We start from the raw sequence: 69,493 nt of genomic DNA on the forward strand, positions 1-69,493 counted from the left end.
TCCACCTTCAATTTGAGGATGCCCCACAGATGCTCAATAGGGTTTAAGTCTGGAGACATGATTTGGCAGTCAAGTACCTTTACCCTCAGTTTGTTTAGCAAGGAATGGTCTTTTTGGAGGTGTGTTTGGGATTGTTATCATGTTGGAATACTGTCCTGTGGCCCAGTTTCCGAAGGGAGGTGATCATGCTCTGCTTGAATATGTCACAGTACATGTTGGCATTCATGGTTACCTCAAGTAATTGTAGCTCCCTAGTATCAGCAGCAGTCATGCAAACAACGCCATTCCACCACCATGTTTGACTATCTTTGTACTCCTCACCTGGTTGCCCCCCACACCCACACACAAACACACACACTAGGTTTGCAACGATACAAAATTCACTGTTCGGCGATATTTTTTTCGATACAAATAAAGAAAACTGATTTTCTGCCAGTTCTTTGTGTTGCAAAATGTACAAGTGGTAAATATTACAAGTCAGGGCCGTGCAGAGATGTTTGAAGGGCCGAGTGCTCAAAGTTAAAAACAGACACATAGAAAAAGGCTGAAGAATAACAACAAAATCAACTAATATGGAATCACATCACACTATACCACTGTCATCAGGTGGGGACAATGCAAAGCAAATGCAGCCTATGTTTTACCTGATGGGTACAATGTTGCTGTTGAGGGGTTACTGCTGCTCCTGCTGCTGATAGTGCTAGAGGGCAGGGCTGTGTTGAACTAGGCTCTACCTGTGACTCACTCTTTGTCTCTCTTTCTACTTCGGTCTCCTCATCTGAGCTATCATTCTCCACTTGCTGTCCATCTCAGAAAAACACCTAATTTGCTATTGCATCAATCTATTATTTAATTATCCACACTTAACAACTCTTGCAACTAAACCATAATAAAGCAATGATAGAAACATGTTATAGAACTATAACACTGCAATTGTGTTTATTATTGTTTTTATACTTGAATAAGTCTGCAATGCAACAACTGGTACGTGTGTTATTGTTACCTGTGCTCTTTTTAATCCAGATGGGGAGGAATCCACTGCCTTTAGCAGCCTCACATAGCTCCTTTTGTCACCGTTTCCTCCTCATATCCTTACAGGGCATGTCTGGACAATGTTATATCATGAGTAATAATTAAATAAAATCTGTACACATAAAACACAAACACACAGACACACACACAGAGTGACATTTTATACCTTTTCCAGAATACTGTCTCAGAAGGGTATGTGCATGATTGAGCTTTGTGCTTCATTCTCTGTCTGTGATTTAACTTCAGTGTTTTCTATAACTTATTCTCTTATAACACCTCCAAGAAGTAATGATGCTGCACTCATACATTTGTGTGGCAGCAGGAGGTGGGGACGGAATAAATACTCTTCACAATTTAACAGCCAACGCCACCCTGGGAATTTCACCGAGAGAGTACTGGATCAAGATGATACTAATCACTAGGAAGGCACTTAGGTTCGTTATACTCAATACAGAGACGTGGTTCAATGATAAAACAGGTTGAAAATTTATTAATAATTATTTAAAACAGCATATAAAAGCACAAGCATACATATCAATATACAAATATTCTAAAAAGTATTCAGAGCCGGGGGTTACCAGTGGAGGGACAGGAATGCCACACACAGAAACAATTCAAAAAACGGATAACGTCAGTGCAGCACACTGTCATAGGCTCACACTAATGAACTAAAAACACAGGTGTGTAATACTCAAAGGATCCCACCACCAAGGCACCCCAGTCTCCTCCACGTCAGGCCCTCCGCATCTGAATAAAAGAAACAAAGAAAATTATAATATATTCCAAAAAAAGAGATCCAGACATACAAACTAAATAAAACCTTAAATCTGGAGCGCATGTACTCACCGTATTATTCCAAATTGCCGTCCGCCCGACTATTCTAATTTAATCATTAAGTCAGTCAACATGCACGCTAGTGGACTCCCGTAGCCGGCATGTATGTAGCCGCTGTCCACGCCGCTGTCCATTCTTAAGAGGCTGGCAGCAGCAGGGAAAAAGAACCCTTGCAAATGGAAACAGACGGGGAAAGGCAAAGCAGCAGTACGTCTGTTAGCGTAGCGTAGAAAAGCTGTAGCGACCCTGCTGTAAAGCTACTGGACGCCCACTAAGGCCCACACCTCCAGTTAAACTGTGTCACTCGATTTATTAACAGAGTGGCTCATAGGAGGCTTCTGCAGCTATGACCTATAAACAACATTGGTTTATCACCGATTGAAATAATGTACACATGCGCCACCAAATCAACACATACCAGCCACGATGGGGGCTTCAGGAAGGGAATCCACGGGTGATCTCTGTAACATGAACAACAATCAACACGAGTACTTCCAATTCAGGCTGAGGCAGCACTGGAAGTCAGGTGACCGAAAGGAGATAACAACAGGTATGCGATCCGAGGATGCTCAGATGGCCGCTACTATTTATACTAGTGCCCCCCTAATGCATCTGACTAAAAGTGGGATCAACCAGAACATATAATATTCATTCTGCTACATTTGCATTTAGGAAATCACAGCAAAAGTGGAATCCATCTTTGAACATACTTAACATATCATGTTTTTGTCAAGTCATTTTAGGCTAAATTACATAACATGTTTATTGTATGTAAGTGTAGCCCAGTGGCAAAGAGATGCAATTAGAGACTGTTTATTGTAATTATTATTAAAGGTGTTTTATTCTGTTCAGTTAAAAACACTTATGATTGGAGAGAGACTCTAAAGAAAAAATCCAAATTATTTTGTATGGAATTGCATTATTTGTGTTATTTATTTATTTTTGTTTCTCAAAGGTTATTCTTTGACCTGGATACAAATGCAGTCCAACCAATGGGATTGTTTGTCCCGCCTTGTGTTTTCAAGTTTGGTTGCGCTGCTAAGGCTGCTTAGACCACACGCGCCATAGCTGTACCTGTGGGGAAAACGGGGTAGTTGTTGAAACAGCGAAGCTGTTGGTGTCTGCTTGATTAGCCACCAGATTTGGATAGCCGAAGCTAGTTTTATGAGTACGAAGTGCTTTGCACTGGTGAGTAACCAAACTGTTATAGCCACTGATCGGCATCCTGAAATGTTAACGTTGTTTGCTTCAAAAAACAAACGCTAATGGTGACGGTACTATGCAAGTAGCTAGCGGGTATTAGCTAAACGCACACTGCCGTTGTTAAGTGTTAGTTGAGAACTTATTAGCTGTTGTTAGGTTAAGGAAAAAAACAGTATGTCTATCTGTTGTATTGAAATGTTTTATTGTGTTACTTTTATTCATCACTGTTGTTACTTGACAGTGAGCAGAGTATATTGAGTTTGCTACTTTTAATGAGCAGTGTGAATTGCTTTAATGATTGGTGATAGCTACATTGCCATGTAATGAAAACGTTTAGAATTTGATTAGTTGTACAACATTAGAAATTGAAACACATTTTGTTCATGCTTTATACTTTAAATAATGATAATGGTTTATTTGAAGAGTTTCAGTCAGGTTTCAGAGTTCATCACAGCACAGAAACAGCTTTAGTGAAGGTTACAAATGATCTTCTTATGGCCTCTGACAGTGGACTCATCTCTGTGCTTGTCCTTCTTGACCTTAGTGCAGCATTCGATACTGTTGACCATAATATCCTATTAGAGCGATTAGAACATGCTGTAGGTATTACAGGTATTGCACTGCAGTGGTTTGTATCATATCTATCTAATAGACTCCAATTTGTGCATGTAAATGGAGAGTCCTCTTCACACACTGAGGTTAATTATGGAGTTCCACAGGGTTCAGTGCTAGGACCAATTCTGTTTACATTATACATGCTTCCCCTAGGCAGCATCATTAGAAGACATAGCATACATTTTCACTGCTATGCAGATGACACCCAGCTCTATCTGTCCATGAAGCCAGATAACACACACCAATTAGTTAAACTGCAGGAATGTCTTAAAGACATAAAGACTTGGATGGCCACTAACTTTCTGCTTCTTAACTCAGATAAAACTGAGGTCATTGTACTCGGCGCTGAAAAGCTTAGAAATATGGTATCTAACCAGATTCTTACTCTGGATGGCATTACCTTGGCCTCCAGTAACACTGTGAGGAACCTTGGAGTCATTTTTGACCAGGATATGTCCTTCAACGCACATATTAAACAAATATGTAAGACTGCGTTCTTCCATTTGCGCAACATCTCTAAAATTAGAAATATCCTGTCTCAGAGTGACGCTGAAAAACTAGTTCATGCATTTATTACTTCCAGGCTGGACTACTGCAATTCATTATTATCAGGATGTCCAAAAAACTCACTGAAAAGCCTTCAGTTAATCCAAAATGCTGCAGCAAGAGTACTGACAGGGACTAGAAAGAGAGAGCATATTTCTCCTGTTTTGGCTTCCCTTCATTGGCTTCCTGTTAAATCCAGAATTGAATTCAAAATCCTGCTCCTCACATACAAGGTCTTAAATAATCAGGCCCCATCTTATCTTAATGACCTTGTAGTACCATATCACCCTATTAGAGCACTTCGCTCCCGCTCTGCAGGCCTACTTGTTGTTCCTAGAGTATTTAAAAGTAGAATGGGAGGGAGAGCCTTCAGTTTTCAGGCCCCTCTTCTGTGGAACCAGCTTCCAGTTTGGATTCGGGAGACAGACACTATCTCTACTTTTAAGATTAGGCTTAAAACTTTCCTTTTTGCTAAAGCATATAGTTAGGGCTGGACCAGGTGACCCTGAATCCTCCCTTAGTTATGCTGCAATAGATGTAGGCTGCCGGGGGATTCCCATGATGCATTGAGTTTTTCCTTTCCAGTCACCTTTCTCACTCACTATGTGTTAACAGACCTCTCTGTATTGAATCGTATCTGTTATTAATCTCTGTCTCTCTTCCACAGCATGTCTTTTATCCTGTCTTCCTTCTCTCACCCCAACCGGTCGCAGCAGATGGCCGCCCCTCCCTGAGCCTGGTTCTGCTGGAGGTTTCTTCCTGTTAAAAGGGAGTTTTTCCTTCCCACTGTCGCCAAAGTGCTTGCTCATAGGGGGTCATATGATTGTTGGGCTTTTCTCTGTATCTATGAAGCGCCTTGAGGCGACATTTGTTGTGATTTGGCGCTATATAAATAAAATTGAATTGAATTGAATTGAATTAAACAGAAGTGTTGTTAGTTAAGTGTGAACAATGTTCAGTTGAAGTAATTCTGACCTCACTCTTAGGTCAGGTTTTTTGAGTTGGGAGAAAGGAGCCGAGACTCCTGGAGAACTTTGGATTACAGACTTTGTGGAAATCCACAGAAGAGGAATAATTTTTCATTGCAATGGATGGCGAGCCACAGCCCATTTGGAATTGAATCTTGAAGTCCTTTCTTGGTTTTGCAGGGTATTACAGACGCTTCATTAAAAGCTATTCTAACCTAGTGAAGCCCCTCACCAATCTGACCTCAGGTTACCCACCCCTTCGTAAAGGTATCAAGCCCAAAGCTAACACTCCTCAGTATCATGACCCGAGAAAACCCTTTGGTGAGCGATGGACTCCAGAGTGTGAACAAGCTTTCCGAGCGATCATTGAAAAGCTAACTACCGCTCCGATCTTGGGTTTTGCTGACCCCAAGTTGCCCTACACTCTCCATACGGATGCCAGCACTATGGGGTTGGGTGCTGCTTTGTATCAGGAGCAGGAGGGGCAGATGAGAGTAATAGCATATGCTAGCCGAGGTTTGTCCAAGAGTGAGTCTCGCAGGAACGTATACAGTGGTTCACTGAAACACATCTGTCTGGTCAAGGAGTCACTCTTGGCCCAGACGTGGTCCCAGCTATCTGTGAGAGGCACCTCATTGGCTGTAGCCCAAGTGAAAACAAAGAGATGGATTGTGCTTTCACCCTGGTAGACTCTTTGGCCATGTCTGTATCTGCTATACCAGATGAGTTTGTGAATGAAGATCAGTGTGGTGGGTTACCAGTTATTCCCCATATGCCAGTAGAGCAGCTAAGGGCAGAACAACGAGCTGACCCGTGTTTGAGGGAAATTATAGCTCAACTCGAGACTGGGGACAAGGTTCCACCCACCGTTAGAAAGCAACTGCCCGATATTCCCTTACTAATCAGGGAATTCAGTCGCCTTGAGCTACACAATCAAATACTATACCGAACACGACAAGATGGAGGTTGTGTAACCTGGCAACTTGTTCTTCCAGAGCAGTTTCGAGAGACAGTCCTCCGTAGCCTCCATGATGATATGGGCCACTTAGGGATTGAACGCACTCTCGACCTGGTGAGAACAAGGTTTTACTGGCCAAGGATGGCTGCAGATGTTGACAAAAAGGTTAAAACCTGTGATCGCTGTGTTCTGAGAAAATCATTCCTGAAAAAGCTGCTCCTTTGGTCACAATAAAGTCCACCAGACCTCTTGAGCTTGTTTGTATGGACTTTTTGTCCATTGAGCCTGATAGGAGCAATATTAAGGACGTCCTCGTACTTACAGACCACTTTACTAAGTATGCCATTGCCGTCCCAACACCCAATCATTGTTTATATATTTTGTTACAGCTACGACCTATAAACAACATTGGTTTATCACCGAGTGAAATAATGTACACATGCGCCAAATCAACACATACCAGCCACGATGGGGGCTTCAGGAAGGGAATCCACGGGTGATCTCTGTAACAATTCAGGTTGAGGCAGCACTGGAAGTCAGGTGACCGAAAGGAGATAACAACAGGTACGCGATCCGGGGATGCTCAGATGGCCCCTACTATTTATACTAGCGCCCCCCTAATGCACCTGACTAAAAGTGGGATCAACCAGAACATATAATATTCATCCTGCTACATTTGCATTTAGGAAATCACAGCAAAAGTGGAATCCATCTTTGAACATACTTAACATATCATGTTTTTGTCAAGTCATTTTAGGCTACATTACATAACATATTTACTGTACGTAAGAGTGAAAATTAAGTTAGTAAAGAATGATGAGTACTCTAACATGCTGTTATACTAATGTAGCCAGGCAACCGAGTAAACTCACAGACTAGTGAATAATCATTGTTAATGTTGAGATGAAGCTTTCTTTCGTCACATACAAACACACAAAGGGAAATAAACTAATTTGGTTGAATAATAAACCAAGGTTAATGGAGAAAAAAACATGTCTACCGTATACAGTGACAACGAGGCATGGACGGATTTGAATCATGTGAGCTTAACATTCAAACTGGCTTATCCGGTCTTTAAGTCTGACATCATTAGCTGTTTCCAAGTCCAAACTCCGCTTCATGTCCCAAAGTCAAATGAACACTGTGGCATCGCTGAGAGTTAAAAACTGTCTAAATCCTTTCATCTTTAATAAAATGATCAGTGTGGCTGCTCTACCAGGTGCAAGAATTAAGTTTGAAATCCAGGAATTCATGAGAACAGAATTTATGAAATTTTATAAGTTAGAAATTTCTAAAAGTTAAAAGTTTTAGAGTTAGAAGTTAGCAGGAAGTTAGCTCGTTAGTTTCCACCTAAATATAATATACCATGTTCTGACTGAGGGATTTCTGAAAAAATTCAAAAATACAGCTCTGCTATCACTTCCAGCATAAATGAAGACAGAAAACTAAACAGTAGTGATGTCTGTAGGGTTAATGAAGTTGGGATAGCTGGTATATAATGATGTGCTACGTGGTGGCTAGCTACACCACGTAGCAAGTCAGGTTTCACCACCGAATAAGAAAAGTAAGAAAGAAAAGATGAGGAGTTAAAAATGTGGCCTCCACCTGTAAAACCTGTCCTGTTTTTTGGGGTTGTCTTATTGTTGCCCCTCTAGTGCACTTGTTGTTAAATTCATTAACACCAAAGCAGCTGAAACTGATTAATAATCTCCTCTGCTACTTAACTGACGAGATCAGTATCACCTAAGTTTAAATGACTTGGTCCTATACTTTCTTTTGAGCAGTGTATAAGCTAAGGTAAACCTATTACATTAATGAGGCAGTTAAAGGTTGTGAGCCTTGAATGGAGAAAGTGCGGGATATCCTGCTAATTGTGGTTTACTAACTTTACCTTTACTTGAAGCTGCTGTAATCACTGGTATTTCCATGAAATAGCTTCAAATAAAGGCAAAGTTAGTAAACCACAATTAGCAGGACGTCCTGCACTTTTTCCAGGATTACAACCTTTAACCTTTAAATATTTAAAGATTAAGCAATTGTTGTGCATATATTATTATTATGTAAACACAAATATTAAAACACAAAAAAACAAAAGTTTTTAAAAAAAATGTTTTAAGGCATATGTTGTGCAATATTTTGGTCTCATTGGAATCACCATCCCCACCCATGGCAAATGACCATTGCCACTCCACCCTTATTTTATTTTATTTATTATATTATATAACTGCCCTTGTATGCAGCCCCACAATGTTTCTGTTTCAATGTTTCCTACGCATACACCATGTATATAGTTCACTCACACATATATGTATACATATATATTGCTTTTTATTTATTTTTTTTCCCTCATTGTATATTTGTTTTCCCTTCTTTACTTTTGCACCTTGTGGTCCAGCTACCCAATTTCTCTGTGCAAGAAACTGCACAATAACAGTAAAACTGTCTAAGTCTCTAAGTCTCTCTAAGTTTCTCTAAGTAAATTCTCTCATCTTTCTAGCGATTTCAACATCACTCAAACACAAAAATCCCCACCTTTGACAGCTTTCTGTTAGTAAGGTGTGGTGGTTTACACAACATGATCCCTGAAGGTTCTAGGAAGGGACAAAGTAAAGTAAATATCCAGAAACAGTGAATTTGAATGATGCTGCTTTGCTTTTGATTTAAATGGCTTGTGGGATGCCACGCCAGAGCAATCGATCAATTTAGTTGGAAATAGGTGGGAGGTTTTGCATGAACCTCTGAATCACCACTGGTGTCTTTTCAGACTTGATATAGAGGGATCATAACCGGAGTGAATTTCAAAGCTTCCCTAACATCTACCAGGGTAAGTGCTGCTGTACAAACAGGTCCAATGAATGAATGACAGAGACTAATATTTATAAAGAGATGAAGAGAAAACAGTGTGATAGCCACGTAAGTTGTGGACTTTATCAGTTGGGCTGATTTCAGTTTTAATCTGCTGAAACTGTATATTAAAAGCAGTTTAACTTCCTGAGACTAGCATGTGTGCATGTACAACTCATTCTCTAATTTTTCTTTAGTCATTTTAGAGCAATTTCACTAAAACAACCATCTGAGACTTAGGTTAACACATTACGTCTTTGTCTGATTTTGATTTTGTCGTAATGTTTTACACTGACTGACAGCAAATAGTAGTAAAATTTATAACTGACAAAATATGTAGCGAGCAAAGTGACAATAAACATAGCTCAACTGAAAGAGAACTGAATTGGTTTAACTCCTGTTTTTATGTCAGTGATTGAAAACCATGATTAATTACACTGTCACATAGATATAGGAACAAGTATAGATAAAAAAAATAATTAAAAAAGGCAGCTCATTAAAGAAGTATTCCTGTATAAACTGGACCAAAGTCACTGTAGTGTCTGAAAGTACTTGGTGTCATAACAGCTGTGTTAGGCAGGCAGGAATGGACCCAAAATCCAAACTAAACTCAAAACACAGCTTTATTGCTGGAATTATTAATTATCAACTAAAACTCAATACGTTGGGTCAAATGACCCAAGATCGTGACAAAGGGATCAGACACTGAACACAGTGTATGATCCCCCAAAGAAGAACAAAAAACAAAAGTTATCTCACTATTCAGTTTGATCTCACTCGCACTCTTATTTTGTAAATGTCATTACAACAATTCATTTAAATTAGTATTTCTATTGTTTTGTGTTCTTTTCTTTTTAAATAATAGGACATTTCACTTGAAATGTGAAATGTTTTATTGATTTCTTTAAACACACAAGCACCTATATCTGTGCAATTTACTCGAGTTGTGTTTAATGAAGAGTTTATTGTTCCCAACATTTATCAGTAGAGCGTTATGTGGACACGGCAGACGCTGCTCTTCCTCACTATAAAATTTTTGCTCTGTGTCCTGTCTGTGCAGGCTTTTTGTCCACTTTTCTCCTGTGAAAAACACAATGACGAAGCACGTTGCCCTCCTGCTCATTCTTTTCCCCGTGTGTGGACATCTGCTGGACATCAAGTTTTATAATGGCCCTCACAAGTATACCTGGGCAGATGCACTGGCATACTGCAGGGAGCACCACACTGATTTGGTCCGAGTGAGAACTACAGAAGAGAATGAAGCTCTACAGGACTCTGGATGGATCGGTTTGTCCCGGGAGGATGAAACAAGTCCATGGAAATGGTCCAGAGGAGACGAAATAGCCATCTTCACACAATGGGATGGTGGTGGTAAATTTTCATACTATGTTTCTTACTCCTTAGATGTTACAAGATCAAACTTACTGGTAATTATACCAAACTTATTTGCATTGTGACCTGAAATCATTTTGAGACATTTTGAGCATTCAACAATTTGACTGGTGAGAAAGGATCAGATTTACAGTGCGGAGCAGTGTTTTCCACCACAGTGTTGACTGTAATGAGTTTCATGATGTCCCAAACCAACTGTTTCAGCTGCAACTTCAGCAAGGAGGGTTTGTTAGACACATAAACACTGTACTTGTAAAATGATTTGATACTGAATCTAGATAAAAATAGACCTTTAAAACATCTCTGAAATCCATCCCAGTCTTTTTTGTCTATTGTACTTCGACTTCTTGCAGAACCAAAAGAGGATGAAAACTGTGTGAACAGAAAAAGTGACGGAAAATGGGAAAGCAAGAAGTGCAATAAAAAAAATAATTTCCTATGTTATGAGGAAAAGCTGATTCTGGTGAAGGAGAATAAAACATGGGAGGAGGCATTAGAACACTGCAGGTCTCTGGATGGAGTGGTCACAGAAGATCCAGCCTCTTCATGCAGGAACCATGGCTATGACCTGGTTACCCTGATCACTCCGGATGACTACACACTTGCACGAGAGACCGCAAAAGAGGCTACCACTGATGAGGTTGGGCAGTTTTCTGCATGCGTTTGTGTTGGTGAGAGACTCATAACTATACTTACTGTAACTTTGTTTGTTTACTGTTGGCAGGTGTGGACAGGCCTGTGTAACCTGGCTGGTGAGTGGCTGTGGGTGGGTGGAGAAGAAATGCAATATCAGGATATCCCAAAATGCCCAACCGAGGGCCTCTGTGGCGTCCTCGAGAAGAACGGTAGTTCACCCTACAGCATAAGAAACTGCCAGCAGAAAAGGAACTTTCTCTGTTCCAAAATGAATTAAGTACTGTACTTAAGTAAAAATATGATATATCTGTACTTACCTTTCCATCTTATGACACTTAGATACATGTGTGTCAAAGTAAACAGGAGAAATAATCCAAAGTAGACTCCACAGACAGGGTTAAACAAAAATGAACCTTTATTCAGGTTTATGAGTCCAAAATTAGAAATTCCAAGAAGAATGGGAACCTGACAAACACTTTACACTACCAGTTAAAAGTTTTTGAGTTAGAATAATCGTACCTTCATTCATGATGTATGTTACAAAGATATCAGTTAATATAGTCAGTACATTGAAAAGGTGAGAAATAGTGATGGAAATGTTTTCATACTGTTAGATTATACGATGACGATAGATTAATGTAAACCAGAAAAATCACAACGTCTTGTTATATGTGTTATTTTCCTAATGTAGTTGTGTGACATGTCAAGTACATACTGGACTACACATAATTTAAAAGTTGTCTCAAGTCAATAAAGATATTAAATAAAGATTAATGTGCAGTTAAGCAGTTATTTTTGTCTTCATGAGCAGTGGTGAGGGAACCATATGGTAACTTTCACTGCTATGAGGCTTTTTTACATCCTAAAACAGGCCGTCTTGTATTGTTTAATTGATTGATTGGTAATTTATTTCAACATGTGCACAATATACAAGTACATTTAGAAAAGAAAATAAGAAAGAAAAAAAAATACTTTACAAATTACATACAAAAAAAACATTCTGATTTATTTACATGTTGAAAGGGAGTGGAAAGGACACTCCCTATATATATATATATATATATATATATATATATATATATATATATATATATATATATATATATATATATATATATACATATATATATACACAACCTTTTGATATAAACTGGTGATATGTTGATGTTTTGTCACCTAGCGTAAAATGTGATGCTTTGGGAGTGAGAACGTGTTGTCTATCGCTAAATGACAATAGTATAAGTGACAGAACTGATCATATCAGCGCCACACTTAAACTATGCAGCTGATTTTTTTGTTTGTCATTGTTATCCTGCTCACATACTGTTACTGATATAAAGAGTGTCAGCCCCACAACTAAAGCAGACATCTTATCTGCACTTAATGTTAGTCTAAGAAGCCAAGTAAGATAGTGAGATAAGATAATTATAATAAAATGCAATAAACAAAAATATTCCTTAAAAAAAAAAAAAAGAAACACCTCAGTGATTGCTTGGACTCCTGCACCCACCACTTATCTAACTGCACTGACTTCACCTATAAAGAATAAGTCTATGAACCTGACCATGCCACCATGGCCTTATCACATCATTAAAGAAGCTGTTCAAATTGAAATCTGTCTCAGGTGTGAATGAGATAAAATGGCTCAATAAATTAAGACTTTCACTGTTGTTCAGCTACATTCACAAGTGCAGTTACCATATTGAACATCCCAAGTTGTTCAGAAAAGTCTCTTGGAGCCATAATGAACTCAATAAGAAGAGGAAGTCAGTCATTTGGATTTTACAGAATAAAATTAATACAATTTAATAATTTTTCAGGATTTTTACTTATCAAACTCCTTCTGGAACATCGATATTTCAAAATACAGATGAACGTAAAGATGAAGGGAGTAAAAACTAACTTAAATGAAAGGGACCTCTTACAGGACTCAGGAAGGAGCAGCCATCTGCAGCAACCAGTGGAGAGATGAGAGGGGAAGAAGGAGAGAAAAGAGACAAGGATAAAATGCATAATTCATTCTAATTTAATAAAACAGTCCTTGATGATAATTCCCTTCTAACTCTGTAGTATGCATAGTTTTTGCAGGTTCTGCCGGTTCATACTTTTCTGATCAGCAAAGACTGATGCAGCTTACTGAGCAGTCCTATAAAACATAAGGATATTAGCGGTGACTTTTTTCATATCAACATTTCTTCAGAGGATGTTCTTGGTCTCTTTTGCTGAGATAAGGCAGATTATTTATGAAAGTATTTCAATCTCCAATAATTGGACTGCAACTTATGATCGAATAAAGTACTAACTTGAATTAAATGTTTGGTCAAATGATGCTGGGGATGGTTATTAAAATTCTCTCTTCATCTGGGTTTTTCTACACAGCAAAAACTGGAGTGTTAAAATTTCAGGGTTAAACATGTTAGAGTTGATTTCCACTCTCAAAGTGTCATTTTAACACATTCTGATTCAAATAGTGTTCAGTGTTGGAGTTATTAAACAGTGTTATTCAAGTCCAGGCAAATGAACTCTGAAGAGAGTTATTTATCTTGGTAGGCCCCTGGGCTTCTGCTCAGGTAAACCCGTGGATCAATTAATAGTTTGCTCTGCCCGGCCGATTTTCCATGTGCTTCTGCTGGTTACACCGTGGTGGATACCTGCCGTGTTGCTGCTTGGAGTATTTTACACAAACGGTAAGTAATTCAAACTTATATAAAATTAACGGTATTCTATCGGTGCAGTGAGGTTTTCTTGATGTTTCTTGGTGTTCGGTTGCTGAAAACGAGCTTTAATAGAGGAGGAGATGTGTCGAAAATTCTATTTAGCCTCCAATGCTAATGTTAATGTTGCAGTCTTTTTACTCGTGAGTGACGGTAGACACTGCACGTGGAAGCGCCGCGCCACGTTCAGCTTTTCCCCTGTTCACACAGACACGTCTTTCTCCACGCCAGTTCATGAGCGTTTTTGCTCCTCTGTTTATTCAGAGCAATTTTTTCACAATTGATAAGTAAATAACATCCCAAAATAATTGAAGAGAGCTTGTTTTAGTCACTCCTGCTTTTACTTTGACATCGTTCATCGTTGACTTGTCTCTAATCTGTCTCTCTCTCTGTCTCACTCTCTTCTCCCTTTGAGACACCCGCCCCAAACATAGTCAGTTAGGCTGTCCCCTCCTTTGCGATGTGTTTATTTTCATCTCTATTGTCTCTTTTCATACACGAATCTGATCGCATTTGTCAATCGCAGTATTTTATTTTGGAGAATAGCTTTTATCTTCAAAATTGCCTGGATTGTCTTGTGTGTCTTGGTGTAACTTCCTGCGGAACATGCGTGGCCCACGCAAAAAATAGACCAGATACCGAAACAATCACTTCGTAGCACTCCGTGTCTGGTGTAAACTACACCATAGATTAACATGTATTTTGTATTGTGTTGTGTATCAATTGGACTGCTGCATGGACAGACGCAGGTTTATTTGATAACATTAAATGTTATTGCAGTGAAATTCAAACGCATGGTCAGTATTAATCACCATGTACGGTATATGTCAGTGTTTTAATCATTTTTGCTTGAATTGCTCTAAATGTCAAATACTTACTAGTATGCCATTTTTGTTATTATTTTGTCTCAGTAAAATGCTGGTCCAGGTTCGATACTGCCAACAGCAGAAGTATGTGAAGTTGGAAGAGGTTGATGGGCGGTTTGAGTTTATGCAGTTTCATGAAAAAGGTTTGTTTATATCTTACCTAATTTTAGTTGGGGGGACAGAATTTTTTGTAGGGCGTTTCGCCAAGTCTCTTGAATCATACAGTGGTGTATCACTTTAGTGAATGTGAGGCAAGAACAGTTTACTTAAAAGGTGCACTCAGATATATCTTATCTTTTCCAGTCATCGAGAGATTTTGCCTGCCACCTGATGCAAAAGTAGCGTACAAAGATGCAACAGGGACAGAAGTTGATGAAGTGATTTTCAGTGACCTTATCAGCCAAGGCACTGTGGTCCTAACAGTTTTCTCAAGTGATGGTGAGAAATTTAAAGGGGCAAGCTCAACACCAGACATGGGGAAGGGCTGTGTGGCTGCTGGTTGTTCCAAATAATCAGGAGCACACAATTTGACCAATCAGCTGTTTGAACATTGAGATCAGTTAATTTAAAGGAGTCAGGTCTGCAGTGTGATGTTGCTTTGTTAGTTAAAAATCTGCAGCCAGATTTTTTTTCTACACCTTACAGAATAATGTTGTTTTTTCCTTTTAGAATTTTCTGATTGCTCCTTGTCTTCTGCATCTGATTGTTCTGACTCAAGCTTCAGCTCAAATGCAAGTACATCAACTATACTTCTAGATGAGGGTCCCAGGAAGAAAACAAGAGTTGAGGGTACTGTTGATGTAGCATCTGCTAAAAAGGTTGTGACAAAACTCAGTTCTCATAGTTTTTTTTCTACTTCATTATTCTTAATATGTAGAAAAACTATTCCTCACTTTTTGCATCTTTTTTTTCTCAAGTTAATTGAAGGTGTACTTGGAACCAATTCAGGTGGTGAAGAGGTTCTCCAGGAATATCACACAACACAAACTCTAACAGATGCTACCAGAAGAAAAATGGTCAATATAATAGTGGCTCACATGATTGATTGCCATGGGTATGTGTGTTCTATTTGTGCATTTTATTTTATTTTTTTTAAATACAAGTTACTATTTTGCCATTACTTAAGCATGCTAATTTAAAATCGTTTTTCAGGCACCTCCCCACCAAAGCTGTTAGAGAACAGTACGCGCTAGGGGTAGTGACATTGTTCCCATCCCTGAAAGACCCATACTCCAAGAAAGGCTATGTATAGTCACTATTATTGCACTTTGTTTACATAATTTTCATGCTGTGCATCATTGGGATTTGTGTGCGTTGACATTTAAGTTCTGAAAATTTTCAGATTGACAACACATTATTTTTGAATGTATTTACATTTTAGGAACACTTCTATGATGCTGCAAGCAGCACTGGATACATTTCTTGGCGTTTGAAAACGATACAGAGAAAGACTAGAAGAGGATCTGCACCACCAAGTAGCTCCACTGGCTTTGCTCAAGAAGGAGGTAAGAAATTAAGTGTCCACAAACTAGATAATGTTCTCATTTACATTATATACTATTTTGTTTTCATTTACCTATCTGCTCAGCACCTATGCTTTTATGTTTGTGTGTTTTTCTTCAGGGGGCCCAAATTACCAAAGGCCCATTAATGTCGACATGCAGCTTGATGGAGATGCTTGCCAGGAGGCCATCTCTTTGCTGAACCATACATCCGACACTTCCTTGATTTTCCAGAAGATGAGAGAGACTTTTCAGCATCGTCAGAAGCTCATCAATGATCCTGACAAAAGTCTTGATATCCTGTCTATCTTCCCAAGATTCTTGGATACAAAAGGATTGGTGAGAATATTCAGTGGAATTTTTAATATCACTTTAAATTTCAAGATGAATGTGGCAGTAGTAGATTTTCTTTCTTAAAGGTGAATCAAGACTTCACTCTCCTGTTTGATGATGAGATATCTACCAGGCTGCTTCAGAAATGGGATCCAATCTTTAGGTATCAAATCATCAAAGAGGCCAAGCAGCTCACCTCAACAGTAGAGTTGCGTCAATTGGTGCAGTCAGCAGAGAGTCCACCAGGAAGTGATCTTGATGAGGCAGCAAGTGAGTTTGTTAAATATGATTTGCTATAAGCAGTTAAAGTTCAATAGCATCAGGATTCTATTAATAAATACAAATTCATTCACCTGTTAGCTTTGCTTCATCAGTTTTCTTTAGCTGTTAGTTTAATGTTTATGACAGCACATTTCAACTTTCTTAGGAAGTGCTTTTCTAGTTCTCCTTAAAAATTGCATTTGAAAGATTTGCTGTCAATTGATTCTTGTGACTCTTTGGCCGCAGCCTTTGACCAAGACATGGCCTCCCTGTTGTTATCTCCTTCCGCCACCTCCAGGAGGACCAAAGTATCAAAAAATCAGCGCCTCTGATGCTGTTGAGAGACTTGTAGTCTTTCATAAGGTAATTTAATATTTATAGTTTTTATCATAAGTTGCCATGTCACTGGTTAAGAGGTGAATGAAACAAATTACAGTTGAGCTTACAAAGGAGGTTTACATACTCATTTCTGTGATGCTATTATCTCTGACTTGCTCCTGTGTCTAATGCTCAGTATCTTTGTCTCAACTCCAGTCTTGCTGCAGTTTGGAAGAGCATCTCCAGAATCAGCAGAGTCAGCAGCCATACCTCCTGGCTGTTGGGCGCCAGAAGAGGAAGGTCGACAGCTTCTATGTTGCCATAGACAAGCGTCTCATCCCCTGCCAGGCCAGCCGCTCCCTTGGGGCATTTGATGAGCTTTTTAAAGCTCATTTTGCGTTCAATGTGTCTTATGATGCTGCACTTGTGAATTTCTACACATTTCTGCAGACAACAGTATACAATATTGATATGGGGAAAATGAAGGAGTCCCCAAGAGTTCGTGACCTGAGAGCCAAAATCCTTAACCAGGAAATTCTTCTCACAACCTAAGTAAAAATCATTAAAATGCTGACATGTTTTTTGTGTAAGAGAGCTTATCCCAGCAGGCAGCAGCTGATTTCACATTTAAGAGGTGAACATGGTTATTATCCTGGACCTAAGTTTAAGTTATTTTATTGGCAGCCAGGCTGCAGGCTTCAGTTCCAAACTTATGCAGGCTTTAGGAAGCACCTCAGTAGTTTTCACAGCAATGTTGACCAAAATGATCGAACTTCAGCCATTGCTTGTTTTTCTAATGACACAGTTTCACCTGCTTTGGAGGACCAGTTTAATTCCTCAAATCTTCCTCACAGTTCTCCCAGTGTTCTTCCAGAGTCTAGTTCTTCCAGTGAGCATTGATTCAGTACTTACAAGGGATTCATCCAAAGAAATGTGTGCATCCATTGTGGCCAAACTGCAGGGTAGTGCAGACCATTTGATATTGGTCTGCACATTTGATATTCAAAACTCATACAGTGCTGCAGATGAAAGTTTGTACATTATATCTTCATTTATTATGTTTTGATTCACTTTCTGGGAAAAAGAAGCATGATAATAAATGTTTTTGGACAATGTACAGTTTTCTTGAAATTATTCTCATAATTGTAATTGTTGTCGTTAAAAAGTTATGTTAATCTATTACATAAATAGTTCTTTTAGGGATTAAAACTACCTTAATAAAAGAGTAAAGAGTTAAAGTAGTGTTATTTTTCAATCTGTGTAGTGTTAATTTAACCCAGTTTGGTGAGTTAAAATTAACTCAGACATGGTGTTAATAATAATTTGCTCAGTGTTAATTTAACCCGGTTTTAAGAGTTAAAAATTAACTCAGACATGGTGTTAATAATAATTTGCTCAGTGTTAATTTAACCTGGTTTTAAGAGTTAAAGAAGGAACTCTGACAAAGTGTTAAATAATTAACTATTTTGAAAATGTTAATTCAACTCTGTAGAGTGTGGAGCTATATAAACCCTGAAAAAATGTTAAAATCAACTCTGTGGGAGTTGATTCAACACTACAGTTTTTGCTGTGTACTTTGAAGGGTGACAATGATTAACTATGAAGTGACCGTGTTCACTGGCAATCTGGCCTTGGCCTCCACTTTCAATAACGTTTACATTACACTGGTCGGGACAGATGGAGAGAGCAAATGCATTGATCTCACAAGCTGGAAACCATCTTTCTTTAGAGGGCAAGTGAGTCTGAAACTCCTCTGCATACATATTTAAAACTATTTAAAACTACATGTGATGTGGATATTTTGTTTGTTCTTTTTTTTTTTTTTCAGGTATCTCATTTTATTGTGTCCTGCCCCAAATCCCTCGGAAAGCTGGTGATGATAAAGTTAGACAAACAGAAAAGGTTTCTCCAAGACTGTTGGTATCCTGCCAAGGTGGAAGTGAAATCCCCTATAAACAAAACCTACCACTTCCCCATCTACCCCTGGATTACTGACAGTGAGGTCTATTGCTTCAGAGAGGGGACAGGTTTGTGGAACTGTGCTTGTCTTATTTATGCGTTTCAATGACACCCAAAAAGATAACCAATAAAGAGGCAATAAAGGGGATCAAGCAAAACTGCAATGATACTTGTGGGATTATAATATTATTGTATGCCATGTTAGACCCCTAATTAAATATTGTGAATTATTATGTAGTTTTAGTTTGCATTATTCTCCTGAATTAGAAGGTGATAACTATTACATTTGTTAAACTGATTTGCATTACATTAAACTGCTGATTTATTGTGAATGAATGCTATTGTTTTATGATGCATTATACTGCTGAGTTATAAGAAATACTGTTCGCAGAAAGTCATCGCCTTATTTGTCTGATTAGAAGAGCACAGAACATACTGGAGAGGTTTTCTGCCCCATCTCAGCAGGAGCAGATAAACAGGAAGCAAAGGGCGTAGCTTAGGCGCTGTGTGAGAGAAAGAATGTGAATGTCTTCTTGCTGGAAACCTATCCCAGACTTGTAAGCAAGCCTTTGTGAGCACAGTTGTTTAGTACGTCCTAAAAACAGACGCGCCTAGCAGAGGATGGTTTCGATCCATCGACCTCTGGGTTATGGGCCCAGCACGCTTCCGCTGCGCCACTCTGCTCCACACGTAACACCAGACTAGCGCTGCTTAAAAATGGGCCTTCAATAACATCTTGCATGAACAAACTGTGGGAATTCTGAAGGTGGACGGTACCTGTTTGAACATTGTCTTTTATAAATCTTTGTCACCTCGGCGTTCAGTGCTTCAGAGCTTCTTGGACTGCTTGTCAGATCTCGTGTGCGGCCCAACAGATTTTAAGCCAGGGTCAGCCAACCATTTCCTCGTTAGCTGCTAACTCTTAAGAATCACTGAGCTTATTGTGTGAGCCACTGAGTCGCATAGTCACGTAAACGCTTAGAAGTGAAAACACTGACACTTGGTGTTGCACATGTTTACTTCCTAAATAAGCCCATGAACTCTCTTCAATGAACCTTATTTTACCTTTAGTTAACTAAAATTGACGTTCTGTTACACGAACACACTCTGCTGATGCACTTCGATGCTCTTAATCCTTCCCGCTGATTGTCAATGGCAGTTCTTATCGGTAGAGATGTAATACCGTCTGTAATCACAAGCACCGACATTAGACATGAAATCTGAATGTATCCAACACAGCGGACACAGTGACATTGTCCACAGTGAAAAACTATCCTGGATATGATGAGCTTGCTTCAGAATGCCAAGCCCAGCTCTGAAGCTGCTTTTAGATTTCATTATCATTCAAAACTATTTGTTTGCTCGGAATGAAAAACTTATACTTGATATTTGAATGTTTTTTTCTTTACAATAATTTTGTGAGTTTCTCTTTGGTGCAGTCTTTACTTCTTTCAACTATGTGTTTACATGTATCTCATGGCATTGCTCTCTGTATACCTGCAGCATGCGGGTGTTTTGTTTGCCATTTTTATTCAGTTCCATTTACAGAAGCCCTCTAATTCAGCTACCATTCACACCTATCCAATGTATTCACACCTGTTGCTTTCAGAAAACAATGGAACGTCCAGCTACCCGGGCCCCCACCCCAGACAGTCAACACTTGCCGCTCCCCCATCACCTCTACCACTCAGTAAAGCTCACAAATTTCTCCATGTGCCTTCACACCTCTTTCCATACTTGAAAGGGATGTTAACAGACTCTCTAAGACACAGGACCCATGCAAAGCAGCTGGGCCAAACTCCGTGCCTCCATCCACCCTGAAGCACTGTGCTGATCAGTTGTCTACAGTGTTCACTGACACCATCAACAACTCACTGGAGACACGTCATGAGTCATGGACCTGAATTTCTGGACAGACGGACGAGTATGCCACAAGCAACTAACAACCTCCTATTCAAAGGGAATCACAGGCTGCAGTCCTCTCACTCTCGGCTGACCTTGACGTGATTTGAACACGCAACCTTCTGATCTGGAGTCAGATGCGCTACCATTGCGCCACAAGGTCCCACAAACCTGCCCCTCTGCCCAAAACTTCTGACAATCTCTGAGAAGCCAGTCCACCTTCTTTCCACACAAGCAATTTTTCAGCAACTGGAGGTTGTTCAACTTGTGAATGCAAAGAAGTTGTGCCAAAGACGCATGTCATTTCAGACCATGCATGTCAACATGCACACGTAGAATCTCTCTTTATACTTGAAAGGTTCTCCTCTTTGAGAAAAGAATACAAATCGAGGTTTGAAGTGCGCTTGCAGTAGTCAATCAAAGGCCTAATATAGTGTCTGTCATTCAGTGCTCACGCTCTGATGAGCTTTGCAAGCCAGTTAGACAAATTCTTAACGATGCATATTTGTTACTGATGCTTGTCAGGGAAAGACAACGTCCTTGGACAGTGTCTAAAAATAAAAGACCTTCCTCTCACACACACCTGAAAAGTGATTGCACAGAAGGGAGTGCTTTTGTACGTGATGATCTCCTGTCTCAAACACAACCTGCTCTGGAAAGGCTCCTCGTGCCGTGTGCAAAGAAATGCTATCCATGTGGTAGGAGACCATTGCTGTCAGCCTTGAATGAAATCTTACCTGACTAAACGACCTAACAGTTCACACACAATGGTCTCTTCAACGACTGTTAATGGTATTTACCAGAGAAGTGACTTCTGAGTAGGGAGTGGTCTGGCATGTGATGATCTCCAAAAGAACCAGCGCTGTTGGAGCAGGGAGCAGGCATCTCTCACCACAGGCCAAAAGGTGCAGGTGAGGTGGAGGAGCTGTGATGGCCGAGAGGTTAAGGCGTTGGATTTGAAATCCAATGGGGGTTCCCCGCGCAGGTTCAAACCCTGCTCACAGCGAAAATGCTTTACGGGAGCTTCTTTTTCTGCTAAGATAAGGTTGCAATTAGTCGGAGGAGCTCATATACAAAAGTTGCAACGGTGCCCTGGAGCATTGAGTGACTGACAATTCTACAATCACCGGTTCACACCACTGTACTTACGTACAAATCATTCCTGTACAAAATGTGCTCGTCTCCAAGGAGAGTCCCTCTTCTTCTCTCCAGGCTTTATAAACAAAAATTGTGGGAGATGTCGATCAGTGGTATGTGCACAGAGTTTGAATGACATATTAATTCAAACAGGCTGCAGTCCTCTCACTCTTGGTTGACCTTGATGTGATTTGAACACGCAACCTTCTGATCTGGAGTCAGATGCGCTACCATTGTCCCACAAGGTCCCACAAACCTGCCCCTCTGCCCAAAACTTCTGAAAATTTCTGCAAAGCCAGTCCATCTTCTTTCCACACAAGACATCAAAATTGTTGCAGGGGGCTACCTGTTATCACTGCTATAGAAAGGCTAGAATGACAAATCTTAATCCTTTCTGGCTACGTTTGGTTTTCAGTTAGGCGGCAGTACCTGGTCACTGGTCTCCCGGCAAACAGAGCCAGCCATTTGGGTACACCCAAAGCAACACAGTGGTCCAACCGTTTACCGTCGCTTTAGCAGCAAGTACACCATTGCCTCCATTGTTGTTCTTGTGTTGCAAACAGGTGATGTCACGCTGTTGAGGTAACAAAGTGAATGGGCTTTGAAGCACATGTGCGGAACAGGTTAGAGTAACTAGGATTTGGTTCTTAGTGAGGCAACTTCTGGGTTCAGTCTGTTTTGTCCAATTTCAGGGAGGTGAATGGCTTCTTGCTGGAAACCTATCCCAGACTTGTAAGCAAGCCTTTCTGAGCACAGTTGTTTAGTAGGTCCTAAAAACAGACGCGCCTAGCAGAGGATGGTTTCGATCCATCGACCTCTGGGTTACGGGCCCAGCACGCTTCCGCTGCGCCACTCTGCTCCACACGTACCACCAGACTAGCGCTGCTTAAAAGTGGGCCTTCAATAACATCTTGCATGAACAAACTGTGGGAATTCTGAAGGTGGACGGTACCTGTTTGAACATTGTCTTTTATAAATCTTTGTCACCTCGGCGTTCAGTGCTTCAGAGCTTCTTGGACTGCTTGTCAGATCTCGTGTGCGGCCCAACAGATTTTAAGCCAGGGTCAGCCAACCATTTCCTCGTTAGCTGCTAACTCTTAAGAATCACTGAGCTTATTGTGTGAGCCACTGAGTCGCATAGTCACGTAAACGCTTAGAAGTGAAAACACTGACACTTGGTGTTGCACATGTTTACTTCCTAAATAAGCCCATGAACTCTCTTCAATGAACCTTATTTTACCTTTAGTTAACTAAAATCGACCTTCTGTTACACGAACACACTCTGCTGATGCACTTCGACGCTCTTAATCCTTCCCGCTGATTGTCAATGGCAGTTCTTATCGGTAGAGATGTAATACCGTCTGTAATCACAAGCACCGACATTAGACATGAAATCTGAATGTATCCAACACAGCGGACACAGTGACATTGTCCACAGTGAAAAACTATCCTGGATATGATGAGCTTGCTTCAGAATGCCAAGCCCAGCTCTGAAGCTGCTTTTAGATTTCATTATCATTCAAAACTATTTGTTTGCTCGGAATGAAAAACTTATACTTGATATTTGAATGTTTTTTTCTTTACAATAATTTTGTGAGTTTCTCTTTGGTGCAGTCTTTACTTCTTTCAACTATGTGTTTACATGTATCTCATGGCATTGCTCTCTGTATACCTGCAGCATGCGGGTGTTTTGTTTGCCATTTTTATTCAGTTCCATTTACAGAAGCCCTCTAATTCAGCTACCATTCACACCTATCCAATGTATTCACACCTGTTGCTTTCAGAAAACAATGGAACGTCCAGCTACCCGGGCCCCCACCCCAGACAGTCAACACTTGCCGCTCCCCCATCACCTCTACCACTCAGTAAAGCTCACAAATTTCTCCATGTGCCTTCACACCTCTTTCCATACTTGAAAGGGATGTTAACAGACTCTCTAAGACACAGGACCCATGCAAAGCAGCTGGGCCAAACTCCGTGCCTCCATCCACCCTGAAGCACTGTGCTGATCAGTTGTCTACAGTGTTCACCGACACCATCAACAACTCACTGGAGACACGTCATGAGTCATTGACCTGAATTTCTGGACAGACGGACGAGTATGCCACAAGCAACTAAAAACCTCCTATTCAAAGGGAATCACAGGCTGCAGTCCTCTCACTCTCGGCTGACCTTGACGTGATTTGAACACGCAACCTTCTGATCTGGAGTCAGATGCGCTACCATTGCGCCACAAGGTCCCACAAACCTGCCCCTCTGCCCAAAACTTCTGACAATCTCTGAGAAGCCAGTCCACCTTCTTTCCACACAAGCAATTTTTCAGCAACTGGAGGTTGTTCAACTTGTGAATGCAAAGAAGTTGTGCCAAAGACGCATGTCATTTCAGACCATGCATGTCAACATGCACACGTAGAATCTCTCTTTATACTTGAAAGGTTCTCCTCTTTGAGAAAAGAATACAAATCGAGGTTTGAAGTGCGCTTGCAGTAGTCAATCAAAGGCCTAATATAGTGTCTGTCATTCAGTGCTCACGCTCTGATGAGCTTTGCAAGCCAGCTAGACAAATTCTTAACGATGCATATTTGTTACTGATGCTTGTCAGAGAAAGACAAAGTCCTTGGACAGTGTCTAAAAATAAAAGACCTTCCTCTCACACACACCTGAAAAGTGATTGCACAGAAGGGAGTGCTTTTGTACGTGATGATCTCCTGTCTCAAACACAACCTGCTCTGGAGAGGCTCCTCGTGCCGTCTGCACAGAAATGCTATCCATGGGGTAGGAGTTACAGTTCACACACAATGGTCTCTTCAACGACTGTTAATGGTATTTACCAGAGAAGTGACTTCTGAGTAGGGAGTGGTCTGGCATGTGATGATCTCCAAAAGAACCAGCGCTGTTGGAGCAGGGAGCAGGCATCTCTCACCACAGGCCAAAAGGTGCAGGTGAGGTGGAGGAGCTGTGATGGCCGAGAGGTTAAGGCGTTGGATTTGAAATCCAATGGGGGTTCCCCGCGCAGGTTCAAACCCTGCTCACAGCGAAAATGCATTACGGGAGCTTCCTTTTCTGCTAAGGTTGCAATTAGTCGGAGGAGCTCATATACAAAAGTTGCAACGGTGCCCTGGAGCATTGAGTGACTGACAATTCTACAATCACCGGTTCACACCACTGTACTTACGTACGAATCATTCCTGTACAAAATGTGCTCGTCTCCAAGGAGAGTCCCTCTTCTTCTCTCCAGGCTTTATGAACAAAAATGGTTTGAGATGTCGATCAGTGGTATGTGCACAGAGTTTGAATCACATATTAATTCAAACAGGCTGCAGTCCTCTCACTCTTGGTTGACCTTGATGTGATTTGAACACGCAACCTTCTGATCTGGAGTCAGATGCGCTACCATTGCCCCACAAGGTCCCACAAACCTGCCCCTCTGCCCAAAACTTCTGAAAATTTCTGCAAAGCCAGTCCATCTTCTTTCCACACAAGACATCAAAATTGTTGCAGGGGGCTACTTGTTATCACTGCTATAGAAAGGCTAGAATGACAAATCTTAATCCTTTCTGGCTACGTTTGGTTTTCAGTTAGGCGGCAGTACCTGGTCACTGGTCTCCCGGCAAACAGAGCCAGCCATTTGGGTACACCCAAAGCAACACAGTGGTCCAACCGTTTACCGTCGCTTTAGCAGCAAGTACACCGTTGCCTCCATTGTTGTTCTTGTGTTGCAAACAGGTGATGTCACGCTGTTGAGGTAACAAAGTGAATGGGCTTTGAAGCACATGTGCGGAACAGGTTAGAGTAACTAGGATTTGGTTCTTAGTGAGGCAACTTCTGGGTTCAGTCTGTTTTGTCCAATTTCAGGGAGGTGAATGGCTTTTTGCTGGAAACCTATCCCAGACTTGTAAGCAAGCCTTTCTGAGCACAGTTGTTTAGTAGGTCCTAAAAACAGACGCGCCTAGCAGAGGATGGTTTCGATCCATCGACCTCTGGGTTATGGGCCCAGCACGCTTCCGCTGCGCCACTCTGCTCCACACGTACCACCAGACTAGCGCTGCTTAAAAGTGGGCCTTCAATAACATCTTGCATGAACAAACTGTGGGAATTCTGAAGGTGGACGGTACCTGTTTGAACATTGTCTTTTATAAATCTTTGTCACCTCGGCGTTCAGTGCTTCAGAGCTTCTTGGACTGCTTGTCAGATCTCGTGTGCGGCCCAACAGATTTTAAGCCAGGGTCAGCCAACCATTTCCTCGTTAGCTGCTAACTCTTAAGAATCACTGAGCTTATTGTGTGAGCCACTGAGTCGCATAGTCACGTAAACGCTTAGAAGTGAAAACACTGACACTTGGTGTTGCACATGTTTACTTCCTAAATAAGCCCATGAACTCTCTTCAATGAACCTTATTTTACCTTTAGTTAACTAAAATCGACCTTCTGTTACACGAACACACTCTGCTGATGCACTTCGACGCTCTTAATCCTTCCCGCTGATTGTCAATGGCAGTTCTTATCGGTAGAGATGTAATACCGTCTGTAATCACAAGCACCGACATTAGACATGAAATCTGAATGTATCCAACACAGCGGACACAGTGACATTGTCCACAGTGAAAAACTATCCTGGATATGATGAGCTTGCTTCAGAATGCCAAGCCCAGCTCTGAAGCTGCTTTTAGATTTCATTATCATTCAAAACTATTTGTTTGCTCGGAATGAAAAACTTATACTTGATATTTGAATGTTTTTTTCTTTACAATAATTTTGTGAGTTTCTCTTTGGTGCAGTCTTTACTTCTTTCAACTATGTGTTTACATGTATCTCATGGCATTGCTCTCTGTATACCTGCAGCATGCGGGTGTTTTGTTTGCCATTTTTATTCAGTTCCATTTACAGAAGCCCTCTAATTCAGCTACCATTCACACCTATCCAATGTATTCACACCTGTTGCTTTCAGAAAACAATGGAACGTCCAGCTACCCGGGCCCCCACCCCAGACAGTCAACACTTGCCGCTCCCCCATCACCTCTACCACTCAGTAAAGCTCACAAATTTCTCCATGTGCCTTCACACCTCTTTCCATACTTGAAAGGGATGTTAACAGACTCTCTAAGACACAGGACCCATGCAAAGCAGCTGGGCCAAACTCCGTGCCTCCATCCACCCTGAAGCACTGTGCTGATCAGTTGTCTACAGTGTTCACCGACACCATCAACAACTCACTGGAGACACGTCATGAGTCATTGACCTGAATTTCTGGACAGACGGACGAGTATGCCACAAGCAACTAAAAACCTCCTATTCAAAGGGAATCACAGGCTGCAGTCCTCTCACTCTCGGCTGACCTTGACGTGATTTGAACACGCAACCTTCTGATCTGGAGTCAGATGCGCTACCATTGCGCCACAAGGTCCCACAAAGCTGCTCCTCTGCCCAAAACTTCTGACAATCTCTGAGAAGCCAGTCCACCTTCTTTCCACACAAGCAATTTTTCAGCAACTGGAGGTTGTTCAACTTGTGAATGCAAAGAAGTTGTGCCAAAGACGCATGTCATTTCAGACCATGCATGTCAACATGCACACGTAGAATCTCTCTTTATACTTGAAAGGTTCTCCTCTTTGAGAAAAGAATACAAATCGAGGTTTGAAGTGCGCTTGCAGTAGTCAATCAAAGGCCTAATATAGTGTCTGTCATTCAGTGCTCACGCTCTGATGAGCTTTGCAAGCCAGCTAGACAAATTCTTAACGATGCATATTTGTTACTGATGCTTGTCAGAGAAAGACAAAGTCCTTGGACAGTGTCTAAAAATAAAAGACCTTCCTCTCACACACACCTGAAAAGTGATTGCACAGAAGGGAGTGCTTTTGTACGTGATGATCTCCTGTCTCAAACACAACCTGCTCTGGAGAGGCTCCTCGTGCCGTCTGCACAGAAATGCTATCCATGGGGTAGGAGACCAGTGCTGTCAGCCTTGAATGAAATCTTACCTGACTAAACAACCTTACAGTTCACACACAATGGTCTCTTCAACGACTGTTAATGGTATTTACCAGAGAAGTGACTTCTGAGTAGGGAGTGGTCTGGCATGTGATGATCTCCAAAAGAACCAGCGCTGTTGGAGCAGGGAGCAGGCATCTCTCACCACAGGCCAAAAGGTGCAGGTGAGGTGGAGGAGCTGTGATGGCCGAGAGGTTAAGGCGTTGGATTTGAAATCCAATGGGGGTTCCCCGCGCAGGTTCAAACCCTGCTCACAGCGAAAATGCATTACGGGAGCTTCCTTTTCTGCTAAGGTTGCAATTAGTCGGAGGAGCTCATATACAAAAGTTGCAACGGTGCCCTGGAGCATTGAGTGACTGACAATTCTACAATCACCGGTTCACACCACTGTACTTACGTACGAATCATTCCTGTACAAAATGTGCTCGTCTCCAAGGAGAGTCCCTCTTCTTCTCTCCAGGCTTTATGAACAAAAATGGTTTGAGATGTCGATCAGTGGTATGTGCACAGAGTTTGAATCACATATTAATTCAAACAGGCTGCAGTCCTCTCACTCTTGGTTGACCTTGATGTGATTTGAACACGCAACCTTCTGATCTGGAGTCAGATGCGCTACCATTGCCCCACAAGGTCCCACAAACCTGCCCCTCTGCCCAAAACTTCTGAAAATTTCTGCAAAGCCAGTCCATCTTCTTTCCACACAAGACATCAAAATTGTTGCAGGGGGCTACTTGTTATCACTGCTATAGAAAGGCTAGAATGACAAATCTTAATCCTTTCTGGCTACGTTTGGTTTTCAGTTAGGCGGCAGTACCTGGTCACTGGTCTCCCGGCAAACAGAGCCAGCCATTTGGGTACACCCAAAGCAACACAGTGGTCCAACCGTTTACCGTCGCTTTAGCAGCAAGTACACCGTTGCCTCCATTGTTGTTCTTGTGTTGCAAACAGGTGATGTCACGCTGTTGAGGTAACAAAGTGAATGGGCTTTGAAGCACATGTGCGGAACAGGTTAGAGTAACTAGGATTTGGTTCTTAGTGAGGCAACTTCTGGGTTCAGTCTGTTTTGTCCAATTTCAGGGAGGTGAATGGCTTCTTGCTGGAAACCTATCCCAGACTTGTAAGCAAGCCTTTCTGAGCACAGTTGTTTAGTAGGTCCTAAAAACAGACGCGCCTAGCAGAGGATGGTTTCGATCCATCGACCTCTGGGTTATGGGCCCAGCACGCTTCCGCTGCGCCACTCTGCTCCACACGTACCACCAGACTAGCGCTGCTTAAAAGTGGGCCTTCAATAACATCTTGCATGAACAAACTGTGGGAATTCTGAAGGTGGACGGTACCTGTTTGAACATTGTCTTTTATAAATCTTTGTCACCTCGGCGTTCAGTGCTTCAGAGCTTCTTGGACTGCTTGTCAGATCTCGTGTGCGGCCCAACAGATTTTAAGCCAGGGTCAGCCAACCATTTCCTCGTTAGCTGCTAACTCTTAAGAATCACTGAGCTTATTGTGTGAGCCACTGAGTCGCATAGTCACGTAAACGCTTAGAAGTGAAAACACTGACACTTGGTGTTGCACATGTTTACTTCCTAAATAAGCCCATGAACTCTCTTCAATGAACCTTATTTTACCTTTAGTTAACTAAAATCGACCTTCTGTTACACGAACACACTCTGCTGATGCACTTCGACGCTCTTAATCCTTCCCGCTGATTGTCAATGGCAGTTCTTATCGGTAGAGATGTAATACCGTCTGTAATCACAAGCACCGACATTAGACATGAAATCTGAATGTATCCAACACAGCGGACACAGTGACATTGTCCACAGTGAAAAACTATCCTGGATATGATGAGCTTGCTTCAGAATGCCAAGCCCAGCTCTGAAGCTGCTTTTAGATTTCATTATCATTCAAAACTATTTGTTTGCTCGGAATGAAAAACTTATACTTGATATTTGAATGTTTTTTTCTTTACAATAATTTTGTGAGTTTCTCTTTGGTGCAGTCTTTACTTCTTTCAACTATGTGTTTACATGTATCTCATGGCATTGCTCTCTGTATACCTGCAGCATGCGGGTGTTTTGTTTGCCATTTTTATTCAGTTCCATTTACAGAAGCCCTCTAATTCAGCTACCATTCACACCTATCCAATGTATTCACACCTGTTGCTTTCAGAAAACAATGGAACGTCCAGCTACCCGGGCCCCCACCCCAGACAGTCAACACTTGCCGCTCCCCCATCACCTCTACCACTCAGTAAAGCTCACAAATTTCTCCATGTGCCTTCACACCTCTTTCCATACTTGAAAGGGATGTTAACAGACTCTCTAAGACACAGGACCCATGCAAAGCAGCTGGGCCAAACTCCGTGCCTCCATCCACCCTGAAGCACTGTGCTGATCAGTTGTCTACAGTGTTCACCGACACCATCAACAACTCACTGGAGACACGTCATGAGTCATTGACCTGAATTTCTGGACAGACGGACGAGTATGCCACAAGCAACTAAAAACCTCCTATTCAAAGGGAATCACAGGCTGCAGTCCTCTCACTCTCGGCTGACCTTGACGTGATTTGAACACGCAACCTTCTGATCTGGAGTCAGATGCGCTACCATTGCGCCACAAGGTCCCACAAACCTGCCCCTCTGCCCAAAACTTCTGACAATCTCTGAGAAGCCAGTCCACCTTCTTTCCACACAAGCAATTTTTCAGCAACTGGAGGTTGTTCAACTTGTGAATGCAAAGAAGTTGTGCCAAAGACGCATGTCATTTCAGACCATGCATGTCAACATGCACACGTAGAATCTCTCTTTATACTTGAAAGGTTCTCCTCTTTGAGAAAAGAATACAAATCGAGGTTTGAAGTGCGCTTGCAGTAGTCAATCAAAGGCCTAATATAGTGTCTGTCATTCAGTGCTCACGCTCTGATGAGCTTTGCAAGCCAGCTAGACAAATTCTTAACGATGCATATTTGTTACTGATGCTTGTCAGAGAAAGACAAAGTCCTTGGACAGTGTCTAAAAATAAAAGACCTTCCTCTCACACACACCTGAAAAGTGATTGCACAGAAGGGAGTGCTTTTGTACGTGATGATCTCCTGTCTCAAACACAACCTGCTCTGGAGAGGCTCCTCGTGCCGTCTGCACAGAAATGCTATCCATGGGGTAGGAGACCAGTGCTGTCAGCCTTGAATGAAATCTTACCTGACTAAACAACCTTACAGTTCACACACAATGGTCTCTTCAACGACTGTTAATGGTATTTACCAGAGAAGTGACTTCTGAGTAGGGAGTGGTCTGGCATGTGATGATCTCCAAAAGAACCAGCGCTGTTGGAGCAGGGAGCAGGCATCTCTCACCACAGGCCAAAAGGTGCAGGTGAGGTGGAGGAGCTGTGATGGCCGAGAGGTTAAGGCGTTGGATTTGAAATCCAATGGGGGTTCCCCGCGCAGGTTCAAACCCTGCTCACAGCGAAAATGCATTACGGGAGCTTCCTTTTCTGCTAAGGTTGCAATTAGTCGGAGGAGCTCATATACAAAAGTTGCAACGGTGCCCTGGAGCATTGAGTGACTGACAATTCTACAATCACCGGTTCACACCACTGTACTTACGTACGAATCATTCCTGTACAAAATGTGCTCGTCTCCAAGGAGAGTCCCTCTTCTTCTCTCCAGGCTTTATGAACAAAAATGGTTTGAGATGTCGATCAGTGGTATGTGCACAGAGTTTGAATGACATATTAATTCAAACAGGCTGCAGTCCTCTCACTCTTGGTTGACCTTGATGTGATTTGAACACGCAACCTTCTGATCTGGAGTCAGATGCGCTACCATTGCCCCACAAGGTCCCACAAACCTGCCCCTCTGCCCAAAACTTCTGAAAATTTCTGCAAAGCCAGTCCATCTTCTTTCCACACAAGACATCAAAATTGTTGCAGGGGGCTACTTGTTATCACTGCTATAGAAAGGCTAGAATGACAAATCTTAATCCTTTCTGGCTACGTTTGGTTTTCAGTTAGGCGGCAGTACCTGGTCACTGGTCTCCCGGCAAACAGAGCCAGCCATTTGGGTACACCCAAAGCAACACAGTGGTCCAACCGTTTACCGTCGCTTTAGCAGCAAGTACACCGTTGCCTCCATTGTTGTTCTTGTGTTGCAAACAGGTGATGTCACGCTGTTGAGGTAACAAAGTGAATGGGCTTTGAAGCACATGTGCGGAACAGGTTAGAGTAACTAGGATTTGGTTCTTAGTGAGGCAACTTCTGGGTTCAGTCTGTTTTGTCCAATTTCAGGGAGGTGAATGGCTTCTTGCTGGAAACCTATCCCAGACTTGTAAGCAAGCCTTTCTGAGCACAGTTGTTTAGTAGGTCCTAAAAAGAGACGCGCCTAGCAGAGGATGGTTTCGATCCATCGACCTCTGGGTTATGGGCCCAGCACGCTTCCGCTGCGCCACTCTGCTCCACGCGTACCACCAGACTAGCGCTGCTTAAAAGTGGGCCTTCAATAACATCTTGCATGAACAAACTGTGGGAATTCTGAAGGTGGACGGTACCTGTTTGAACATTGTCTTTTATAAATCTTTGTCACCTCGGCGTTCAGTGCTTCAGAGCTTCTTGGACTGCTTGTCAGATCTCGTGTGCGGCCCAACAGATTTTAAGCCAGGGTCAGCCAACCATTTCCTCATTAGCTGCTAACTCTTAAGAATCACTGAGCTTATTGTGTGAGCCACTGAGTCGCATAGTCACGTAAACGCTTAGAAGTGAAAACACTGACACTTGGTGTTGCACATGTTTACTTCCTAAATAAGCCCATGAACTCTCTTCAATGAACCTTATTTTACCTTTAGTTAACTAAAATCGACCTTCTGTTACACGAACACACTCTGCTGATGCACTTCGACGCTCTTAATCCTTCCCGCTGATTGTCAATGGCAGTTCTTATCGGTAGAGATGTAATACCGTCTGTAATCACAAGCACCGACATTAGACATGAAATCTGAATGTATCCAACACAGCGGACACAGTGACATTGTCCACAGTGAAAAACTATCCTGGATATGATGAGCTTGCTTCAGAATGCCAAGCCCAGCTCTGAAGCTGCTTTTAGATTTCATTATCATTCAAAACTATTTGTTTGCTCGGAATGAAAAACTTATACTTGATATTTGAATGTTTTTTTCTTTACAATAATTTTGTGAGTTTCTCTTTGGTGCAGTCTTTACTTCTTTCAACTATGTGTTTACATGTATCTCATGGCATTGCTCTCTGTATACCTGCAGCATGCGGGTGTTTTGTTTGCCATTTTTATTCAGTTCCATTTACAGAAGCCCTCTAATTCAGCTACCATTCACACCTATCCAATGTATTCACACCTGTTGCTTTCAGAAAACAATGGAACGTCCAGCTACCCGGGCCCCCACCCCAGACAGTCAACACTTGCCGCTCCCCCATCACCTCTACCACTCAGTAAAGCTCACAAATTTCTCCATGTGCCTTCACACCTCTTTCCATACTTGAAAGGGATGTTAACAGACTCTCTAAGACACAGGACCCATGCAAAGCAGCTGGGCCAAACTCCGTGCCTCCATCCACCCTGAAGCACTGTGCTGATCAGTTGTCTACAGTGTTCACCGACACCATCAACAACTCACTGGAGACACGTCATGAGTCATTGACCTGAATTTCTGGACAGACGGACGAGTATGCCACAAGCAACTAAAAACCTCCTATTCAAAGGGAATCACAGGCTGCAGTCCTCTCACTCTCGGCTGACCTTGACGTGATTTGAACACGCAACCTTCTGATCTGGAGTCAGATGCGCTACCATTGCGCCACAAGGTCCCACAAACCTGCCCCTCTGCCCAAAACTTCTGACAATCTCTGAGAAGCCAGTCCACCTTCTTTCCACACAAGCAATTTTTCAGCAACTGGAGGTTGTTCAACTTGTGAATGCAAAGAAGTTGTGCCAAAGACGCATGTCATTTCAGACCATGCATGTCAACATGCACACGTAGAATCTCTCTTTATACTTGAAAGGTTCTCCTCTTTGAGAAAAGAATACAAATCGAGGTTTGAAGTGCGCTTGCAGTAGTCAATCAAAGGCCTAATATAGTGTCTGTCATTCAGTGCTCACGCTCTGATGAGCTTTGCAAGTCAGCTAGACAAATTCTTAACGATGCATATTTTTTACTGATGCTTGTCAGAGAAAGACAAAGTCCTTGGACAGTGTCTAAAAATAAAAGACCTTACTCTTTTTCTTTTCTTTTTTTTTTCTTTTTTTTTTTTTGCCTGTCCCGTTTGGCTGTTTTGCCATCAGAATTATTGTCTAAAGGCGAAGAAAGATGCCCAACGGATTTTCTTTACCAAATTGACCATCCCAGCTTTGCCGTAATGGTCCATTTGATTCACCTTTTATTCTATATTTTATTTTCACTTGCTGAATACGGGACAGACTTGACTGGGGGAAAGAAAAGGGAGAAAGAAAGAGGGAAAGAAAAACAGTTGAGAAGAGGGACGGGGGAGAAGGGCAAAAAACAAAAACCAACAGAATAAGTAGAAAAAAAAATACATATATCGATCACCTGGATCACCTGTTGAGAAAGAAAAAAGAAAACAAGCAGAAGAAAACCAGAGTAATAGAATAAACAACATCACAATGATATATGGGAATATGACAGTAAATACTAAATATTAAACCTTATTGTGCAGCATGTAAGATCGACAGCACAGTGTGCTTTGAGGTAGGAGCCAAAAAGGGTGTAGTTTGTGTGTGTGATCACCCGTGTGTACACCTGTGAGCATGGACGCGCTTGTTTTTTAAAAGGTTCCTTCATGTAATGATCTGCTAGAGGGTGTGGGGGGCCACTGCCCCGTCCTCCAGGGCATGAAGCAGGTATGGAGGAGATCAAAACTCCAGACATCCAGAGGCCCCCAGAACACAAGAGACCAAGGAAGACCAACAGAGGGGCAGCCGTGCCACTGTCCCAGAAAGAGCTGAGGAGAGTCCCAGATGAGGGGTCACTCAGCAGCCACGGAGCAGAAGCCAGGGTGGGTTGCAGTGATGTGCCCGTGAGCTCCGCCGGCAGCCAGCTGTGCCTGAGTGACCGAGCCCCAGGCCGAGAGGCCGAGGGCACCCCACTTCCGAACCGGCCCAAGCGAGCCCCAGGCTCCAGGCCCCGATAAGCAGCCGCCAAGGAGTGAGCCGGTGTGTACCTGGACACCCATCCCCGGACACAAAGAACCACCAACGCACCGATGTCTGAGGGAGTCCGCCCCCGGCAGGGGAAGTGGTGGGGGGAGATAGGCCTCCAAACCTTGGAGGGCCTGAGATGTCCTCAGAGAGGTGGCGTCTGATACCCAACCTGACATATAGACACAGACATACAGGCACACACAGATACAAACATCCATTCCCACCCTCATGCTCTCATATGCACTTACTCCACACTCAACCAACGTGGAGACAGACATAAAGAGACGCTGTACACACAATCACACTACCCAAGCGTACTCTACGAACCGGGTCTAGGTACCCTTGCCCCTGGAGGGGGGAACTGCACCCAGACCCAGGTTGTGTTACCCTTTTCCCTGCGTTGGGGAGAAGCAGACCGCCCTGACTCCGCAGCAGCAGGGAGGCCCCACATTCCGGACCCCAGTCGGACGGCTAACTCCTCCTCCTAGCTCCCCTGCTCCAGCAGGCCGCAGAGAACGAGGGTGAGAGAAGACTCCTAACCTGTACACCTTACTCTGACACATACCTGAAAAGTGATTGCTCAGAAGGGAGTGCTTTTGTATGTGATGATCTCCTGTCTCAAACACAACCTGCTCTGGAGAGGCTCCTTGTGCCGTCTGCACCAAAATGCTATACATGGGGTAGGAGACCAGTGCTGTCAGCCTCGAATGAAATCTTACCTGACTAAACGACCTTACAGTTCACACACAACAGAATCAATGGTCTCTTCAATGACTGTTAATGGTATTTACCATAGAAGTGACTACTGAGTAGGGAGTGGTCTGGCATGAGATGATCTCCAAAAGAACCAGCGCTGTTGGAGCAGGGAGCAGGCAAAATGTGCTTGTCTCCAAGGAGAGTCCCTCTTCTTCTCTCCAGGCTTTATAAACAATAATGGTGGGAGATGTCGATCAGTGGTATGTGCACAGAGTTTGAATCAGATATTAAAGCACTGTGTTTTCCTTTTCTGTGATTTCAACTCTGAGTCGGTCCTTTCTTATTTCTCTAACAGTTTAGAGAGCTTTTATTATATAAGTGGTAGTTTCTCCTCTTTCTGAGCAATAGACAATGTAGACATTATACGGAGACACATTTGACATGTGACCCATATGAAATCTCTGTTTAATCATAGAATTATGGCTCTTACCAAGATTTTCTTTTTTGTTTGTTTGTTTGGTTTTGTGCATCAAGATGGACTACTAAACTAAATAGCCTTATCAATCTGCATCGCAGATTACTGTTAAGTAACAACCAAATACAATACTACAGCTAGAGCCCAGAGTCACAACTTATGATAAGAACAGCTGCATCCATATACAATCTCTTCATGAAGTTTTTTTGTCAAGTTTTCCGAGCTTTTTCCTTTAGTTTTGCTTTAATATGTATCGATTTGAGTTATGTTTCTGTTTTTCCTTAACCTCCTAAGACCCGAACTCTTCCATGGCATGCATTTTTAATTTCTCTTTGATATTTGAGGATATTGGGACCCGATGAATGTAAAAACAAAGAATTACCAGATTTGATTGGGGGGTTTTTTGCCAGATTTTTGTTTCTAAGAAAAATGAGAGCCACATATGAGGATATTTATTTAAAATTTCAATAGAACAGTGGCAGTATAATGCCCTCGTAAGTGGATATCATGCCCTTGTCTAGCAAAATTTAGTATTCTGGTCTAGACCAGGGGTTAGCAACCCTTAACACCCAAAGAGCTGTTTGGACCCAGTTTCCACAGAAAAGAAAATACTGGGAGCCGCAAATACTTTTTGACATCTAAAATTAAGATAACACTGTTATTGTTTTTTTTACCTTTATGCTTTGTATAAACAACTAAAGTGTGTTGCTTATGAAATACATGAAGTGCTACAGAGAAAATTTAATTTTATTTATGTAATGAACAAATTTTGAACTCTTAAAAAATATAACAAAAAGGAAAGACACCCAGGTGAAGGTCTCTTTTAAATGAAGCTGAAGCTGAAGTTAAATCATTCATATAGCAAACAAAAACTCACCCTTATATCACCTTTGGGATTTCGCAGCCTGTAGCGGAGCCTTGACCTGAATTTTAAAAATAATTGGAAAACAGCACTATGCTGCTAATAATTGGAAAATAATTATTTGCAAAATATCTGCATAAATATTTATATTACGTGGTTAATGTGTGCGGCAGGGCGTGGGCTGAAGTGCTGCTGCAGGGGAGGCGGACGCACCTGAGCGGCACCCGCAATCAAGCCTCGCCAGCTTATAGTTTGTGCTCTCTCTGCTGTCATGTTGGTGTGTGTCGGGCTGTGAGCTGCAAAACTACAGCTGGCTGTGTGGGTACACCAACCATGTGTGAAAAGTGGTCAATAAAGAAAAAAGCATGCAAACATCGTCGGGTCTGCCGTGGTATATTTACAATGGGACATCTGCTCCTGAACCTCTGCGCAGGGCGCCTGCAGACCGGGGCTGTACGAAGTCTCTAGTAAGCTGTCATCTGTGAGGCGTGAGCTGTGTTTGTTGTTACCATAGTTCATGGAGGAGAATAGCTGCTCACATACGTATGTGGATCCGAAGATCCATACTTGGCCTACCTGGGGTTGAAAGTCTCGATAAATGCATGGCATTTTGGCGGGTATGGTTTATGCGAGTGTGACACATATTTTGAGCGATGGAAAATAATAACATAATTTTACTTTTATATTTCAAGATCACAATGAACTTCCAATTTGACTACAAGTTAAAAAAGAACTAACACAAATAAAATACACTTCAGTTAAATACTTATAATTTTTTTCCAAACCACGTGGAGCCGCAGTATAAGGACTAAAGAGCCGCAGGCGGCTCCGGAGCCACATTTAGGGTTGTCTAGACCCCTGGTCTAACACCGATTGAATGACAGTTTCCTCATATCTTCTCTGTTTTTAAGAGACCTTCCTGTTTGAATGTAACTCAGTTACTAGTTTGGGGTAGAGTGCTTTTACAAAGTTTCCTTGTTTCTTTTTGTTTTATCATTTATCGTTTCCTCATTTCTCCTCTTTAGAGTGTTTTCACCTGCTTCTACTTAGTTCCTTGTGTAATTATATTCCAGGTGTCATGACTTATTGCTAGTGTGAAGAGGTGAACTGCCCATATAATATAATATAATATAATATAATATAATATAATATAATATAATATAATATAATATAATATAATATAATATAATATAATATAATATAATATAATATAATATACGTTTGTGGACAAGGCTGAACGGGCCCAACACTCTAAAGGAAAATAAAGACAATGCAGGAAATTCACTACTCTCCTCAGTGACAACAGTACCTACGAAGCCTTAAAGTGAGACCCCACAAGCAGCAACAAAAAGAAAGTTATAGCTTGCCTTCAAGACCTTGAAAAGACCTTGAAAAGGACAAAATCATCACCGCCTTTACCCAGGGGATGCCATACCCTGCATCTACGGACTTCCTAAGATCCACAAAGAAGGTGTTCCACTCAGACCTATTGTCAGTAGAATAAACTCAGCTACTTACAACATTTCGAAACACCTTGCTACCATCCTAGCACCACTCATGGGGAACACCCCACATCACATCAAGAACTCCACCGACTTCACCGACAAGGTCCAGAAACCTACCCTGGATTCAGATGAAACCATGGTGTCCTTTGATGTAGTCTCTCTCTTCACTTGCATACCCACCACGGAGGCAGCGGAGACTGTCAGAAAACGACTACAAGAAGACGGCTCCTTGGAAGAGAGGAGCAACTTCACACCCGATCAGATTTGCACACTGTTAGACCTCTGCCTTACTACTACATATTTCAAATACAACAAGAGTTTCTACAGCCAAAAACATGGCTGTGCCATGGGCTCCCCCATGTCATCTATTGTATCCAACCTTTACATGGTGGAAGTGGAAAGAAAGACTCTTGTCTCTTTTAAAGGGAGAGTACCCAGCCACTGGTACAGATATGTAGACGACACCTGGGTCAAAATCAAAACACAAGAAGTGGAATCCTTCACTGTGCACATTAACGCTGTGGATAAAAACATTAAGTTCACCAGGGAAGACACAAAGGACAACTGTTTGCCTTTCCTGGACTGTGCTGTGCACATTGAAGAGAATGGCAACCTCAACATTGAAGTTTACCGGAAGCCCACACACAGGGACCAGTACCTCCTCTTTGACTCCCATCACCCTCTGGAACTTGGAGTAATTAGGACCCTGCACCACCGGCCAGAACATGTTCCCTCTAAGCCTAAAGGGAAAAAGGAGGAACACACGCATGCAAAGGAAGCACTCAAAACATGCGGTTATCATAATTGGGCATTTATAAAGTCAGCAAAGAAATGGTCTGTATTTGTATAGCACTTTACTTGGTCCTAAGGACCCCAAAGCGCTTTACACTATACACAATCATCCTGTCGGAGTCAGGGCTCAAACTAGCAACCTTCCGATTACAAGACGAATGCCCAACTCTTGAGCCACGGTCGCCACAGAAAAGATGATGAGACACCAGCTAGGTAAGATAAGAAAGACAGACGCAACAAGATTGTCATCCCCTATGTAGCCGGTGTATCAGAGATACTCAGGAGAGTTTTCTCCAATCACGACATCCCAGTGTAGTTCAGACCCAGCAACACACTCAGACAAAAACTGGTTCACCCGAAAGACAAAACTCCAAAACACAAACGTAACAATGTGGTGTATGCTGTACAGTGTAGAGAGGAATGTCCAGACCTCTCCTTGGGGGGACTCTCTGGGACTGGGACTCTCCACCATTTTACCCTAGAACTGAAGAAGCTTCTCGAATGAGAGGTGAAACGTCTTCAAGCAACTTAAAGAAGTCCAGACGCTTTTCTTTACAAGCTCCTTAGACGACGTATAATATGACAGCAATAACCGAAACAAATGTGGGCCATGTAGGTAAGATTCACCAACTTAAAACAAAACCCATCTTGAAGAAGTGGACACATATTTTAGCTTATGTATTGGCAATCACTGGTTGTTGGACTTGGTTCATTCAAGCAAGAAGTTCAGTTCAGAAGTTTCTGAGCTAATTTTGTTTTCTCCTGTATTTCCAACAGCACCCCAAAGAAGGTGACAAGAAGACAGTCTACACACACAAATCAGCAACTGCAAAGTTAATTTAGAGGTGATTTTATTTAACTGCTGTATGACACAGTGTCTCAAGTATTTAAATACACTGTATATGTGTATCTGTGTATTCTACCAGTAAATTAAGAGGGCTTAAGTAGTGAGTGGGAGGCTGCGTGGTAGTATGAATCAGTAGTTTCTGCAAACAGAAACAACAAACTAACTATGAAATGAATGTGAACCAGCTCATTCTAATAACTGTGGCTTGAACACTAAGCTTTTTAAGTGAGAACCTTGTGAACACTGGACTGTTTCCTCATAGCTTCATTTGACATCTTTACTTGTTACTTGTGTATCTTTTCCTTGTTCCTTGTAGTGTTCTGAATGTTAGTTCTTATCATAGTTTAACCCATTAAAGCCTAAACCATGAGATAATTGCCAAAAAACTAAAATATTTTGAAAGTGTGTATTGAACCTTCTGAGAAACAATTTAAAAAAATTAAATATCAGTTTCCATATATGACTTGTTTTGCTACATTTCTGTGGAATTTATTGCTCTGAATTTGTTTATTTTACACTTCTTCTATGATCTGTGAGCTTCCTCATAGATCATCTATGAATAAGATTACATAGATAATTAGCATTGCTAAGAATACAGCAAAATATTAAGCTGCAACCCAACAGAACAAATGAAGGACATGCTCTAAATTCAAACAGAGGTTTGAAGAAGTAACAACCCAGGAAACAATAGGCTAAATGAAAAATGAAGCTCTACCAGACTCCAAAATAACTTCCACATCTGGTTTGGGATCTATGGGAAAGATGTAGGTTGTATGTCTGTGTAGGTTCTCAATCATCCAGGTCACGATAATCTAAGAGCTTTGTTTAAGTTTCTTGAAGACATTTCACCTCTTATCTCGGAAGCTTTTTCATTTCTAAGAGCAAATGGTGGAGAGTCCCAGATATGTAAGCCCCACTGGGAGTGTCCCTTGAGAAGCTTGTTGACCCACTATTGATTGTTTTGCCTAATCACACAAGCCAAGGTGTAAAAACGGGTGTGGGTCAGCCAAGGTTTCAGGTGAACCCAAAATGAACGTGCCCCACCCTATTATGTGACTTACTGAGACCAAATGACCAAAGAGGTGAGTGGGTGTTAAGACACATGGGAAGATCTTCTCTTTGGCTCTCGGAGGAGGCGGGCGCACTTTTTCTCCTCTCCCTTATCTTCCCTGCTTATGTCCTTGTCTAGTTTCGTGTTTTGTTTTGTATTTTCCCTGGAACATTTTCTCACAGTCTGTTCTCTAAAACCTAAAAGAGGAATTATGGATTGGATCAACTGGTTCCTAAATGCAATTGACACATCTTTTTCAACGAGAAGACTGGGCTTGGGTGAGCCTGAGTGCTGAAGATATCTACCTATTCGGAACCATGGTAACAGGGCTCTGGCTGATCGGAGCTGGCTTGGCCCTGACTTATCGAAGAATTAAGAAAGCGGAACCGGCTGTTCAAACCCCGACAAGACTGCCCGCTGGGATTGGAACGATGGGAGAGGCGTGAGTTTCTCAAAATGGGCTCATTGAGTCAGCACGGATAAGATCTTGGAGAGGCTAAGGCTGCTGTGAACACTCAGAATAAGATCTCTGACTGCAGACTGGATACATCTCGGAAGGGCAAGCCCAGAATAATAACATCTCTGGGCGCAAATTGGATGACATCTCGGGGAGGCACACTGCCGTGAGTTCTCAGAAATTGGCTCCTTGAGCACAAGAAATGACAACATCACAGAACGCAAGTTTGGCGAAGCTCGCGGCTCTCCAACGGGAGATTGAGAGACCAGTGTTGGACTGTAGGACTGCTTTGAAATTCATATGAGCTGTTCGCACTAAAGTAAAAAATACCATCACTTATGCGGATACCCTCTCGGCGCCAGCTGCAAGGCCGGAGCTGAACAAAACACCCTGATAACGACTGTGTTTAGTCTGTTCCTTTCCATTCCATGCAAGGCCACCTGGGTTGGCTGGAAGACTGTTTGCTTAGCCTGGCAGGGCGAAGGACACTGTCTCAGCTGAACTATGGACACGCACACACATATATATACTGATACTAATAAGCACTCACTGACGCATCACCCTCCCTACCCCGGATCCAACGCCACCTCCAGCACTTACCTCCCCTCTGATGTGGACATCGGGTCAGTTGGAGGGACAGTCGAAAGATTGCAGCGGTCCCAGATCAGATGTACACACTGGAACTCTTTCCCATGTTGCTGTCTGTGTTTATTGTGCTATGGTGTGTTGATATCTGTGCATTCCTGTATTATCCTTCTGTGTTACACATTTCAATGTTTTTTTTCCTCGCTACCTAGCCTGACCTGTCTCCCCAATGTGATGTTTGTGTATTGTATGTATGGTCGGCAAGGTCTGTAATCTCGGTTGTGGGCAAAAGACCTACAACTGACAAATAAAGGATATCTCATATCTCATCTCATCTTAAGATGTCTCAACTGATTTATACATGGCAGACAAATGATTTTTTAAGCCACCGCCTCTGTTCAAAGATGGTCGCTCACAGTGGACATAGATGGCTTCTTTCACTCCTCTTTCAAACAATCTTTCTTCTCTGCATCCAAAATGTTAACATTTTGGACAGAGTGACCTTTGTCCTTTAGATGCAGATGGACAGCCAAGTGTTGTCCCGTCGAGGTGGCTCTTCTATGTTGTGCCATGCATTTATGAAGTGGCTGTCTGGTCTCTCCAAATGGAGTTCTGGGCATTCCTCGCTACACTGTACAGCATACACCACATTATTAAGTTTGTTTTTAACAGTTATGTCTTTGGGATGAACCAGTTTTTCTCTAAATGTGTGGCTGGATCTGAAGTACACTGGGATGTCATACTTGGAGAAGACTCTACTGAGTTTCTCTGATAAACCTGCTACATAAGGGATGACAGTGTTGTTCATTTTGTCCTTCTGGTTCTCCTTAGTTGGTGTCTGAGCTTCTATACTGTGAATCTTTGCCAATTTTATGAAATCCCACTTGGGATAACCACATGTTTTAAGAACTTTGTTTACATGTGTGTGTTCCCTCTTTTTCCCTTTTGGCTTAGCGGGAACATTTTCTGCCCAGTCCGGATTACTTCAATTTTGTGCTCTATAGGGCGGTGATAGTCCAAAAGTAAGTACTAGTCTATGTGTATGGGCTTCCGATAAACTTCAATGTTGAGGTTTCCATTCGCCTCAATGCGTATGGCACAGTCCAAGAATGGCTAACTTCTGTGTCTTCCGTTGTAAACTTTATGTTTCTATACACTGACTTGATGTGAGTAGTGAAGGTTTCTACTTCTTGGGCTTTGATTTTGACCTAGGTGTCATTCACGTATCCATACCAGTGGCTAAGGACAGCACCTTTATTCTACACATACCTCACTGAACAACTAGCCTATTCAAGCCAGTCTATACAACACAGGGCAGAGTTTTGCTGTGTGTGTTTCTTGAACCTTATGCATGTATACTATCTTGAGTCCATACACTTTGCAGCTTTTACTTTTGTTATTACTTTTTATTGGCAACTGTCAAGCCTTTGAGTCACCGAGCAGCTGTATAGGGGAATAATGTTGACGCGCCCGCTGTTCAAAACGTAAGTCAAAGTTCCAGGTTAAAAACTTCTTTATTTGTTATCAAATCCTTAAAATCTGTTGAAAAACAGTGATCAAAAACATTCTAAGATTGAGCGGAGAGCAAAAGTCAACTTCCCCCATCACCCACTCATTCACAAAAATTCCCTCGGGACATGAACAGGTGATATAGCAATCACTATTACTATTACAGACACCATGTGGCCCAAAGCTACGCCTATCCACAACACTTTTGTTGTTACTAGATCCAGAAAAAAAAGTAAAGTATAACTTAGTTCTGTGATTATTATCTAGTTATCATAAAAAAAAGCTCAATTCTGGCATTACATTTTTGAGATCAAGTCACTGTGGCTGTGCTTCAGTAATGTACATTTAACTGCTTATTTTCCATAAAGTCACTAAGTAACCCTAGAATGTGGGCGAAATCAAGCTAACAACATATAATATCTTAATTTAGTTGAGATGATTCTAGCTGGGATGATGCCAGTTATTGGGAACTGATAGAAATGATGCGCTCACTGAAAAAAAGAAAATAAAGAAAGGAAAGTGAAACGAGTTCATTTTAATCTTTCACTTGAACATTGAATGACAGTATCCTTATAACTTTTTGGGTTTGAAGAGAGCCGTCTCTTCAAGTGATTAAGTACGTATCATTGTGCAGGCGTATTGTAAAGTTTCCTTGTTTTTTGTTTTGTTTCACTTGTGTGTGGTTCATAGAGAAGAGAGCTTTAAATGTCAATAAAACCTGTACTTGTAAAGATAAAATAAATACAAATAAAAAAGGAGCATCATCATGTGTATCATTCTTTAAAAAATGAAGTAGTTTCTCTGCAGAAGTGTTTGGAGTGTTGTAGCATGTTTAGGATTCTAATGTCTTTTTTGAAACTACCTCACATGGCTAAGTCATTAACTAGGTTTTGACAGGTTTTTTTTTTCCACAAAAAAATAAAAGGTTTATTGGGGGGGGCCTAATAATTTTGTCCCCATCTGTAGTTGTTGACCTGAAAAAGAAATTTGTAGTTGCATACTCCTGCACTCTCTTATGTCTGTACCAGTATTTCCGTTGATAGAACGATTACAAAAACCTTAAAAAGCAGTCAAACAGATATCTGTAACAGAAAGTCAATAATTTTTTTCTCAGTGTGTAATTAGTTTCTAGACATAAGAAATATTCATAATCATGTAAAAAAATTTGTATTGCATGTGCTGTGTTTTTTTTTTTCAGGTCCCACAGGTTGAGCATGATCTCACCAGAGATGACGGTATCATTTCAAAGGACACTCCCACAAAATTGTGCATAAATAGAGACATCAGTACTGCTACATCAGCAGAGCAGTTCATCAAAGGAACTTCTTGGTGTCATTAGCAGAGGTAAGACAGATAACTTTTGAAAGGATTTCAGTCAGTGTCAGGTTTGGGATTAATTCACTGTCAAAAAAAAAGAAGAAAATCATAAAAAATATATTATTAGAATTCTTTAACCATCAGGATTTTTGTTTTACTTTCAGGGGTGAAAATGGTTGATTATGAAGTCATTGTGCTCACTGGCAGTCTAGGCTTTGCCACCACTTTTGACAATATCTACATTAAGCTGGTTGGCCTTAATGGATCGAGCAAACGCAAATGCCTGTGGAGCTGCATGCCATCTTTCTACAGCGGTGCAGTAAGTCAGAAATACCCATCTCCATGTTTAAATGTGTGTCATGCTTGCTGATCTTTGGCTAAATTAGATTAAACACTGATTTATTACATCAAATACATCAATTTTTTTTCCACCATTAAAGTAAATGTTTCATAAGGTTACAGCCTAGCTCCCAATTATAATATATATGTAATCTTGATCACTTGTAAATGTTCCAAAGCTGATGTGTCATTACTCTAGGTGTCACGTTTTACTGTGACCTGCCCAGTCTCCCTTGGAGAGCTTTTGCTGATAGAGGTAGACAAAGAACATCGGTTACTCCTCCCAGACATGTCTTGGTATGCAGCCAAGGTAGAAGTGACTTCCCCTGAAGGAGACACCTACCACTTTCCTATCTACCAATGGATCACCAACAGCGATGTTCACCGCTTCAAAGAGGGAGAAGGTTTGTGGAAACATGCTTGCCTGACATCATGCATGTAATTTACTGATAACAGGAAAGATAAAAACAGAAAGATAAAGTATAAAGAATAATGACAAAATTCAAACCAGGTAAATGCTGTAAAACAGTACACATTTCTATGTTTAAGCTCTCAGAGCCTCTCAAGAAAAAAACAGTCTTCTAGCCAAGTACAGTCGGCAGGAAGAGCTGGAGAAGCAACAGCAAGTCTATTGGTAAGAGTGCTGAGCTGTTATTTTAACCTCTTAAGCCCCAAGCCTACCTGATCTCCTGCTTTTTGCCCCCGTATCAGGGGGCGTTGGGGCTTAAGAGGTTAACATCTAATAACTAAAGCTAATAACATTATCCACCTCTGTGTTTATTCTCAGACACAGGCATTGTTTGTGAATGGGGACCACCCGCATCCTTTATGTCTTAAAACTTTTTTTTTCAGCTGGGAAAAAGAGGGAATTGCACACTGCATGAAGGCAGACAATGCCCAGTCACTGCCCTATGACATCCGCTTCTCTTTAACTAAGACTGCAGAAATGACCTACATTTCAGCCAAAGGGTGAATGCCTTAACTATCTATCTATAGATACAATGTAATTATTAAATTCATCTTAACACAAACTGTTGTATCTTTACTTTATAGACTGGGGCAAATGGGACTAATGCAAATATTGGAGTGGAAAAAGGAATTTACTCGTATGGAAGATATTAGTCTCCTGTTGCGTATCCATCAGACTAAAACATCAGGTAATGAAATGATCATTAAACTAAAGATGACAATTGACTCAGGAATACTTAATTCCCAGTAAATAAGGTTGTGAAATCACTATTCCACTATATTCTCTTGGCTTCTTCTGAAACCAAGAGAAAATTACAAGTATATGACATTTTTAAAAAGTTGTTTATCTATCAAAACATGTATATTTTACCAATTCCACTAAAGATTCCTGTTTAATATCTGGAAGGCTCAGACTCACAGTTACATCCATGAATTTAAAGTCAGTTTTATTTTACGATGAAGTAAAATGATGTTTTATTTCCAGATTATGTTCAAAAACATTGGAAGAAGGACGCTTTCTTTGGCTACCAGTTTCTAAATGGTGTCAACCCCATATTGATCCGAAGCTGTACAGCACTGCCAGACAACTTTTCTGTCACTGATAAAATGGTCTTCCCTGATGGTCAGCATAATCTCAAAGATGAAATGACGGTAATTGTTCAATTCCCATCAAATGCTGTAAAGAATGGCCAGAGAAGTTTTCTTTCCCTAAAGGCAAGGTCTTTCCCAATTGTCAGTGGAAATTGGAGGATGAAATTATGGTAATCCCAATGAACTAAAGTTGACTGTTATCTGGTTTATCTGTTTGGCAATGTGAGGACATTTACACGTTTACTTTGTAAATGTAAAAGGCATAAGTATGTGTACAGAATCAAATTGTTGTGCCTCTTTCTGAAATTTAAAACAGAAGGGCAACATCTTCCTGTGTGACTATAAGCTTTTGGATAGAGTGCAAGCAAACACCATCAATGGGAAAAAAACAGTACTTGATGGCTCCCCTTGTTCTGCTCAGGAAAAATGAAGAGAACCAGCTGATGCCAATTGCTATTCAGGTAAGTTTAGGACTTTGGTTCTCAAGTACTATCAAAGTTATTTTTGTTTACAAGAAAAAATATCAGCCTTGCTGAATGTGATAGTCACAGTTAGATCAGCTGCTAATTGATCTCGACAGCAGCAAAGACTTCTCTTTGCTATGAAGTGAAGTTGACCCACTGAAGTTTGATTTGTGGAAATCCAACTGTAATAATCATACATTTCATCATCATCTGCATTCAATGAAGTTGGCAAAAAAAAAAAAAAACCATCATTAAAGGATCTTTATTCTGTTGGGTTGCCCCTAGCCTGCATGTGTGGCCAACTGATTTAATTTTCATGCTGGAGGACTTAATTGCTCATGTCAAAGACAATGAAACTTCAAGAGGCAAGTAAGAATGCCTTGCTTATCTGAGCCTGAGTGATGATCTGTGTTGGATCTCAATGTTAATCACAGATTATCCATAATAAACACTTCAAGTTTAAGTGCATCTGGCACCAAAACACCAGGTCTGGGACAATTCCTACCTCTGCAGAACTTCAACTGCATTCTGAAGCAGGCAAGATGTGGGTGCGTGAAGTTCCTCCAGTTGGTAGTTGGCGCATGTCATGTTGGCAGTCTACAAACCGAACAATAGGCACCAAAGGTTAAGAGTGCTGTCAAATCAAAGGAGGAGTTTTTTTTAACTTGGTTAATTTATAAGATGCTAATGGATGACTACAGTTACTGCTAGGCTAAGCAGAGTGCTGCTCTGGCAGTGGCTGAATCAAACACATTGATGTGGGAATAGTTTAGTGAGAGGATTCTGGAAGAGAAGGCAGTTTCCTGTTTTATGCTGCTTACTTAAAATAAGGATATATTCCTCCATGTGTGGAAGCAGGGTGATTGTGTGGATCAAATGGGATGACCATCCCATCATTACTGATATCAATCAAGACAGAAAGTAAAAGAAAAACAGGAATAAAAACTGGAGTACATGAGACTGCAACATTTACTCAAAACACTTTTTTTTTTTTTTTAAATTAGATCAAAATAATAATGACCATAACTGTGTTCACATACAGAACTCTAAAAGAGTTTAATTTTATCATCTGACCCCTTTGGGAAAACTGAATTACCCACTGTTGATGAAAACCTACACAAACCTTGCTGTCTGGTCTCTGGGAAGAACATGGGGCATTAAAAACACACATTGTATGTATTTATTCAGTACTAACACATTCATTGAATTTACAACATGTTTGTCTCGTCTGCTGCAGCTGAAGCAAAAATCAGTAGAGGACAACCCAGTCTTTCTCCCTACTGATTCTGAGTACGACTGGTTGTTAGCCAAAATCTTTGTGAGGAGTGCAGATTTCAACCTGTATGAACTGAATGCTCACCTGCTGCGCACTCACCTGCTGGCTGAGGTTTTTACAGTCTCATTGCTGCGCAACCTGCCCATGGTGCATCCTCTATACAAGGTAACTAAGGCTGAGGAGCCTTCATGCTTCTAAGTTAACCTACACAGCTAAATAACTTGATTGAGCAGCAGTGAAACACAGGACTACACACAAATGTGAACATGAATATAAATCATCCGAAAAGAAAGGAAAAAGATTTTTTCTTAATGAATTTTTCTCTTTCCGTCAGCTTCTCAGACCTCACACTCGCTACACTCTTCAGATCAATTACTTAGCTCGGGACCTTCTGATCTCTGAGAATGGATCTTTTGCTAAGGTATAAATAGTCCAATATATCTTCTTTTTAAGTATCATGTAGTCTCCTCTAATTGTGCCTTGACTATTCACTAGTTTACAGCTTCTGGTGGAAAGGGTGCCGCCGAAATCCTGAAGAAATCACTGGCCACCGTGACCTACACCTCCCTCTGTATCCCAGATGATATTGAAGAGCGTGGATTGAAAGATGTACCAAACTTCTACTACAGAGATGACGGACTCAAGCTTTGGGAAATCATCCACAGGTTATATCACAACTTTGTCTGACAACACATAAAATATAGAAAAAGGAAAATAACTCCTTCCCAGTTTGTGCTCCACACACAGATAAGGCCTTGCACTTTGTGCTTGGTTTGTATTTTTTAATTATATGCATTTATTCATGCAACCATGTTTACTATTCATCCATACCCAAAGGCTTACCAAAACAAAATAGTTCCTCAGGCCTTCCCAGTAAATAGTTTTCCTTTACATGCCAATCTCTCTCTCTCAATGTCAGTGGTGGGAAATAAACTTGATAAGAGGAGTAAAAACTCTAATTACAGAGTGGAAATGAGTTTCACACGTTTTATATACTTGATAATCATCTGTAATGCATTATAGTTCTTTTTTTTAATTAGTGTGCATAGAAAGCTACAGTGAAACCAAAAACAATGTTTGAATGTGTCCCCATTTGTCCAAAGGTTTGTGGAGCCAGTACTCACCCACTACTACAAGACTGATGCTGATGTCCAGGAAGACCATGAACTGCAGAACTGGATCAAAGAAATTTTTGAACATGGATTCCTTTCAAATAACAATTCAGGTGATGATAATGTGAATGTTGAATATTATCATGAAATAGTTTTAATTGAATTTGTGTGTTGACAGTTTATTCTTTTGTATTTATAGGAATTCCACAGAAATTCACCACTAAGAATGAGATGGTCAAGTTTGTCACCATGGTGATCTTCACTTGCTCCGCCCAGCACTCAGCTGTCAACTCTGGACAGGTGAAGCCTTTTAATTTACCTCAGTTAAAAGTGATTGTGTATCGTTCAGAGAGTGTGGTTTTCCTATATGAAAGGATGAAGGCCAGTTCTGTGCAGATAAATTGCACTAAACTTTGAGGCTGTCTGAGTATTTGTACACAATCTGACTTTGCATTAGCACCATCCTAGCAGCAAATAAGTAGAGCTCACTCCAGTTCGAATCCCATTTATTGTACAATCATTTGACTGCTACAGTGTTGACCCTGTTTTTCGGTGAAAACACAACGTCCAGCGCAGAATCAGCTTTCTGGAATTTCCTTATCTGGATGATTGAGCATATATCGAGCAGTGAATGGTATTTGACTTGCCCCCAGTCCCCAGTCTGCCCTCTGACTGGCCAAAAGCTCAGCCAGTGATTCATGAAAGACAAAAGTGACGTATGAATGTTTTTGCTACAAATTTGTCTGACTGGGATTGAAATTTAAATTGACATTTTACACCTTCATTTTCTTTGTCCTGATGCCTATAATAGTTCAGCCATCAGGCTAGTTGACATCATGTAATGTTAGCTACCCCAAATTCACTAACTGTTCAAGCAGCTTTGCATCTTCATTTAACAGTCTAGCACTGCTGTACATTTTAGCAGTTTTTTTTTCTCAAGATAGGAACTTGCCAGCTGATTTTCTGCTACCTATTTAAACCTCATAAATCCATTATAAATACTGGATTTTAAATAGCTTAACACATGGGAGAGCAGCCACATTTTATTGTATTGTTTTTTTAATGTAATGGTTTTTAATGTCACATTCTGGTGTTTAAAAGCTATACTTCAGGCCTATTAATAGATATATTTATCCATTACTTTCTCAATGCAGTATGACTTTGGTGGCTGGATGCCCAATAGTCCTACCTCCTTGCAGCTTCCCCCACCAACAACAAAGGAGACAGCAACTGAGAAAACGATGTTGGACACATTTCCCAGTGTTAACACCACAGTGCATGCCATGGCCACCTTATGGCTACTCAGCAAGGAGTCATCTGACCGTGTAAGTGCTTTGCAAAGGCTTTATAAAAGACAAAGATCATCATGTATGTGTGTATTTTATGTAATGCACAATAAGAGCAAAGAAAAAAATGCCCATAGTTGAACAAAAAGTAATTGGTTAGTTAATCTGATGTCAATCTCACCAGGTCCTACTTGGCCACTTCCCCGAGGAGCATTTCACTGATAAATTTCCTCGCAAAAAGATAATGGAATTTCAAAAAGAGCTCCAAAGGCTGAGTGCAGAGATCAAAACCAGAAACAAGGATTTGGACCTTCCATACACATACCTAGATCCAAAAGTGATTGAAAACAGTGTGTCCATTTGAATATTAGAAAGTGTGTTCTCCTTCATTTTCATATCAACAAACAGGAGGAGAGGGAGATCGGTGATTCTTCTGGTTTGGCTTTTGTTTCACATCATAATCTAAAAACAGCTTTTAAGCTTATGAACAGGAAAACTAAAATAATTGACCTGATAGTGACCATGTTAGTGAATATATGTATATATATGATAGGCATTACAAAATACTGTATAACTGACACATTATGCCACACATCTTGGCAGATGCAGTGAATAAATTATGTGTGGAATTTGCATGTTCTCCTTGTATCTGCATGGTGTCCTTCTTCAGTCCAAGAACTTGCGTGGTAGGTTAACTGATGACTCAGTGACTGTATGTTTAAATTTAAGCCTTCTTTTCCTTGTGTTAGCCCTGTGATAGACTACCCACCTTCTTAGTATGCATCCCTGTATCTCGCCATATGATGGGATAGGCACCAGTCCCTGCAGCTTTAAAAAGGATTCACATGAATTGTGTACTTACAATGCCCTCCATAATGTTTCTTCCAAAGACACAGTTTTTATCGTTCTTCGTCTGTACACCATCACAGTGGAATATGGAGGCTTTTGGTGGTGCTTTCACTTGGTGTTGACTCTCTCTGCAGCTGAATATCACTTCTTGTTCTTGTTCTGATGGTTTTTCACTTTAATTGTCATTTTAAACAGGAGGCCCACAGACATGTTACTGCAAGGGCAAGAGGCCTAGAACACCCCAAGTAAAGATATTAGGGAGAAAGCAAAGACTTGGCTAAATCAACAATGTGATGGATTGTTAAAGAAAATAAATGCACTGATTAGCTCAACAACACAAAACGTCCTGAAAGACCACAAAACAAAACTGGGCATGGTGACAGTAAAGAAAAACATTTTTACAGCATCTAACAAAGTCAACAACATTCTTGAGGAAACAGGTGTATCACTGCTAAAGCCAACAAGGTTTTAACCACTGGTTACATTTAACACCAGGAAATTTAGATTCGACTTTGGAAGAAAACATCTAATATAGCTGGCATTGTTCTGTAAAAAAACAAACAAAAACAATCTTTGGAGAGGTGAAACCAAGGACAAGTTGTACCAGAATGAAGGGAAGAGAAAAGTAGAGAATAACAGAAACTGTTTATGAGAGAAAGCATACCACATTATCTGTCTAACATGATCGTGGCCGCGGGGAATGCAGCTGCCATTGAAACTGGGCCACTAGGGCTGTTATTTATAATGTGCACATTATAAATAACAATGTCGGAGTCTGATCGGACAATGCAGACAAAGGCTGCGAAAGTTATTAGATGTTGCTTAGCAGTGCAAATGGATAATGACTCAAAACATCCTACAAAAGTAACCCAAGAGTTTTTAAGGTAAAGAATAAGCATATTCTTCAATGGTGAAATCAGTCAACTCATCTTAACCCAAAAGAGCAGCTTTTCCATGATTAAATACAAACCTGAAAGTAGAAAGACCCACAAACAGGCAGCAACTCAAACGGGATCCAATAAGGTTCTTGCAGAAAAACTGTCCTCACATTCACTATTATGTTAATTTTCCAGTTATTTTTGAATTATGTCTGCAATTGAGTGACTGTGTATAAAAAGGACTGTAATTCCTAAAAGTTGATGAAGAATTAACACAAAACTGCTTGAATTATAGCTGAAAATATGAACTTCAATTACATTTTAATTGTTTGATTTACATGTGGTGGTGAATGTGGTCAACAGAGGCAAAGCTCTCACTGCACCTCACAATAACACACACGGTCCTGTGGAGGAATATAGGAGGGGAAGCAGGGACAGGACTACATATGTTATAACCACACAGATAGTATTGTGAAGACAGAACAGAGAGAGAGCAGGCGGACATGGAGACATGACAGGGGGAACAAAGGTAAACAAACATGGGAACAGTGATGGCAGAACAGAGACAAGACTAGGACAGACTGGACACAATATGAAAACGTAACATAATCACTCAAGAACTCGAAATATAAATAATGAAAACTAAGAGACTCTAGAAGAAACTGAACTCAAGACTAACTTATAGAGAAAACTAATACACAACTAGAACATGAAAATCTGTCCATTCCAAGAGAACAAACTCTCCCCGCCTTCCTTAATATGGCCTTTGGTAAGTAGTGCTAATGTTTATATTCTCTTGTTCCTTTTTTTACTTTATATCTTTTACTTTTTGTCCAGAATTTTGTAAAGTTTGTTTATAAAAAGACTTGAGTGGTTTAGAGACTGTTTGGCCAGTTTGTCGCCAACATGGGACTGAATTATGCCGTATATGAAGATCTTAGCAGTATCCACGGGGAGGCAGCCTCTGATGATGATACTTCAAACTGAAATGTGAACAGAGAATAATATACATTTTTTAAGCTCACCTTATAATTTAAGTCATCTCAAGGAAAATGTCTGCTCTAACAGATTATTTTGAATTATATTCAGAAGAGTAAACCTTTAGTCTTATATCAAGAGTAAGAGAAGACTGGTCAAGCCACCTCATGAATCTTCCCATTCCTAACATTATTATGTTCTTCACTTTGTGTGTTTTTTAAGTGTATACATTACAGTATCATTCATACATTTGCACATTTTTGCCATGACACACTCATTGATGTAGAGGCTAAATAACACAACGTCTAAGTTTCATCTGAGCTTTCATGACACATGTAGTGCAAAGATTTGACACCAAAGAGAGGCAGAGCAATCGAGACACAATATGAGGACTGGGAGACCATGACATGTCCTGTCAGGTATAAATTCAATCTGACTGGAAACTTTAAAAAATATATATTCATAGCTGCTAAGTTTATACTAATAGGAAAGGTTTATGGTTTTTCATGAATGGTAGTAGGAAGTTCTCCTAACAGAGAAACGAAGTGCCCACTAAAACTGGGCATACACTGTGCAATTTTTTTGGCCCATTTTGAGCAGTCTTGGCCTTAATCGTGTGTCGTGCATCATGTAGTGTACATTCAATTCAAATTCAATTCAATAAAAATTTATTGATCCTGAAGTTTGACCCCAAAGGAAATTGGGTTAAGGCTGCCAACTGTTTGCCAGCGCCATCTTACCCTTCCGACCATACATACATTACACAAACATCACATGGGGAAGACAGGTCAGAGAGGTATAACAATGGAAAATGCACAACATGAGGAAAGACGAGGAGAAAAAAGAACTCCCCCAGACTGAACTGCAACAGGGAGAACAGCTTAAGAACAGCAAAAAAACACCTCAGCACATAGCACATCAATCAGCACATCTCACAACAAAGAAGACATAAGCTTTGAAGGTGTTTGGGAGGGGGTGGGGGGGGGGGGGGGGTGAGTGTAGGTCTGTGTCAGTGTACGTGCGTATGTGTGACTGTGTGTGTGTGTTCAATGTTCAGCTGGGAGAAAGTGTCCCTTCACTCAATTAGGCAAAAGTCAACAATCTTCAGCCGACGAGGGGGGCCTTGAATGAGAATGGAGAAAGTCACAACACAGTCTTGTTATCTAAGGAGAATTTGTTATTCAGGTCAGCTTTTGCCTTGAGCATCCAGCTGGCGCCAGGGGGACCTCATGACATGAAGATCGTAGTTGTTTTGGTTAGTGCGAACAAAGTGCTTCCAATTTTACAGTTGGTCTAATGTCCGTCACTGGTCACCAGGTCTCTCAATTCCTGTTGTTCTTCTTCAAGATCTTATCCATATTGCAGAGCCATGAGCTTCTCCAAGATCTTGTTGATATTACGTTTAATAAACACAGTCCGAGTACTCACAGCCCTGCCCATTGTCTATCGTGTCGGCCAGCCTTGTGGGATTTTGAGAAGAGAGAACATGGGGTAACAAAACACCTCACAACCGGCTCCTGGTCATCAATTGTATAGTTGCAAGAAAATCAAAGCTGTCATCCCTCGTGAGGGTGTCAACGCGGCCTCTCACACTGCGCACGCACAAACTCACAAATGAACGTGAAAAAGACGGAGTAGCATGGCAGTGCAGGGTGTGATCTGGACACAAGTGATGGATGCCCAACTTGTAGAACTTTGGAAAGCTCATCTGAGGCTTTTCAATGTGGCCTCAAAATTGTCATGACTACAACAACCGTGAAAAGAGTTGGATGGACATAAGATAACATAACATAACCTGTATTAGTCCTACACGTCGGAAATTTGTTTTGTTACAGCAGTGGACAGTGCGAAGTTACATGGAAAATTAGAAAAAAAGAAAAACACTGGAATAAGATATCAATAGATACTGTACACAACTGTACACAATAGAATAGAATAAAATTAAATAAAATACTATATACAATCGAATAAAATAGAATACAATTGCTGCTCGGTTGCAGCTGCCTGGTCAATGTTTTTCGTTAAGAATTTAGCAAAGTTGATGGTGGTGTGTGTGTCTGTGTGAGTGAAAGACAGAGAGGGTGAGAGGGGGAGAGTGAGAGACAGATTTTGTGTTATAAGTTTCATGTTATGGACGCACAGCGTGAGCACTCAGGTAGCATCACAGCATCGGGCCGTGTAGTGTGAGACCCTGCATCGTAACATATGAACTTCTAGCCCCTGCGATTCAGTGATACAGTTTGAGCAAGATTTAAACAACACGACTGAAAAAATCTCACAGTACAGTTGGATGCAAAAGTTTGGGCAACCTTGTTAATAGTCATTATTTTCCTGTATAAATCGTTGGTTGTTACAATATAAAAAGGTCCATTAAATATATCATATAGGAGACACACACGGTGATATTTGAGAAGTGAAATGAAGTTTATTGGATTTATCGAAAGTGTTCAATAATTGTTTAAACAAAAAACTAAATTGTTTAAACTTTTGCATCCCACTGTATATGCCCAGCTTAAGGAAACTACAGCAGTCTATAACAAAATCTTGTTCTTTCCACAACGCTGGATGAATGACAATTTCCTCATAACTTCTCTGGTTTAAAGATAACTTCCTGTTGGAATAAGCAATAACTTATTCGTTGCTTGTTTGGAGTACAGTGCATTTGCTAAATTTCCTTGTTTCTTTTTGTTTTGTTGTTTATCGTTTCCTCTTTTCCTCTTCATAGTTTAATGGGGTTTCACCTGCTTCTTGTTAGTTCCTTGTGTGCACTTGTCGGTTGTTATTGCAGTGTATTGCCAGTGTAATGAATTGTACTAACTAACATATCAGAAAAAGCTTAAACAATTAACATTTTTTTGTAATTCTGCAAGCAAATGACCCACCAAACGGTCTCCTTAATAAAGTTACTGACTCCAAAGATCAAACAGGACATACAATAAGACAGACTGACATTTTTTTTATTATTATTTAGTGCACATTTTAATTTATATACTGGCAAAAACTGGTTGTAGCACTGACAGGGACCCTTTGTGAAATCACCAAAATGTTATCTGTACTGTATATAAACCGAATCATGGGAAGAAAAACAACCCTCTTTGTCTTTTTTCTGCTAAAGAACAATTGATGAAGAAGCTGAATACTGCTGAGAAACCACCAAGTCAAAGTCCCGACCTTTCAGTGGAATTTTGTAGCAGCTGAAGTAAGAAGTTCCTCCAACATATACAGGGGTATACACTGGCTGATCATAGTTTGAATTAATGCAATTGTTGCTGTTTCTTGGCAGACAGTAGACATGATCTGTTTGGCTGGAGATCTGCTACAGAAATGAAATATACACTGTAATTTTAATAGGTTATCCTACCAAATTCATTTTATTCATTCATGCATTCCTCAATTGATTAAAACCTCCAGGAACAAACAATGGCTTCAATGTTGAACTGAGAAACTTTTGAACAGTGAATGAATGACAGTTTCCTCATAACATCTCTCGCTGTTATCTTCTATCGTATCTTTTCCTTGTTCCTCCTTTATCGTTTTTGTAGTTTAACTAATTCCTACTGCCCCGTGTAATAGTCTAGTGTTCTGAAAGGTAGTTGCCATCATAACCTGGTCCTGTAAAGCCTAAACCATGAAGTCATGATGAGAAAATAGTTTGTTTTTTTTTAAAACTTGAACTTTCTGACAAACTCATCTCTAGAATAAGATTTTTTGTAAATTAAAATAAAATCTTCATTCACTTAGAAAAAAAAAATCAATGATAGGAGTAAAATTGAAAGTGAAATTAGACCTGTAATTCAAGTGCAAGGCCTTAACCTGTTTATTAAAATCTGATCTTTCACAACAGGTTTAAGGAAGTGTATGATCACTAGCACTGAGGCAGATAATAGATTGAAAGGTGTTTTGTTGATCCAACTGGCTGAGCAGGAAAACAATTTCATGTTTCATGGCTCATCTTTTGAACGAAAGCAATACAGCGTTAATACCTACTGAAAAGCATTGTTTTTATTTATTATTTTTTACTTTTTTTTTACTTTACTAATTTTTTATTTGCAGTAAAAGCATTAAAATGCAACTGCACTGATCCTGATTTCCAATGAGATCCTGCTCAGTTTGTTTCTGGTAACCTGCAGCTGATGCTCAGTCACACCTGTATTGAAATATGACCATGACCAAAATCTTTACCAGCAAACACAATGAAACACTTCAAAATGCAGTGCAGATTGATTTTGTGTATATTCTTGGTGTAGCTCCTTAATGTCACCCACAAAGCATCAATGGATTAGGACTTATTCTTTGCAGAGACAAAGAACGGCAGAGATTTTAAATGAACGAATGAAATGAAACATTGAAAAGGTTGAACATTGTTGACAGATGCACCTTAGAGGACACTCCCACAAGTTCTGCATAAAAAGAGAAATCGGTTTTGAGTTGTTAGATGAACAGGGAAGTTCTTCAGAGTAAGATCTTGGTGTCATTAGCAGAGGTAAGATAGATAACACTGACAGTTTCTGCACTGAAACTGATCGTAGATAGAGGACACATTTGAAATTACTTCTCATAATATCTTTTGGTTAATATAATTTTGTTCCCATCAGGATTTTTCTTCTTTCAAGAGTGAAAATGGGCGATTATGAGGTGATCATTTTCACTGGCAATGTCTCCAATGCCTCCACTTTTAACAAGATCTACATTAAGCTAGTCGGCACAGATGGAGAGAGTGAACGCACACACCTGTGGAGCTGTGTACCATCTTTCTACAGGGGAGCAGTAAGTATGATACTCAGTTACTTTTTTTTATATATATAAACTCAATTCACAATAACAGTCACCTCCAGGTAGTCTCTATTTTAAGGTAAAGAGCATACGACATTAGAGAAAACCACAACAAACAGATAATCTGCTATGAGCAATATAAAGGCAGTAGGAAATCAACTCTCTTATAAAAGTTAGAAGTCTTCCAAAAGAAGCAGGTTCAGGGAGAGGCAGCCATCTGCCGTGACTGCTTGGAAGTAAGGTCAAAGAAAAGAGAGCATAGGGAGAGTGGATGGAACACAAACTGTGGGAGAGAAGACAAAACCTGAGACATCTGGATCAAGTAAGAGCTTAATAAATAGTGGTTTGATTACAGTCACCTTAAAAGTCTGTCGTACATAAACTCAACTATAGTTAGTCACATTTTGGAGTTTTTAATAAATTTGGCCATGTTATTCGAAACAAGGCTGTACTTTCCACAGTGGGAAGGGTGGTATCCTTCCTATTCAGATAAAAATTGTCCACAGGAAAATGGATGTTTAAATTTGTGCCATGGTTATATGAGATTACATCGTGATTTATAGCATTAAATACTTTGAAACTGAAATGTACATTTTAATTTTGCCTGTGTAGTAACTGCACTGTGATTACTAGGAGGTAAAGATGTGTGATAAAATACAATTGTCAGTTTAATACATGCTGACCTATTGTACATTTTTCAAAGGTATTCAAAAGTATATGCTACTTTTACTTCAGGTGTCACATTTCATCGTGTCCTGCCGAAAATCCCTTGGACATCTAGCACTGATAGAGCTAAAAAAAGAGAATCAGACGCTTGTCCCAAACAAGGCTTGGTATCCTGCTAAGGTGGATGTGACGTCCCCTGAGGGAGGCAAATACAGCTTTCCTGTCTACCACTGGATCACTAACAGCAAGCCGCACTACTTCAGAGAGGGAGCAGGTTTGTGTCAATATTAGAAATGAATAAATTAAAAGCAAAAAATGATCCATCCATCCATCCATCTTCATCCGCTTTATCCGGGGCCGGGTCGCGGGGGCAGCAGCCTAAGCAAAGAGGCCCAGACCTCCCTCTCCCCAGCCACCTCCTCCAGCTCATCCGGGGGAACACCAAGGCGTTCCCAGGCCAGCCGAGAAATATAATCTCTCCAGCGTGTCCTGGGTCTGCCCCGGGGCCTCCTCCCGGTGGGACATGCCTGGAACACCTCACCCAGGAGGCGCCCAGGGGGCATCCTTACCAGATGCCCAAACCACCTCAGCTGGCTCCTTTCGATGTGGAGCAGCAGCGGCTCTACTCTGAGCCCCTCCCGGATGGCCGAACTTCTCACCCTATCTCTAAGGGAGATGCCAGCCACCCTTCGGAGGAAGCTCATTTCCGCCGCTTGTATCCGCGATCTCGTCCTTTCGGTCACTACCCACAGCTCGTGGCCATAGGTGAGGGTAGGGACGTAGATCGACCGGTAAATTGAGAGCTTCGCTTTTACACTCAGCTCCCTCTTCACCACGACGGACCGGTGCAGCGTCTGCATTACTGCAGCTGCAGCCCCAATCCGTCTGTCGATCTCCGGCTCCCTTCTCCCATCACTCGCGAACAAGACCCCGAGATACTTGAACTCCTCCACTTGGGGCAGGACCTCATCCCCGACCCGGAGTGGGCACTCCACCCTTTTCCGGCTGAGAACCATGGCCTCAGATTTGGAGGTGCTGATCCTCATTCCCGCTGCTTCACACTCGGCTGCGAACCACTCCAGTGCGAGCTGGAGGCCCTCACCCGATGAAGCCAACAGAACCACATCATCCGCAAAGATCAGAGATGCGATCCTGAGGCCACCAAAGCGAAAGCCCTCTGCCACTTGGCTGCGCCTAGAAATCCTGTCCATAAAAATTATGAACAGAACCGGTGACAAAGGGCAGCCCTGGCGGAGCCCATCACCCACCGGGAACGAGTCCGACTTATTGCCAGCAATGCGAACCAAGCTCTTGCAACGGTTGTATAGGGATCGAATGGCCCGTAGCAATGGGCCAGACACCCCATACTCCCGCAACACCTCCCACAGGACACCCCGAGGGACACGGTCGAATGCCTTCTCCAAGTCCACAAAACACATGTAGACTGGTTGGGCAAACTCCCATGCACCCTCAAGTATCCTCGAGAGGATGAAGAGCTGGTCCAGTGTTCCGCGACCAGGACGAAAACCGCATTGTTCCTCCTGCATCAGAGGTTCGACTAGCGGACGAACTCTCCTTTCCAGCACCCTGGCATAGACTTTCCCGGGGAGGCTGAGGAGTGTGATCCCCCTGTAGTTGGAACACACCCTCCGGTCCCCCTTCTTAAAGATGGGGACCACCACCCCGGTCTGCCAATCCACGGGTACTGCCCCTGATCTCCACGCAACATTGCAGAGGCGTGTCAGCCAGGACAGCCCTACAACGTCCAGAGCCTTCAGGAACTCGGGGCGGACCTCATCAACACCAGGGGCTCTGCCACCAAGGAGTTGTTTAACTGCCTCAGTGACCTCGCCCCCAGAAATTGGCGGGTCATTCCCCTCATCCCCAGACTCTGCTTCCTCCTTGGAAGACGCGTCAGTGGGATTGAGGAGGTCCTCGAAGTATTCCTTCCACCGCCTGACAATTTTCTCAGTCGACGTCAGCAGCGCTCCGCCAGCACTATACACAGTGCAGGTAGAGCACCGCTTTCCCCTCCTGAGACGCCTGACGGTTTGCCAGAACCTCTTCGAGGCAGTCCGAAAGTCTGCAAAAAATGATGTAGCTATTAATTTAGAAGAGATCTTAAACATGATAAAAAATTAACTGAAAAATGACACATTAAGAAAGTCTTCTTTTTAAAAAAAAAAAATTTATTTAAGAGAAATTTTATAGACAATAAAGAATTTGCTAATTGGATCTCCTCAGTGAGTGTTTGAGAGAATAGTTCCTGTCCACCACAAGATGGAGGAGCAAATCAGCAGCAATTGTATCACTCCTCCAGTTTTCCACCTGAAGACAGCGTTTACATTGCAATCTACCTTTGGTAGTTTTTTGGCCAGTATCTGTAACATTCCGGAGATTCCTCATTGTTTTGACATGCCCACACACAACCCTGAGTACACACTAAGTACACTACACTACAAAGTAAAAGTAAGAGTAAAAGTGCTGCAAGCACAGCAAAATTATAGGAATAATGGAAATAACTTATATTATAATTTATCATCAACTCTGACCACAAACATCTGGAGTTAATTAAAACAAAAGCAAACAATATCATGAAAACCATCAGGAACATCTGCAACTGGTAACCAGAACAGACCAAGCAGCAGTGTTGGGGAGTAACGGAATACATGTACCGCCGTTACGTATTTAAAATACAAAATATGAGTAACTGTATTCCGTTACAGTTACCGTTTAAAAATGTGGTATTTAGAATACAGTTACTTTGTTGAAATAAATGGATTACACGGCGGTACTTTCCTGTTTCATATTGTGGCGGGTCAGGACTGTGTGAGTTTTGTTTGACAGCTACGTTCTGTTGTTCCAGGCAGCAGCGTTACGGTTGCCATGGTTACAGGGTGACGCTCTCTCTCTGCGTGTTTCCTGGGTGAGAGAGGCCTTTTTGTTGTTGTTGTGCTAAGCTAATAGGCAGAATGCTACAGGTATAGCTCTAAAGAATGTAGCATCATAGGCAGTGTAGTCCGTGCTGCAGGGAGAATGGACTGCCATACACATTATGTGTCTGTGAGCGAGGGAGGGAGAAAAAGGAAAAGTACGAGCTGTCATCGAGCAAAAACGGGAGCTGGAAGCATGTAAATATAATAATAACCACTGCAGCCAAGAAGAGTGCCTGACAAGCCCAGTTGTAAGTAAGCTATTAAGACCGTGTTCGTGTTTTCCTCCAAAAACAATAAGTTCCGTTGGAGCAGCCTTTCAACGCCTCTCTCTGTCTCTCGCTAGCAAAGTTGACCCAGACAACAAAGTAAAGCTAGTTTTCAGCTACGAGCCCGACACAGAACCCACCGTATTAGCCAGAGGTCCCTTTACTATGGAGCCGCGGACCTTCAGTAACAGTAATAAATCACAGCAATAGTACATTCATGTAGTTGTAAACAGCATGATAATATATTAAGTAATCCAAAGTATTAAGAATACGTTACTCTCATTGAGTAATGTAACGGAATACGTTACAGAACACATTTTGGGGCATGTATTCTGTAATGGAATACATTTTAAAAGTAACCTTCCCAACACTGCTAAGCAGGTAGATCAAATCCAAACCGTTCTGTCTTTAAGAAGACTTTTTACCTTGTGTGTGTTTTTTCTAGCTCTCACAGCAATTGAAGACAAGCACAGACTTCTTAGCCCGTACAGTCGGGAACAGGAGCTTCTGGAAAGACGCAAAGTCTACAGGTAAGAGATGAGAGCATCATGAGAACCAATAGAATGAAGGCCTGAAATCCTTCTCCACCTCTGGCTCGATCAGTTGGATGTAAATATGTGAAATACCAAGATAATTTAAACACCACATAATATCTGCTAGAATTTTATGTGCATGGTCGAAGCATAGATTTGCATGTACAAACAATTAATCAGTAACACCTGTTTTCTGTACTATAATCCCTTTCCACTACACTTAAGTTATTTTTGTTTTTGTATATTTTATATGTTTTGTCTTTATCTTCTGTTCCAGCTGGGACAAGCAGGGCATCTCCCACCTGAGGGCAAACAGTGTTTTATCACTCCCCTATGACATCCGCTTCTCTTTGACTAAGACAGTAGAGATGGTCTACATTGGGGCTACAGGGTGAACTCCTCATGTCATCTCATGTCATGTCATGTCATATATATACAGCGGGGAAAATAAGTATTTGACACATCAGCATTTCCAGCAGTAAGGGGATTTCCAAGTGGACTATTGACACAACATTCCCACCAGATGTTGCCATCAAGCCAAACATTGAAGTCATACACACAAATCAGAACATTTAAGTATACAAGTTAAACCATAATAAATAAAGTGAAATGACACAGGGAATAAGTATTGAACACACTTTATTTAATACTTTGTAGAAAAGCCTTTGTTGGTGATTACAGCTTCTAGACGCCTCTTGTATGGATAGACCAGTCGTCTGCATTGCTCAGGAGTGATTCTGGCCCATTCCTCCACACAAACGGTCTTTAAATCGTGGAGGTTCCTTGGGCCTCTTCTATGAACCTTAATCTTCAGTTCTCTCCATAGATTCTCTATGGGATTTAGGTCAGGTGATTGACTGGGCCATTCAAGCAACTTGATTTTCTTTCTTTGGAACCACTTCATTGTTTCCTTGGCCTTGTGTTTGGGATCATTGTCTTGCTGGAATGTCCACCCTCTTTTCATTTTTAGCTTCCTGGTAGATGGCAGCAGATTCTTATCCAGAATGTCCCGGTACATCGCTCCATTCATCCTGCCTTCAATGATATGAAGTCTGCCAGTACCCCTTGCTGAAAAGCAGCCCCAAACCATGATGCTTCCACCCCCAAACTTAACTGTTGGTATGGTGTTCTTGGGGTGGTGAGCAGTGCCATTTCTCCTCCAAACATGGTGTGTAGAATGACTGCCAAAAAGTTCTATTTTGCTTTCATCTGACCATACTATAGTCTCCCAATAATCCACAGGCTTCTCCAAATGCTGTTGCGCAAATTTTAACCGAGCCTTGACATGCTTTTTGTTCAGCAATGGAGTCTTGCGTGGTGAGCGTGCATGGATGCCATGGCGGGTCAGTGCATTGCTTATAGTTTTCTTTGACACAACAGTACCTGCTGATGCAAGGTCTTCCTGAAGTTCTGTCCGAGTGGTTCTTGGCTCTTGGAGTACTCTCCTGATTATTCTGTGGACTCCTCGGACAGGGATCTTGCGTGGAGCACCTGATCGTGGCTGGTTTATGGTGAACTGATGCTCTTTCCATTTCCGGATAATGGCCCCCACAGTGCTCACAGGAACATTCAGCATTCTGGAAATGCGCCTATAACCATTCCCATCACAATGCTTTTCAACGATGAGATTACGCAGATCTTGTGAGAGTTCTTTGCCTTTACCCATCATGAAGTCTTTCCTGTGTGCCTTCTGGGTAATGAGGGGCCTTTATGGGCCATCAATTAGGACTACAGCAGCTGATTCCAGTTAGTACTGATAGGGGACTGGGTTTCTCCATCAATACTGACAGATTTCAGGTGATCTCCTGGCTTTCTATGTCATTTTGCCCCTTGTTATCTTCATGTATTCAATACTTATTCCCTGTGTCATTTCACTTTATTTATTATGGTTTAACTTGTATACTTAAATGTTCTGATTTGTGTGTATGACTTCAATGTTTGGCTTGATGGCAACATCTGGTGGGAATGTTGTGTCAATAGTCCACTTGGAAATCCCCTTACTGCTGGAAATGCTGATGTGTCAAATACTTATTTTCCCCGCTGTATATATATATATATATATATATATATATATATATATATATATATATATATATAAAGATAGATATATAGATGTGTAGGTGTGTGTATACACATGACATGATTTTAATCATCTGAAAAAGCTACTGTGTTTTTTTCTAGACTGGGAAGGCTGGGACTGATGGGAATGCTTCAATCTAACAAGTTTAATTGTATAGAGGATATTAAACAACTATTAAATGTCCACAAAACTCAGGTTTCAGGTAATAAACAATCATTAGACCATATTATATAATGTATAATAGCACATAAAGTAACATAGAATAAGTCGTATTATTAGGACTCTGGCATTTATGTCCATGACATGATCAATTTTACTTTCCTGTTTTTTGCCTGCGGTCAAATATTATGATATTAACAGTGGCTGAGAAGGATTGTAAAGCATTTTAAACACAGAGAAGTAAAATTATGTTTTATTTCTAGAATACGTCTCTAAACACTGGAAGGAAGATGCATTCTTTGGCTATCAGTTTCTAAATGGTACCAATCCCATTTTGATCCAACGCTGTACACAAAAACCCAATAACTTACCTGTCCCGGATGAAACGGTTTTGCCTGATGGTCAGCATAATTTGGCAGAAGAAATGGAGGTTTATTTAATTTAAATTTCTATTAAATAAAGTTGACTGATATCTGGTTGCTCTTGTTTGTATGTTGGTGAGGTATTTGTATTGGCAAATTTTACTTTGCAGTTGTAATACCCAGACTAAATGCATGGGGTCAAATAATTTGTCATTCCTTCTGAAATTTCAAACAGAAGGGTAACATCTTCCTGTGTGACTACAAGATTTTGGATGAAGTGGAGGCAAACACCATCAATGGGAACAAACAGTTCTTGATGGCCCCGCTTGTCCTACTTTGGAAAAACAATGCTGATCAGTTAATGCCAGTTGCTATTCAGGTGAGCTTAGAACTCAGACATTAATAACGTAAATTAACTGGTTCTTATATAGCACTTTTCAAACCTTCCTGAGCCCTCAAATTGCTTTAGACAATGTGCATCTGTTGTATATGGATTTTGTTTATCTTTTTCCTTCTGCATAGAGATTAGCTCTTGCTAAGCCAAGCCTCACACACCACTACTCTTACCTTTATTCCTCTCTGCCTCAGCCACCTTTCCTCAAACTCCTCACACAAGACCTTTTAACTTGACAAATAATCTCTACTCACCTTTAAATTCTTTCATTCAGTATCCAAATCTTTTCCTAGTCATGTGCTTTCCACTCAGTCACTAACTGCCATTTCTCTGTCTCCCTGGATTATCCAAGATCCTCGGTCTGTTTCTTTCCTGCGCCTTTAATCGTTATTTTTACAGTAAATAAAGCTTTTCATTGCAGTTTGTGTTTGAGTTGGTCTGCTCAACATCTATAAAAGTGTTTGATGGTTAGCAGTTCGTAATGATTAAAAAAAAAAAGCTAGTACAAGTAAGAAAACACATTTATTCCTTCTCCTGCAGCTGAAGCAGAAACCAGCAAAAGACAACCCGATTTTTTATCCTAGTGATTCTGAGTACGACTGGTTGTTGGCCAAGACGTTTGTGAGAAGTGCAAACTTCAGCCTTTATGAACTAAATGCTCATCTGCTACGCACTCATCTGCTGGCTGAGGTTTTTGCAGTGTCACTGCTCCGCAACCTTCCCATGGTGCATCCACTGTACAAGGTATAAGTTGATTAATTGTTTCGAAGATGTAACACAATGGTAAATGGTACAGAAAGCAACAAAACTTGTGACTTTGATGTTAGCCATTTACATATATGTTATACAGCAGAATTAAACATTTGAATATAAAACATCAGACAAGAAAGGAAAAAAGTAGTCTTCTTACAAATGAACTTCTCTGTTTCCCTCAGCTTCTCATACCTCACACTCGCTACACTTTGAACATCAACTTCTTAGCTCGGATGCTTCTGATATCTAAAGGAGGAACTTTTGCTAAGGTATAAACAAACAAAAAAGACAAACAAATGCTCTTTTTGACCAACATGTATTTTTTTGCCACTAAGATTTGACTGTTTCCTAGTTTACATCTTCTGGTGGAGAGGGTGCCCTAACAATCCTGAGAAGAGCACTGACCTCACTGACCTACAGCTCCCTCTGTATCCCAGATGATATTGAGGAACGTGGACTGAAAGATGTGCCAAACTTCTACTACAGAGATGATGGACTCAAGCTTTGGGAAATCATCCACAGGTTATATCACAACTTTGTCTGACACAACACACATATAATTATAGAATAACTTCAATTTATTTCGAAGTTCACCTAGGCCATTCTTCACACCCTGGTAAATGTAGTAATGCACTTTCAGATGCTTGCCGAAACGAAAACAAAATTCTTCCAGATGGCTTCCCAGTTATTATTTTAAATGAAAGAATAAATGAATGAAGCCTTTATTTGTGACATGCAGTTGCCTGCAGTAAAACTGACCCGTCTGACCACACATATATTACACAAACATCACATTGCAGAGACAGGTCAGAATAGATAGCATTTAAAAAGAACAGTGAAAATTCACAACATCAGGGACAGGAGGAGAAAAAAAAGGACTCTACTCAGACTCACCTCCACTAGGAGAGCAGTTTAAGGACAGCAAAACAAAAACAACTCAGTGTCTGTGTCCGTTACACGAGTATGTGTGTGAGTGTATCCCGTGTTCACCCCATGCTTTATATTGTACAGTAGACCCTACAATAATAGATACAGAGAAAAGACCAACAATCATATGACCCCCCTATGAGCAAGCACTTTGGCGACAGTGGGAAGGAAAAACTCCCTTTTAACAGGAAGAAACCTCCTGCAGAACCAGGCTCAGGGAGGGGCGGCCATCTCCTGCGATCGGTTTGGGTGAGAGAAAGAGAAAAAAAGAAGGAGAAAGAAGATCAAGTCTCCAGTGGACCCAGGTGGCCTTGAAGGTCAGACAGAAAGTTCAGACAACAATCTTGTTATTAGTAGTGGTGCAACTGATCAAAAATCTCACGGTTCGGATCGGATTACGGTTTCAAGTCACGGATCGGATCAATTTTCAGATCGGCAAAAAAAGAAAAAAAAGAAAAAAAATTTAACATTTTCTTATTAACTTATTTAAATATTTTTTGCCTATTAAAAACATTCAACACAAGACTCTTTCCACGCAATTATATAAAAACAAATTAAGGTGCAATACAGGGCAGTACAGGGCTTTGTATCTACCACTCCGCTGTGATATAATCAGTGGTCACAGTCACGTAGCTTTCCCTTGACCTGGAGGTCCACCCATTTGTAGTTGGGCAACACAAGATGCCTGTGACAGTTCAGCCATAACTTTAAACTTTTCCTGCTCATACATGCCTGGGTACAATCTTGTCACTGAAGTGGATGCGCAACGGGATATCATAGCGTGGCTCAAGCACATTCATCATAGTTTAAACCCCTTGTTTAGCACAAGGGAATACGGCCTGCAGCTAAACTCTCCAGTAGCTTTTGTAATAGCTTTAGCCCGGTCAGATTGGGCAGCAAAGGGCTGCTTAAATGCCGCAAACTCCTCTGCTCCTCCACTTGGACCACTAACACTGGCCATAATTATTGCTTGACAGACTGACGACGTGAACCATACACTTTTTTTCCTTCTTTTTTGAATCTTCGGATCGTGTGCGTACAGAACTGTGGATTGGGATCAGTTCGGATTACGGATCAACCTTTATCCGTTGCACCATTAGTTATTAGTGAAGAATTTTGTTGTTCCAGTCAACTTCAACCTTGGCAGGTCTCTATCTGTTGCCAGTGGGATAGCTGCATGAGTGAAGATGGTGGTTGTTTGTGTTTAGTGCGAACAACTGCATCCAGTTTTTAGAGCTGGTCTAATGTCGGTCACTCGTGACTAAATCTCTCAATTCCTATTGCAGAGCCGTGAGCTTCTCCAAGATCTTGCCCATATGCGTTCAATAAACACAGTCTGAGTACTCACAGCTCTACTCATCGTCTATCGTGTCGGCCAGCCTGGTGGGATTTTGAACAGCTGTAGCTGCTTCTTGTTCTTCGATAAGCCAGGTCCGAGCCAGATCCAATCACCCAGAACTCTGTTATCGAGGTTCCGAATTGGTAGATCTCATTCAATGTCCTCCATCGATAATGTCGCTAAATACACAACACAACCGGCCATAGAGTATCACACAGCAAACGTCTCTGCAGGCCAATTGGGCTCTCCTGAGCCCAGGCTTTTTGTCGAAAAAG

At 41.2% G+C, this 69,493-nt stretch overlaps 3 protein-coding genes, 17 non-coding genes and 2 pseudogenes across 21 annotated transcripts in view; 8 read left to right on the top strand and 14 right to left on the bottom strand.

Moving 5' to 3' along the window:
* The first annotated feature begins 10,094 nt into the window (after positions 1-10,094).
* On the top strand, positions 10,095-11,305 carry LOC148096049 (macrophage mannose receptor 1-like). Of its 2 annotated transcripts, none has more exons than XM_087836689.1 (3): positions 10,095-10,371; positions 10,746-11,032; positions 11,117-11,305. In XM_087836689.1, the coding sequence occupies exons 1-3, from the start codon at positions 10,095-10,097 to the stop codon at positions 11,303-11,305; spliced, it is 753 nt and encodes a 250-aa protein (XP_087692815.1). The 2 variants fall into 2 exon arrangements, with proteins under 2 accessions (XP_087692815.1, XP_087692816.1); XM_087836690.1 differs by having other exon boundaries at positions 10,095-10,368.
* Positions 11,306-13,643: 2,338 nt separating this feature from the next.
* On the top strand, positions 13,644-18,137 carry LOC148096050 (uncharacterized; annotated as a pseudogene).
* A 1,456-nt stretch (positions 18,138-19,593) lies between these two features.
* On the bottom strand, positions 19,594-19,665 carry trnam-cau (transfer RNA methionine (anticodon CAU)). The gene has a single exon. It is a non-coding gene; the product is annotated as a tRNA-Met (tRNA).
* Positions 19,666-20,974: 1,309 nt separating this feature from the next.
* Positions 20,975-21,046, bottom strand: trnaw-cca (transfer RNA tryptophan (anticodon CCA)). Its single transcript has one exon. It is a non-coding gene; the product is annotated as a tRNA-Trp (tRNA).
* A 761-nt stretch (positions 21,047-21,807) lies between these two features.
* On the top strand, positions 21,808-21,889 carry trnas-uga (transfer RNA serine (anticodon UGA)). Its single transcript has one exon. It is a non-coding gene; the product is annotated as a tRNA-Ser (tRNA).
* Positions 21,890-22,807: 918 nt separating this feature from the next.
* trnat-cgu (transfer RNA threonine (anticodon CGU)) lies at positions 22,808-22,879 on the bottom strand. The gene has a single exon. It is a non-coding gene; the product is annotated as a tRNA-Thr (tRNA).
* Positions 22,880-24,188: 1,309 nt separating this feature from the next.
* trnaw-cca (transfer RNA tryptophan (anticodon CCA)) lies at positions 24,189-24,260 on the bottom strand. Its single transcript has one exon. It is a non-coding gene; the product is annotated as a tRNA-Trp (tRNA).
* Positions 24,261-24,975: 715 nt separating this feature from the next.
* Positions 24,976-25,057, top strand: trnas-uga (transfer RNA serine (anticodon UGA)). Its single transcript has one exon. It is a non-coding gene; the product is annotated as a tRNA-Ser (tRNA).
* Positions 25,058-25,359: 302 nt separating this feature from the next.
* trnaw-cca (transfer RNA tryptophan (anticodon CCA)) lies at positions 25,360-25,431 on the bottom strand. The gene has a single exon. It is a non-coding gene; the product is annotated as a tRNA-Trp (tRNA).
* A 539-nt stretch (positions 25,432-25,970) lies between these two features.
* trnam-cau (transfer RNA methionine (anticodon CAU)) lies at positions 25,971-26,042 on the bottom strand. The gene has a single exon. It is a non-coding gene; the product is annotated as a tRNA-Met (tRNA).
* A 1,309-nt stretch (positions 26,043-27,351) lies between these two features.
* Positions 27,352-27,423, bottom strand: trnaw-cca (transfer RNA tryptophan (anticodon CCA)). Its single transcript has one exon. It is a non-coding gene; the product is annotated as a tRNA-Trp (tRNA).
* Positions 27,424-28,184: 761 nt separating this feature from the next.
* Positions 28,185-28,266, top strand: trnas-uga (transfer RNA serine (anticodon UGA)). Its single transcript has one exon. It is a non-coding gene; the product is annotated as a tRNA-Ser (tRNA).
* A 302-nt stretch (positions 28,267-28,568) lies between these two features.
* Positions 28,569-28,640, bottom strand: trnaw-cca (transfer RNA tryptophan (anticodon CCA)). Its single transcript has one exon. It is a non-coding gene; the product is annotated as a tRNA-Trp (tRNA).
* Positions 28,641-29,179: 539 nt separating this feature from the next.
* trnam-cau (transfer RNA methionine (anticodon CAU)) lies at positions 29,180-29,251 on the bottom strand. The gene has a single exon. It is a non-coding gene; the product is annotated as a tRNA-Met (tRNA).
* Positions 29,252-30,560: 1,309 nt separating this feature from the next.
* Positions 30,561-30,632, bottom strand: trnaw-cca (transfer RNA tryptophan (anticodon CCA)). The gene has a single exon. It is a non-coding gene; the product is annotated as a tRNA-Trp (tRNA).
* A 761-nt stretch (positions 30,633-31,393) lies between these two features.
* trnas-uga (transfer RNA serine (anticodon UGA)) lies at positions 31,394-31,475 on the top strand. Its single transcript has one exon. It is a non-coding gene; the product is annotated as a tRNA-Ser (tRNA).
* A 302-nt stretch (positions 31,476-31,777) lies between these two features.
* On the bottom strand, positions 31,778-31,849 carry trnaw-cca (transfer RNA tryptophan (anticodon CCA)). Its single transcript has one exon. It is a non-coding gene; the product is annotated as a tRNA-Trp (tRNA).
* A 539-nt stretch (positions 31,850-32,388) lies between these two features.
* On the bottom strand, positions 32,389-32,460 carry trnam-cau (transfer RNA methionine (anticodon CAU)). The gene has a single exon. It is a non-coding gene; the product is annotated as a tRNA-Met (tRNA).
* A 1,309-nt stretch (positions 32,461-33,769) lies between these two features.
* trnaw-cca (transfer RNA tryptophan (anticodon CCA)) lies at positions 33,770-33,841 on the bottom strand. Its single transcript has one exon. It is a non-coding gene; the product is annotated as a tRNA-Trp (tRNA).
* A 9,058-nt stretch (positions 33,842-42,899) lies between these two features.
* On the bottom strand, positions 42,900-43,815 carry LOC148096068 (uncharacterized; annotated as a pseudogene).
* A 3,755-nt stretch (positions 43,816-47,570) lies between these two features.
* LOC102786002 (hydroperoxide isomerase ALOXE3-like) lies at positions 47,571-51,689 on the top strand. The gene is made up of 8 exons (XM_087836681.1): positions 47,571-47,648; positions 48,889-49,092; positions 49,262-49,348; positions 49,423-49,592; positions 50,031-50,152; positions 50,239-50,339; positions 51,194-51,364; positions 51,510-51,689. The coding sequence occupies exons 1-8, from the start codon at positions 47,586-47,588 to the stop codon at positions 51,687-51,689; spliced, it is 1,098 nt and encodes a 365-aa protein (XP_087692807.1). The 5' UTR covers positions 47,571-47,585.
* Positions 51,690-58,650: 6,961 nt separating this feature from the next.
* Positions 58,651-69,493, top strand: part of LOC102786295 (polyunsaturated fatty acid lipoxygenase ALOX15B-like) — a 16,572-nt gene continuing 5,729 nt past the window's right edge. Inside the window, exons 1-10 of the mRNA XM_087836428.1 lie at positions 58,651-58,797; positions 59,539-59,743; positions 63,117-63,201; positions 63,482-63,595; positions 65,386-65,486; positions 65,707-65,873; positions 66,041-66,184; positions 66,740-66,943; positions 67,135-67,221; positions 67,305-67,474. Of these exons, the coding sequence (XP_087692554.1) occupies positions 58,651-58,797; positions 59,539-59,743; positions 63,117-63,201; positions 63,482-63,595; positions 65,386-65,486; positions 65,707-65,873; positions 66,041-66,184; positions 66,740-66,943; positions 67,135-67,221; positions 67,305-67,474 (1,424 nt within the window). The remainder of the gene's footprint in view (positions 58,798-59,538; positions 59,744-63,116; positions 63,202-63,481; positions 63,596-65,385; positions 65,487-65,706; positions 65,874-66,040; positions 66,185-66,739; positions 66,944-67,134; positions 67,222-67,304; positions 67,475-69,493) is intronic.

Source organism: Neolamprologus brichardi, chromosome 23, assembly GCF_056152115.1.
Source record: "Neolamprologus brichardi isolate AB-2024 chromosome 23, ASM5615211v1, whole genome shotgun sequence".
NCBI classification, from domain to species: Eukaryota; Metazoa; Chordata; class Actinopteri; order Cichliformes; family Cichlidae; genus Neolamprologus; species Neolamprologus brichardi.

Bases quoted from the DNA above. Each gene is read 5' to 3' on its own strand.
- LOC148096049 (XM_087836689.1), top strand. From the start codon at position 10,095: ATGACGAAGCACGTTGCCCTCCTGCTCATTCTTTTCCCCGTGTGTGGA. The intron at 10,372-10,745 runs GTAAATTTTCAT...GACTTCTTGCAG, and splicing joins CACACAATGGGATGGTGGTG to AACCAAAAGAGGATGAAAAC. The intron at 11,033-11,116 runs GTTGGGCAGTTT...TACTGTTGGCAG, and splicing joins AAGAGGCTACCACTGATGAG to GTGTGGACAGGCCTGTGTAA.
- LOC102786002 (XM_087836681.1), top strand. From the start codon at position 47,586: ATGGCTCCCCTTGTTCTGCTCAGGAAAAATGAAGAGAACCAGCTGATG. The intron at 49,349-49,422 runs GTATAAATAGTC...ACTATTCACTAG, and splicing joins AGAATGGATCTTTTGCTAAG to TTTACAGCTTCTGGTGGAAA. The intron at 49,593-50,030 runs GTTATATCACAA...ATTTGTCCAAAG, and splicing joins CTTTGGGAAATCATCCACAG to GTTTGTGGAGCCAGTACTCA.